The sequence below is a fragment of the Nicotiana tabacum genome, chromosome 10 (assembly GCF_000715075.1).
Source record: "Nicotiana tabacum cultivar K326 chromosome 10, ASM71507v2, whole genome shotgun sequence".
NCBI lineage: Eukaryota > Viridiplantae > Streptophyta > Magnoliopsida > Solanales > Solanaceae > Nicotiana > Nicotiana tabacum.
The window spans coordinates 144,748,180-144,820,268 of NC_134089.1; the positions used below are offsets into that span (position 1 = coordinate 144,748,180).

At 37.5% G+C, this 72,089-nt stretch overlaps 4 protein-coding genes across 6 annotated transcripts; all 4 read left to right on the forward strand.

Moving 5' to 3' along the window:
* Positions 1–25,034: 25,034 nt before the first annotated feature.
* LOC107762597 (peroxisome biogenesis protein 22-like) lies at positions 25,035–34,955 on the forward strand. The gene is made up of 8 exons (XM_016580968.2): positions 25,035–25,360; positions 28,626–28,862; positions 28,947–28,994; positions 29,971–30,027; positions 30,104–30,205; positions 31,292–31,357; positions 32,822–32,923; positions 34,600–34,955. Exons 1-8 carry the CDS (start codon positions 25,274–25,276, stop codon positions 34,702–34,704), a joined length of 804 nt encoding a protein of 267 aa, XP_016436454.1. The 5' UTR covers positions 25,035–25,273; the 3' UTR covers positions 34,705–34,955.
* A 420-nt stretch (positions 34,956–35,375) lies between these two features.
* Positions 35,376–37,920, forward strand: LOC107762596 (pentatricopeptide repeat-containing protein At1g71460, chloroplastic-like). Its single transcript, XM_016580967.2, has one exon. The coding sequence runs from the start codon at positions 35,489–35,491 to the stop codon at positions 37,517–37,519; it is 2,031 nt and encodes a 676-aa protein (XP_016436453.2). The 5' UTR covers positions 35,376–35,488; the 3' UTR covers positions 37,520–37,920.
* A 416-nt stretch (positions 37,921–38,336) lies between these two features.
* LOC107762594 (histone-lysine N-methyltransferase ATXR2) lies at positions 38,337–46,142 on the forward strand. 3 transcript variants are annotated; one of them, XM_075223382.1, is made up of 15 exons: positions 38,337–38,572; positions 38,668–38,743; positions 39,294–39,379; positions 39,496–39,845; positions 40,603–40,715; positions 40,822–40,853; positions 41,095–41,237; positions 42,341–42,441; positions 43,254–43,316; positions 43,416–43,470; positions 43,943–44,012; positions 44,096–44,165; positions 44,965–45,041; positions 45,539–45,595; positions 45,718–46,142. In XM_075223382.1, the coding sequence occupies exons 1-15, from the start codon at positions 38,489–38,491 to the stop codon at positions 45,823–45,825; spliced, it is 1,485 nt and encodes a 494-aa protein (XP_075079483.1). In that variant the 5' UTR covers positions 38,337–38,488; the 3' UTR covers positions 45,826–46,142. The 3 variants fall into 3 exon arrangements, with proteins under 3 accessions (XP_075079483.1, XP_075079484.1, XP_075079485.1); XM_075223383.1 differs by having other exon boundaries at positions 38,338–38,572; positions 42,341–42,428; positions 43,268–43,316; XM_075223384.1 differs by having other exon boundaries at positions 38,370–38,572; positions 39,283–39,379.
* A 447-nt stretch (positions 46,143–46,589) lies between these two features.
* LOC107762595 (uncharacterized) lies at positions 46,590–54,194 on the forward strand. The gene is made up of 9 exons (XM_016580966.2): positions 46,590–47,187; positions 47,865–47,912; positions 48,029–48,088; positions 49,490–49,573; positions 49,740–49,844; positions 51,463–51,576; positions 51,685–51,785; positions 53,511–53,622; positions 53,799–54,194. The coding sequence occupies exons 1-9, from the start codon at positions 46,687–46,689 to the stop codon at positions 53,925–53,927; spliced, it is 1,254 nt and encodes a 417-aa protein (XP_016436452.2). The 5' UTR covers positions 46,590–46,686; the 3' UTR covers positions 53,928–54,194.
* The last annotated feature ends 17,895 nt before the right edge of the window (positions 54,195–72,089 follow it).

Genomic DNA, 72,089 nt, shown 5'->3' on the forward strand with positions numbered 1-72,089 from the left:
AAGCTGGGATCGTGTTCGGGGATCAATGGATGATAGTTAAGAACGAAACAAAGAATCGAGCGGGCATACGGCGCATTGTCTAGTAAAATGCACATAACTTTTCAGAACTCCGTTTGGGCTCCACAATATATCGTTGGAAAGCTATTTGAAAAGGTTACAACTTTCATGTTTTGCATTTTCGCAAATTCTCAATACCGCGCTTCACAGTGCGTCGCAGGGTTCGTGGCAGTGCAATTTCACGACAGGCATCAGAAACAAGCTCTCTGAAGTTTCCCACTACTGCGTCGCACCGTGCAGCGCAGCGTGCGGCACGCCTGCACAAATTTTACAGAGTGATTGTCCTAATTTGCGTGGGAGAAGGTGTTTTTGTCTAGGTCCGGCCCTACTTGGTATAAATACATATAAAAACACTATTTTGAGAACTTTTGACAGATCTTAGACCTAGGGAGACTATTTTGGAGAGGAGACGTGGGGGAACACACACCACGCTTGGAGGAGGCTTCTAACTAGTTTTTCTTCTCTTCTCTTCCTTTAATCTCATAGTTTATTAGTTCTAGAATTGTGGGGTGCTACATGAACGTTGTAGTTTGAAGCTTGAATTATTCTTATTATTTTATCATATTGGTTTATTTATTCAATCTTGCGCTAATTAATTATTTGATTGCTTGATCACCAATTGAATACTCTCTACGAATCTAGGATTGAACTCGGGAGAGGGAATTCTAGATTACAAATAAGATTGAGTAGAGCAAGATCTTAACTCCGAGGGGGAGCGAATTTGCGGTTAGGATAGGAATAAACCTAATCGCCTTGCTTGGTTACTATACAGGAATTATTAATGTGTTCTTGTTAATTTTAATTCCATAGGAATATAGGCGTTAGATTAGCTTGAATAGGCGAGTTGTACTTCGGGAGAAGACTACGAGCAATATTAACCCTGTCAACCAATAAACCAGATAAATTAATTAGATGATTTAAGTGGAAAACTCAACGGGATTGTTAGCTAACTCATAGCTATAGAATATTCACCCATATTGAATTCGTCGTTACGCTTGTCGTTGTTTTCTTTAATCTCTTAATTTGTTGCTTTAGATTAATTTTAGTTAAATATTCATACGTTAGGATTCGCTTGAATAGATTAATTGTTGGGTTTAATTTAGTTGATAGTTAATTACAAGTCCCTGTGGATACGATATTTGGACTTACAATCCTATATTACTTGTCGATCACGTATACTTGCGTGTGAGTTTGGGAGCAACAAGTTTTTGGCGCCGTTGCCGGGGACTTAGAAATTAACTAGCCTACGAGATTAGATTTTTACTCTTTGTCTATTTAAGTTTTTAAATTTTTGTCTTGGTTTAATATTTACTATCTTTGTTGATATAGCATCTTGGAATGATAATTGGTCGAATATTGGTTATTCTTATTTTGGTGATTCATGTCTATATTGTGGAGGATTACACTTATGGCAAAATTGTGAATCTCAATCTTATGGGTGGAATATTTGTAATATGTGTGGTGGTCAAGGTGGCCATTGGGATGGTTGTCCTAATTCTTTTCATCATTTTTTTAGCCCTTTATATGATCTTTCTAACAGTGTTTGTGAGTTTGATAGGGGCAATGAAGTGCAGGATATGGAAAGTGATGCATGCATTAGGGATATTCTGAGGCAAATAGCCGAGCAACAAGATGAAAATCGAAAGGTTATACAAAGAATTAGTGAAACAATCATGAGAATGAAGGCCGAGGCAGAGGAAGTGGCTGAAGAGAAGCTCAACTGATAAAATCTCATGAGTTTCTCCGTGATGGTCTTTCAAATATGACAGAACAGCTGATAGACGAAAGAACTGAGCTCAGGAAAGAGATAGACCAATTTGGCTCATATATTCATGACCTGCAGGCTCAATTGAATAAAAAGGTTGAGGCGTCTGATGCCTTACAACAAATTGTTGTTGATACTGGCCAACTTGTGAAGAAAAAAGAGGAATCCCAAGTATTCGAACAAAATATTATTAATGATTCCAAGAATTGAGGATGCGAAAAATAATGCAATTTTGGAGTTAGAGCGTATTGGACCTCATTCTAAATACTTTTCAACATTGTATTTGATTGGTGAAATGGGAATTGATCCAGTTGATCATATGGAGGAGTCAATGGATGAGGAACAAAGTGTTTATATTCTGAAATTTGCCACACCAAGGAGACAAAATGACATTCCTCACTTAAAGGCCAAGAAGTACAAGATGTGATACCTATTACTTGGTTTCTTTATTTTTACACCACCGCCTCATGAACGTGATAGAAAAATTGATATAAAATTGGGGGCGCAATTCATATCCTCAAAGTGAAAGGAAAAGTGGTGAAAGTGATGGCGTCGTGCCGTGACGTTAAATCAAGTGCTTGTTGGGAGGCAACCCAATTCTATTTTTTTCTTTCTTTTTCTTCTATTTATTTATGTTTTTAATTTTTTTATTGTGTTATTTTTTTTTTTGTAATAATATTTTTGTGTTTTGTAGGAGTAGGAGCATGGAGTCAAGCCAATAGGCGAGTGCAAAAGCGAGCATATGTTTGAAACTGTGTGTGAGGTACCCGCACAAAGAGTCATACCTGGGAGAAGTCTGAGTATCCCGTGAGCTACTAATATTTCGGTCTTTGGCCTACCAGGGAGTCTCTTTTACCCTCTTGTTACTTATAGTGTGCATTGAGGATATTGCACAATTTTAAGTGTGGAGTGGGGAAATTGTTTGAGCGATTTTCTATGCTATTTTAGCTTAGTTGTAGTACTCGTTCTTAGTGTAGAGTTTTTGTTAAAAAAAATAAAAAATAATATAAAAAATTGGACTTTTCCTAAGATGGATCTCCTAGACAATTTTTTTGAGGGATTTAAGTCTAAAGAAAAAGGACAAAAAGATTTTCTTTGTAGGTAGTGTAGCAATTCCCCCTTGGTTTTTCTTTGTGCCGCGGTTCTTTTCCAAGGATTTTGTTTGAACCAAGTACAGTTAGTTTTTATTTTTTAGAACTAGGAAAACTTGCTGAGTATTAAATTGAAGCAATATCTTTTAACTTTGTTATGCCTTGAGAATAGTGAGTACTTTGGTTGTGACGCTTAGGCTCAGTTTTTGACTCTTGTATGAGTACCTTAAATCGTATGATCTTAAATTTGCTTAACTTATTTGACTAGAGTGTCTTGATGAGTCCAATCCTGAGTGAGTTATGTGCCATGTGTGTGTAAAGTTTTGTGTTATTCTGTGCATTGCATTTGATGTCTAGAACTTGCCCTGTGTGTTTGCAAAGCGAAATAGTAGTTTTGTTCAGTCTTGGAAGTGATATAGGTGTTTCTTTATTGAGCCAGATATGTATCTTTGTTGAGCCAGATATGTATATTTTACCCGCCTAATTGTTATGTATCGTAGTTAACCCATTTGAGCATGTAATCATGTTTCTTTGGCAACCACATTACAAGCCATATCCCTTTGTTTGAATTAACCATCTATTTGAACTTTTTCACCTCTCATGAGCACTTGAATTGTTATGAACTGTATAAAAATTAAAGTGTGGGGTGGTTGGGTTGGCTTTTGAGTGAAACTAATGAAATAAGGAAAAAGGTGCACTGTTTTGAAAAAGTAAGAGCTACATGAATTGAAAAGAAAAAAAATTAGTTGTATGGTTGTGAAAATTAATTCTAGATGGTGGTGGCTAGTGATATACTTGTGCTTAAAGAAGTGGGGAGTTAATATATATTGATGTGAAGGTGGAGTTATGGTTTGACATAAGTATGGGGTTTTAAATATAAAAGTGTATGAATTAAAGTGCTTAGGGAGGTGTAGTCACTCTTATATCTAAATGTATCATACCCGCCCATCGGCCTACATTACAACCAAATAAAGTCCTACTTGATCCTAGACTGAATGAGCTCGATTAGTAGAGTAATACATTATGGGCAAGCCTATGGTGCATCTCTTGTGACATATGAATGTTATTTCTGAGAGTGAGTGAATTCTTTCTATCTTGAGTTCCTAAGTGTTCTTAAATTTTATTGTGTGGAACTACTCTCTTTTGTTGTGTGAGGGCACTTAATTCATGAAGGAAAGGTAATTTCAATGACCTCTATGTTAGAGTAAGTGGGTGAGTTGCGAATAATGCATGGTACTTGTGAGTCAAATCTTGAGGTGAAGATGTTACACTCTTGTGCTTAGTCTATTTTAAATATTCTTGGTGTGATGAGTTAGGAGAATTATTTAAAGAGGTCGTGACTATATGAAGTGTAGTTTGATTGCTCGAGGGTGAGCAATAGTTTAAGTGTGGGGTGTTGATGATAGGCTATAATTGCGTATTTTAGTCACTTATTACACTCTAGTTTACTGCACTTTAATTGAGTTTGAGCTTTAATCGCTAGTGTTTTGCACTAAATATGTGTTTTATGCCTTGTAGGAGTGATTCTGATCTATGTAGGCGTTATGGAATGAATTCAAGTAATTTGGAGCTTTGAAATCTGAGTAAAAGCCCAAAGAATTAAGTCGGGATCGTGTTCGGGGATCAATGGATGATAGTTAAGAACGAAACGAAGAATCGAGGGGGCATACAGCGCATTATCTAGTAAAATGCAAATAACTTTTTCCCCAGAACTCCATTTGGGCTCCACAATATATCATTTGAAAGCTATTTGAAAGGGCTACAACTTTCGTGTTTTGTATTTTCATAAATTCTCACTACCGCGCCGCACAGTGCGGCGCAAGGTGCGCCGCAGTAGTGCAATTTCACGACATGCATTAGAAACAAGCTCTTTGAAGTTTTCCACTACCGCGCCGCACTGTGCAGCACAGCGTGCGGCATGCTTGTACAAATTTTACATAGTGATTGTCCTATTTCGCGTGGGAGAAGGTGTTTTTGTCTGGGCCTGACTCTACTTGGTATAAATACATATAAAAACACTATTTTGAGGATTTTTGACAGATCTTAGACCTTGGGAGCTATTTTGGAGAGGAGACATGGGGGAACACAAACCACGCTTGGAGGAGGCTTCTAACTAGTTTTTCTTCTCTTCTCTTCCTTTAATCTCATAGTTTATTAGTTCTAGAGTTTTGGGTGCTACATGAACGTTGTAGTTTGAATCTTGAATTGTTCTTATTATTTTATCATATTGGTTTATTTATTAAATCTTGCGCTTAATTATTTGATTGCTTGATCACCAATTGAATACTATCTGCGAATCTAGGATTGAACTCGGGAGAGAGAATTCTAGATTGCATATAAGATTGAGTAGAACAAGATCTTAACTCTGAGGGAGAGCGGATTTGCGGTTAGGATAGGAATATACCTAATCGCCTTGCTTGGTTACTATATAGGAATTATTAATGCGTTCTTGTTAATTTTAATTCCATAGGAATATAGGCGTTAGATTAGCTTGAATAGGCGAGTTGTACTTCGGGAGAAGGCTACGAGCAATATTAATCCTCTCAACCAATAAACCAGATAAATTAATTAGACGATTTAAGTGAAAAACTCAACGGGATTGTTAGCTAACCCATAACTCTAGAATATTCACCCACATTGAATTCGTCGTTAAGCTTGTCGTTTTTTTCTTTAATCTCTTAATTTGTTACTTTAGATTAATTTTAGTTAAATACACATACATTAGGATTCGCTTGAATAGATTAATTGCTTAGTTTAATTTAGTTGATAGTTAATCACAAGTCCCTGTGAATACGATATCTGGACTTACAATCCTATATTACTTGTCGACCATGTATACTTGCGTGTGCGTTTGGGAGCAACATTTACTATATCTTAAAATACGTTTATTATTTTTTATCCAAAAAAGTGTAATTATTAAAAAATAGATTTACGAGATTTCATTGTTTCTTTTTTACTTTAGTCTTGATTTTGCCTACAACTTTTAATTTTCTAATTAATTTAATCTCTAAGAATCAACATCCACGTTCTAAAAGAAAATTACTCGATCGAGAAGTTAGTTTAATTAACTTCTATTATCAACCATGCAAACCTTGATAATATTCCTAAGGCAAGAATCAATTAAAATATTGAAGACTCTATTTTCATTGCGCTCACTTTACATAACACGATTAGTCATTTCGAAAATTTATTTAACAAATAGAGTAGTTCATTGCAATAGAACGATAATTTACTCATCCCACGGAATTAACTATATATTAAAAACTTGATTCTCCTAAGATTACAATCTCAATGCCAGGACTCAGGAGCAAACATTAGCAATAGTGAGTTAGTGCCTGATAGCCGGAGGAAACACAATGAAAAGGTTGAGACCTACATGATTTAAAAGCTTTTAACAAGGATATTCTAAAGATGGATGAAAAGCTGATACAATTCGTTTTATACTAACAGTGTATTTGCTTAACTAACAATGACCAAATTAAACTGACTACTATGACATATCTATAAATTCCGTACGAAAATTAACTTAATAAATATGATACACATAATTAGTCCATACACATAGAAAAATTCATATATAGTATATGGTACATAATACGTACTTAAGTGTTAATTCTTCTAATTAGATAAATATTTATTCAATACTATTTCTTATGAGTATAGATCATAAGTATATTAAAAGACACATTAAATACTATATAGCGAGTCTTAGTCCTTCTCCCTTTTCTAACATAAATTTTGTATGAATTATTATGCGACTCACATAATGGTATTTGACAGTTATGACGGGTTGGTCACGCCCAACTATGCCTTATAAAAAGGACACGCGGACGTTGCAAATATAATCTGAGTATTTAGCCTAGAGTTGAACTCACAAGGAATTAACCTATCAATTACTCTTGTTAGACTCACTAAATTCTGCGGAATCAACTTCCCAAACGTTATGAATAACAATTGAGGATATTTCTACTAACTATAACTGACTACAATTAAGTAACTAAAGACTAACTATGATTAAGTTATAAGCAATTAAGAGAAGGATCTAAGGTTATGATTTCCCCTATTGATGGAATCCCGTCCTGTTACGTTTCATACAGATTTGCCTAATCATCTCTATCGATCATGAGCACTCTTATTACCGTAAATCTCTCCCGAGTAATTACGATAATTTACTAAACGCACTCTCCCGAGTTACGCTAGCTGACCTTGATTTCAGCTCACTTTAGATCATACCCAAGGCTTCGTTATCCCTAATCCCGCCTTTAAACTCTCGGTTATTGATCCCTCATATACTTTGGGAGTGGTGATGTTCAACGATTACCTAAATATGCACTCTCTCCCAAGTAATACATACTAAATAGGCACAGCTAATTGAGGATCCTATCAATTAACTACAACAAGAACGTAGTTGAACAAATAGAGATTAAACTGGGCAAATTATATTAATATAACAAGAAGTTCATCCTCAACAGGTTCCATCAAAACCCTAGACTAAGGAATTAGCTACTCATAGCAAAGCAAGATAAAACTACAAAAGTATTCATAATGTGCAATTGAAATAATAAAGAGAAAATTGAAAAACTTCAATGGTTGATTGCTCTTCTCACACTTGTTCTTGCCTCCAAATCAGTCTAAAAACAAGCTTAACTTTGCTTGGGCGAGTTTGTTGGGTTTATAAAGGGTTGGGATAAGTTTCCTCCGATTTACACTTTAGTCCCAAAATTCCTGGGCAGTTACACAGTCGACCGCGGCCGCGGCAAAACGCGGCGCGACCGCAGTGAAACACAACTATTCTGCCTCGCTTTCTTGGCCTATCGCGGTCCAGCCACGGTCGACCGTGGTCGCGGTGGCATCCAACCCAGTCCTCATTCTGCCTCTTCCTTGCTTATTTTCGCTCGGTGCTTCTTGATTGGCCTTTTATCCACATTATTGACTCCAAAACACTCCATAGTCTCTTCCTAACTTGGATTAGTCCATGCGAAGGAAAAGAACACCAATTAGAATATTTTGTTATCATTTAGCCTTTAAAACAACAATAAAGCATGGTACATCTAGAGTGTAAATATCGTCTATATAGCCTATTATCAACACCCCACACTTAAATCATTGCTAGTCCTCGAGTAATCCACCACACTCTATAAAGGTTCCTTCACTAAGCTTTTCCCCTAACTTATCATACCAAGAATAACTCACTAAAGTTGCGCCTAGTAGTGAACAATCTTTGCCTCAAAAGTCGACTCTCACGTGCCGTGCAATATTCGTACTTACTCAAACTACTCTATACAGAAGTCAAGACTTACCTTTTCTTCGTGAATCACATGCCCTCACATCACACAAGAGAGTAGTTCCACAAATAATAATATTAAGAACAATGGAACTCAGATAGACAAACTTCGCTCACTCTCAAAAAGAACATTCACATGCCACAAAGATGCACCATAGGCTTGCTCGTAGTGTACTACTCTACTCATCGAGCTCATTCAGTCTAAGATCAATTAGGACTTCACTTGGTTGTAATGTAGGCTAAGGGACGGGTAGGATATATTTGGATATAGTGACTAACCTTCCTAAGCACTTTTAATACAATCACATTAACCTTCAAAACCATACTTATGTCAACCAGACCTTCCACCGCATTTTTATTTATAACATCCCACTCCATTAGGTGCAATTGTATCAAGTCACCACTTATCAACTACTACGTTTACTCATTTTTTGTTACTTTTTTTTAGTGGTGCTTATTCTTTTATTTTTCCAAAAACTGCACTTTTCCTCTATTTCATCGGTTCCACTCAAAAGCCAGACCACCACCCCACACTTTAACTTTTACATATTTCAATACCATTCAAGTGCTCATGGGAGGTAAAGGGGTTCAAATAGACGGGCCATTCAAATAATTGGGTAAGGTTCGCAATGTGGTTGCCAAAGAAACATGCTTATAGGCTCAACAGGGTTGACTACGATGTATTACATTTAGGTGGGTCTACTTTATATATCTGTCTTAAACAAGAAATGCCTATATCACTTCTAAGACTGAATAAAGCTACTATTTTGCTTTGCAAATACACCGGGTAAGTTCTAGGCATCAAATATAAAGCATAGAATACAATACAACTCACACACACATGACACATGACTCACTCCAAATTGGCTTATCAAGACACTCTTGTTTGAGTGTTCAAGTCAGTTACAAACATACAATTTAAGGCACTTTAGCAAGAATCAACCACTGAGACTAAGCGTTACACTCTAGTGTCTACTGTGTTTAGGTATATCAATGCCAAGGGTTTTTCTTTCTATTTCAGCTCGTAACCCATCAATACTAACTAAAAACTAAAAACAAAATTAACAAAAACTAACTACACCCGGTTCAAGCTAAACTCTTGGAAAAGAACTGTGGCCCAAAGAAAAACCAAGGGGAAGTTACTACACTACCTAAAATAAAAAAAAACCTTTTTGGTATTTTCTTTAGATTTACTTCCCTTAAGAAACTGTCTAAAAGATCCGTCATCAGGAAGAGTCCCCATATTCCTATTTTTTGTTGTTCGACTTATATCCCTCAAGAGACCTGTCGAGAAGTGTCCGTGTTCGGGCCAAGTCGAAATTGACTTAGGTGTTAGAGGGGTCGGATGTGAGTTCCGATGGTTCAGTTAGTTTCGGGAAGTGATTTGGGACTTAGGAGTGTGATCGAAATGAGTTTTGGAGGTCCAGAGTAGATTTAGACTTGAATTGGCGAAAGTAAATTTTTGGCAATTTCAGGTTGGTAGGTGAGATTTTGATATAGAGGTCAGAATGGAATTTTGAGAGTTGCAGTAGTTATGTGGTGTCATTTGGGATGTGTGTGCAAAATTTTAGGTCGGAAGTGGTTTGGTTGGGTTTTTGATCAAAAGCGGAATTCGGAAGATTTTAGAAAGTTTGGCTTGAATCCGATGTGTTTTGGTTGATTTGATGTTGTTTGAGGTATTTTGAAGATTGGTACAAGTTTGAATAAGGTATTAAGATTGGTACAAGTTTGAATAAGCAGCTGCTGAACCTTGTTGCTTCTGGTATTTCCGCACCTGCGGATTGGGGACCGCAGGTGCGACACCGCAAGTGTGGGAGATCGGCTGCAGAAGCGAAAAGGGGCTTGAGGAGAAGAACCATAGAAACGACTAAGAGGACCGCATCTGCGAAGTCGCAGATGTGGGTATGGGATCGCAGGTGCGGTAAAGGGGCACTAAGTGATTTTCGCATAAGCGGAGGAAGAATTGCATATGCGGTACCGCAGAAGTGGTTATGGGACCACAGATGCGAAAAGGTCTGGGCAGAAGGTATAAATTGTGGCCTTCGCAAAATTTGAGCTATTTCACTATTTTTGACTTCGGCCTTGGAGCTTTTTGGATGATTTGAAAGAGGGATTCAAGGGAACTTCATTGAGGTAAGGAATTTGGACCTAAAACTCGTTCCTATGCTATTATTACACGGATTAAAGTTAGAAATCATGGAAATGAAGGGTGAAAGTTGGGGGGAAATTAGGGCTTGAAAACTTAGACCTTTGCTTGGGGATTTGAAGGACCATTTGAGGTTGGATTTCAGAACTTTTGATATGTATGAACTCGTGGGGAGATGAGGAATCTATTGATGTAAAAATTATCGAATTTCGAGATGTGGGTCGGGGGTCGGATTTTGGTAATTTCGGGATTTGTGTCGTATTTTGATTATTTCTGCTTGGGCTTCGTTCCCTTAGCATATTTTGACGTCCTCGTTCTGATTTTGGATAGATTCGACGTGAGTGGAGGTCGATTCGAGGGGCAAGGGCGTCGCAAGCTAGAGATTTAATTGGTTCGAGGTGAGTAATGAATGTAAATGATGTTTTGAGAGTATGAAACCCCGGACTTGCACATCGTTGTGCTATATTGAGGTGACGCACACGCTAGATGACGAGCATGGGGTCGTGAACTGTTGGGGGATTGTGGCTTAGTCCGTCCCGAATGACTATTTTACCGTGTATTTGACTGAAATCTATTTGCTATCATAATTATTTGGGCTGAATGTCATATTTGGGCTTCGTGCCAACTATTTGAACCCTTAGGGGACTTTTATTGATATTTTCTCACTGTTTTGACTTTATACCTAAACTTAGTCATGTTTTCACTGTTTTCGTACTCAGCCATGTTTACTCTGTTTTAACACTTAAATAACCTTTTAAATGATATTTTTGGCTGAGAATCATGTTTTACTATTGCGGAGTGGCTTATGAGGATTTTGACTTGTCACGACCCAAACCAAAGGGCCGCGACGGGCACCCGGTGCCTTACTCAACCGAGTACCAACGTAACATATCTTTCTTATCATATTATCATGAGTAAATGAGCCAGAAAACCCGTCATGAGATAACAAGAATAAAACATAAGGGAATACTCAACATATGAAAACCCAACATGATATACAAACTTATATATGTGACATACGGGCCTATAAGGCCGACATGACCATTAGTAAACTCGAAATATAGGCCGACAAGGCCATATCATTATCCATACACCTGACATCTGTCTACAAGCCTCTAAGAGTACATAAAATCATAAAGGTCGGGACAGGGCCCCGCCATACCAATCAATACATATCCAAAGCATACTGACCAAATAGGCAACTTCGGAGCAAGTGGAGTGCACCAACACCTTCGCTGAGCTGATAGACTACTAGGAGGACTGTCAACCTATCAATCGGGACCTGCGGGCATGAAATGCAGCGTCCCCAGGCAAAAAGGACGTCAGTACGAATAAAGTACCGAGTATGTTAGGCAGGAAAGCATAAACAAGAACAATAATGTAAAGAGAGAGATAGAGGAGATACAACTTGTAACATCTGAGTGCCTCTAGGGACTATGATATGAAATGCATAATACATATATATACATAAAAATTTAAAAAACATTCGCCTCTGTGGGCATCATCATCATATCGTACCCGGCCTCAAAGAGGACTCGGTAAAAGCGTACCTGACCATCATAAGGTTCGGTAGAATCGTACATGGCCATGTGGAGCTCGGTAAACCAACTGATGAGTGGTTGCACAATATGTGCCGTACCCGGCCGACTATAGCGCGGCTCGGTAGAGTAAAATAGATACATATACATAATGCATGCTCGACTCATGGAATCACATTCTAAACCTTTTGGAGTGACTTAAGAACATTATGGACATCCCTACCATCAATATGAACCTTAGTAGGATTTAAGGATCATACACACTTGTTTAGAATAATTTTATAAGGAAAGAACAACATGGACAACCTTAGTTGCTAGGAGTAGAGTTATTATGAAATAGCGTATCGTTTATGTTCATTTCATTTTAGATCATGCCAAAAGAAAGAAAAAAGTGTCTTAACATACCTTAAATCCGTTGAGTCCTTAATCACTTCCAAGCAACTCTTCAAACAAGTCAACTCAATCTATCACAGTATAAGGAGATTAAAAATCAGTGCTGAGCAAAGGCTAAGTCTATAACTTAAGCTAGTAGCTCATTTACGTAAATTTTGGCAGCATCTCCCTTGTAACAAGGGCCTCCTCCAATACCATATACAAACAACAATGACCAGAGCAATCCATCAATACATAATTATCAATATCAAGACACCATATAACAACAAAAAGTCACAACTACATTACGACGAGCGGCAAGCTCCGATTGGAATCCGTATACCCCTTATCAATCCTTATAGACTTCTTACTTCAATATAAAAGTATCATTAACTTGATAATGAAGTCATTAATCAATTATTCCAGCCTTATACCATATATTTATAACAACGAAAATAATCCACAACATCAACTATCCCCAACTAGCAACTTTATTTACTAGTTCATGTCTAGCCCATCCATTTAACTTAATCAATATCAAGATAACCTTAGGCACAAGCAAGAACACAATATACATACCTCCTATAGTAACTTCACGTCAAAATCCAAGTTATATTCATTTTACAACAACCCTTAATAGCAATACAACACCATAGAAGTGACTTAAGGTAATCTAAGTATTATCTTGTAGTTTATCATCCTAACAACTTAATCAACATACAAGAAAGCTTAATCACAATTAGTAGGCAGTTATACTCACCTTAGACAGCAGCAAAAACTTGGAATTTCATCCAAATACAGCCCAAAACAATCCTCAATGACAACACAACCTTAAAGAGGTGTTGTTCTTCACTAGAACTAAGTTTTGATGTTGAAATATGGTGTAATCACTTTGGAATCACTTCAAACCCTTGTGGTATATGTTTAGGAGGGTTAGGAGAAGTTTGGAGACGAATATTAGTTGAAAAATGAGCAAAAATAGGCGTCCAAATCGTTTATAAATTGAAGTAGGTCAACCACCGCCTAAGTGGGTCCCATTGGGAGCTGCTTGCGCGGTCTCGCGAAAACACGAATATCTCTCTACTCCGATGTCGTATTGACGAACGGTTTAATGCGTTAGAAACTAGACTCGTAGATATTCAATTTTATAGGTTGAACACCCCATGATTCCAAGTATATTTGGAAAAATTCGCATATACATTTGACCTAAATTTCAGCAAATTTATGAATGTAACTTGTGATGACCTTTGCCAACTCTTGTTCCACAACTTGCTTGCCTTCAAAATGTAGAAAATGAATATCATACGACTAAAATAACTAATAGAATAACCTCCTTATCATGTAATAACCCTAGTCTCACCCCAAAGTACATGTTATAACATTCCAAACTTGTCGACTTTTGACGAAACTTATTTTCTTCAATTAGTTTAGCTTCTAAGATTTCCAACCCTCTTGGTACTTGTTATTCATGATCTTAAATATTTGTAACCTACAAGGTAACATAATTAACTTACTTTATTTTCTTCCAAATATAATCTCATTTCCGAGCTTACATCAATGACTTACGACGTACTCTCACGTATGAAAACTTGGGGTGTAACATCATTCCCCCTTTGGAACATTCGTCCTCGAATGTTGACTGATGCGTTTATCAGTTTCATAAACTATGGCTCTTACGAATACTTTAATGCTCATCTTTCCATCTAAGCAACTGTTTTGTGAATAAATCCAAATGCTTGGGCATTCCCCCTTTTAGGCCTCTTTGTCACACCATGACATATGGTTGGAATTCTTCCAACATCTTAACATTTGATACCTTATGTCATGCAGTATGTACGACTGTGTCCTTGTATGAGCGCCTAGCGACTCGTCTTCTCTTTTTCCTCCATCTTTTAGCCAATCTCTAAGCCTCACTTTATGAACATATATAGAATTATGACAAACTGTCCCTCTAGGCATCTATAGGTGTACTGATGTCTTTCGCTTGGTACTTTATCAAACTTAAGACTATTTCTATCTCTTGTTTCATAGCCTTGTATATCTATCCTTATGGATTTACTACATCTAAGTAGGTTATACTATACCATAAAACTTACTTCGGTTTATTATTACCGAGGTTTGCTACCCAACTCCAGGTTACTCTCTCGTTGCTTATCCTATATGTATAAATCTAAGTCCTTTAGTGCTTCCTCATTATTATTCATCTAAAAATAACAAACAAATCTCATCTCTTACTTTGGAACTTGTACCCATCTATTGTTTATTCGTCTTAATGTTGATCTATAATCTATCACTGATAACTTGCAAACTCTTACGTAATACACTGTCACTAGGGCTCACATCTTATCGGGGAATATATGAAGTGATTTTCCCGATCCACCTAGGGATAATACTATACTTCAATAACCGTATTTCATTGCATCCCAACGCGATTCATCTTATGGGGGGTATTCTAATCCCGTGCAATTAATGAAATCCCTTTCTCGTTTAATCGTTACTCAATCAAAGGCCTAAGCATCATCCTCTTATCTATCACAATTAGACCCTTATTCTACTGCCAGGGCAGCATTCCATCTCTTCCAAATGCACCTAGTCTCAGACTCCTCTGTGTTCATTCAAGCTGTACCGAGCTTTTTATTACATATGGAAATCATCAGCTCCCTTGTTTTGATGGGTTTAATCCCGAGGACATACATATTCTCGTCACCTTCTCACTCACCTTTTCATATCCTTACTCTTATTAACCTAAAACCTTGTTGCTCTACAATACTTTACCTTAGGACCTACACCGATCTATTTATACTACTCGCAACCTTCCTTTAACTTGCTAGCACCATAAATTTCCTTTCGTGCCTTCTCAGTTGTCCTTAAATGTAAGCAATTACTTTTGCTGGTCGTTCTATCACTTGTTGCATGAATACTTGGCTTGTCATTTTGCCCACGAATACTATAATTTCCTATACCTCATATGATCTCAAACAACACCTTTGATGGCTTTTTTTTTACCATTCATTAGCCATGATAGGTGCCACTTTCTTATGGAGTGTATACAATATTGTAGTGAGACTGTTGTTACAGGATCATTTACTCTTTAGCTCACTATGCTTAGGTGGAAACCTTCTTCCTTATTTCCTCAGCTAGTCTTTCATTGTAGTACTTAGGGAGACCTTCTGGCTCTTGTAAAGTTGCGAGCTTGATATATCGTACACCCGAAGGTAATTTTCGTTATTCTTACTCGCCTATAATAATCCTTAGTTACATAAATTTATGCCTTTGTGCTCGTAGGGTTACTTCTAAGCTTAAATTTTTATTGTCTCCTTAGTGACACTCTCTCTTATTTTCATAAACCTTAAAAATGGTACCTTTAATTGTCTCAACTCCTATCTGAAATTTTTTCAAATGATTGCGATCTCGTATCTGCGAGACTGAATTCACTATGCTGTGGTTCACTACATTTATCTTGCATGATCTATTGATTTATCTGTGACCTTTTGTCTAGCCATAACTGGGCTCTTCCTGAATCAACTACTAATTACTCGTTGGTCCATTCTCATATATATATATATATATATATATATATATATATATATATATATATATTCTCATATATATATATATTCTACATAATCCCTCTTGGGATATATCCTTTGTCTTAACTTATCTCTCGCCACTAGCTCTTAATATATCAAGTGTCCATTCACACTTATTTATCAATAACATCCTGGCCAGAAACTTTTACTGCCTCTCTCCGGTGTCGTGCTTGTATAATGTTCTGGAGTCGCAACATATCTGCAGGAACTGAATAAATGCAACATCATCCCTTTCTCCTTTTTACCACATTCTTTCTTTACCATTCTATAGTTAACTGAACCGCTTAACTCCGACTTAATATCATCTCACACCATATTCCCCCCTTTAGGGGAGTACTAAGATTTAGTACTACGACCATCTACATATAGTTGTTTTACCTTTTCATATTTGGCGTCTTTTCACATTATCAATGAACCCTAATCACCTTATGGTAACCTTCTGTACCAGGGATAACTAAATTTCTTATGCACGAAGGTGACACCTACTGTAACTGGCACACTTAGTCCCTTAAGATTAACTCTGCTTAGAGTGCTTGCTTTAGGTAAGAGACTTCCTAAATGGCCTTTAAAGGTTATTCGTCTGTTGTCTATTCTATTATTGTTGGAGCACGATCTTTGAAATTCTCACGATGTCGACCATTATCAAATCCTCCGGTCCCTAATTCATGTTCGGTTTTATCTTGTTCACCAGTCCATACTGGTTTTTATTACTCTGGGGTCTAACCTTTCCTCCTGGTAATCACGTTGAAGTCACCAACTCATTTCTCGAAATAAGTATATGACTTTATGACTTATATACTCTTTTATTGCCTTAAGGCTTGTCACCTCTTGTATTTTCCTTCACTTGACTATAGACTCTGTCATCGTGTCATATTTTGATTTACTATTATCACCCCTATATCACATCTTACTCATGATGCTTTATTTATTTTCTTCTTATTCTCCGGATAATATTTTTTTGTCTATCACTTTATTCTGAAAATTTCAACAAAAAGTTCTTTCCCTTTAAGCTCCCCTAGCTTCATCTCACTGGCTCGTTGGAATGCCTAACATTCTTTTTTTTACTCGGGGCTAGAGTCATACTAAGGTAAATATTTGTCCCTTCTAGGATCTCACTGCCTATCTTCTGAAATTTTTGAATATTCTAGTATTCGTATCTGATTGTACTACTCTAGAGTTCACCATCTGGGTGTCTTAGAAGAAGATCTATTACCACATTTGCACCATCTTTCGGAAACGTTAGTTAATGATAACAACCTATCCCCAATTTTTGGGTTACTCTAACTCCAACTGGATCCTAATATCCCATCTTTCTCTTAAATAATATCTGTTAGCTCCCATAGAACATAACTGAGATGGGTGTGGCCAATTGTACTTACCTCTGTCATTGATGAAGGTACCAAAATGCTTATATTTCTCTGCCTGATTTGAAAATATTGATAATCTTCATTATCTGGGTGCCTCGTACCCCTCTTCACCTTACTTCTTTTACTTGTTAAAACTTGTATCTAGCTTCTGAATTCCTCATAGATTTTCACCATATTCGTGAATAGATATCCTTGCCTTAAGGCTCCTTATTAAGAAACATATACATCTTAGTACACACATGATCTATTGAAGACCTCACATTTACTCATCATAAGCATGACGTGAAATCGAGTTCCTCTGACTCAAATCTTTCACATCCACATGCAATCTCTTACCAACTGTCTTTGTGGATGTAGATATTGTTATATTATGACTAACGTCGAATTTAGGAGTTTGAATTCTTACAACTGAGCTCTACTACACGATCTAGAGTAAGAAGAAAGAGTGACAGACCTAAATGCCCTGTATCATCCTGCTTATAAGTGTGGTGCACAACACACCCGTAAACAAGACTCTACTAGACACGACTTGTAGACTCCCTAGGACAGAACTGCTCTGATACCACTTCTGTCACGACCCAAACCGAAGGGCCGCGACGGGCACCCGGTGCCTTACTCAACCGAGTACCAATGTAACATATCTTTCTTATCATATTATCATGAGTAAATGAGCCAGAAAACCCGTCATGAGATAACAAGAATAAAACATAAGGGAATACTCAACATATGAAGACCCAACAAGATATACAAACTTATATATGAGACATACGGGCCTATAAGGCCGACATGACCATTAGTAAACTCGAAACATAGGCCGACAAGGCCATATGATTATCCATATACCTTACATCTGTCTACAAGCCTCTAAGAGTACATAAAATCATAAAGGTCGGGACAGGGCCCCGCCATACCAATCAATACATATCCAAAGTATACTGACCAAATAGGCAACTCTGGAGCAAGTGGAGTGCACCAACACCTTCGCTGAGCTGATAGCCTACTAGGAGGACTGTCAACCTATCAATCGGGACCTGCGGGCATGGAATGCAGCGTCCCCAGGCAAAAGGGATGTCAGTACGAATAAAGTACCGAGTATGTTAGGCAGGAAAGCATAAACAAGAACAATAATGTAAAGAGAGAGATAGAGGAGATACAACCTGTAACATTTGAGTGCCTCTAGGGACTATGATATTAAATGCATAATACATATATATACATAAAAAATTTAAAAACATTCGCCTCTGTGGGCATCATCATCATCAGATCGTACCCGGCCTCAAAGAGGACTCGGTAAAAGCGTACCCGACTATCATAAGGTTCGGTAGAATCGTACCCGGCCACGTGGAGCTCGGTAAACCAACTGATCAGTGGTTGCACAATATGTGTCGTACCCGATCGACTATAGCGCGGCTCGGTAGAGTAAAATAGATACATATACATAATGCATGCTCGACTCATGGAATCACATTCTAAACCTTTTGGAGTGACTTAAGAACATTATGGACATCCCTACCATCAATATGAACCTTAGTAGGATTTAAGGATCATACACACTTGTTTAGAATAATTTTATAAGGAAAGAACAACATGGACAACCTTAGTTGCTAGGAGTAGAGTCATTATGAAATAGCGTATCGTTTATGTTCATTTCATTTTAGATCATGCCAAAAGAAAGAAAAAAGTGCCTTAACATACCTTAAACCCGTTGAGTCCTTAATCACTTCCAAGCAACTCTTCTAACAAGTCAACTAATTCTATCATAGTATAAGGAGATTCAAAATCAGTGCTGAGCAAAGGTTGTCTATAACTTAAGCTATTAGCTCGTTTACGTAAATTTTGGCAGCATCTCCCTTGTAACAAGGGCCTCCTCCAATACCATATACAAACAACAATGACCAGAGCAATCCATCATTACATAATTATCAATATCAAGACACCATATAACAATAACAAGTCACAACTACATTACGACGAGCGGCAAGCTCCGATTGGAATCCGTATCCCGTATCAATCCTTATAGACTTCTTACTTCAACATAAAAGTATCATTAACTTGATAATAAAGTAATTAATCAATGATTCCAGCCTTATACCATATATTTATAACAACGAAAATAATCCACAACTTCAACTATCCCCAACTAGCAACTTTATTCACTAGTTCATGTCTAGCCCATCCATTTAACTTAATCAATATCAAGATAACCTTAGGCACAAGCAAGAACACAATATACATACCTCCTAAAGTAACTTCAAGTCAAAATCCAAGTTATATTCATTTTACAACAACCCTTAATAGCAATACAACACCATAGAAGTGACTTAAGGTAATCTAAGTATTATCTTGTAGTTTATCATCCTAACAACTTAATCAACATACAAGAAAGCTTAAGCATAATTAGTATGCTATTATACTCACCTTAGACAGCAGCAACAACTTGGAATTTCATCCAAATATAGCCCACAACAATCCCCAATGACAACACAACCTTAAAGAGGTGTTGTTCTTCACTAGAACTAAGTTTTGATGTTGAAATATGGTGTAATCACTTTGGAATCACTTCAAACCCTTGTGGTATATGTTTAGGAGGGTTAGGAGAAGTTTGGAGACGAATATTAGTTGAAAAATGAGCAAAAATAGGCGTCCAAATCGTTTATAAATTGAAGTAGGTCAACCACCACCTAAGTGGGTCCCATTGGGAGCTGCTTGCGCGGTCTCGCGAAAACACGAATATCTCTCTACCCCGATGTCGTATTGATGAGCGGTTTAATGAGTTAAAAACTAACTCATAGATCTTCAATTCGGTAGGTAGAACACCCTATGATTCCAAGTATATCTGGAGAAATTCTCAGATACATTTGACCTAAATTTCAGCAAATTTATGAATGTAACTTGTGATGACCTTTGCCAACTCTTGTTCCACAACTTGCTTGCCTTCAAAATGTAGAAAATGAATATCATACGACTAAAATAACTAATAGAATAACCTCCTTATCATGTAAGAACCCTAGTCTCACCCCAAAGTACATGTTATAACATTCCAAACTTGTCGACTTTTGACGAAACTTATTTTCTTCAATTGGTTTAGCTTCTAAGATTTCCAACCCTCTTGGTACTCGTTATTCATGATCTTAAATATTTGTAACCTCCAAGGTAACATAATTAACTTACTTTATTTTCTTCCAAATATAATCTCATTTCCGAGCTTACATCAATGACTGATGATGTACTCTCACGTATGGAAACTTGGGGTGTAACATGACTGAGTAAGGCCGAGGGCCTATGTTGTGAGAAAACATTTGATATTGATTATGAGGTCGAGGGCATGAGATATGTACGCCACGAGGTCGCTTGATTGATATGAGGCCGAGGGCCTAGTGATGATGCCACGAGATGGCTTGATATTGTGCTTGGGCCGTAAGGGGCCCCTCTAGGAGTCTGCACACCCCCAGTGAGCGCGGGTACCCATTGTGATGTGAGATATAGCCCGAGGGGCTGGTATTGTTCTGAGATATTGCCCGAGGGCCGGATTTGTTGATACTGTGCCCGAGGGGCGAACTGTTATGTGTTTATTTTCCTTAATTGCCTGTCATTTACCTGCTTAAATTGTTGAAAAAGGCTTTCGTGAAGTTTAATTCGAGTTAAATGAGTTTCACATATCTTTCACTGGTTTTACTGCTTCATTATAGTCTGCAAACAGGCTTTACGTGATTTCCTATTTTCAGTCCTTATTTATGTTTATTACTCACTGAGTTGGAGTACTCACTTTACTCCCTGCACTCCGTGTGCAGATTCAGGCGCATCTGGTCTGGCTCCCGAGTGCTGATCTTTCCAGCTTAGGCGGATCCGAGGAGTCTCTAGGTAGCTGCCGGCGTTCGCAGCCCGGAGCTTCTTCTTATCTTATTCTCCATGTTCTTAGTTACTGTATTAAACTCTGTAGATTTCTCTGAGTATTACGGATTGTTTAGATGCCCATGACTAGTGACACCCCGATATCGGGCTGTGTTGGGTTGTATTCCGCAAATTATGCTATTATCTGCTTAAACTTTGGTTTATTTTATCATGCTTTAGACTGTTTCTTACTGTTTAACTATTAAATACTGAAACGAAAAGTGTTGGCTGGCCTTGTCTTCACGAGAGGCACCATTACGACCGGGTCCGGGTTTAGGGTCGTGAAAATAACATGTCAAATTTCAGTTATATCATGTGGCACTTACATTTCAAGTATTTAAGCAGTGTAAATCACGAAAAGTTCCAAATAAATATCATGCACACATCATGCCGAGGTCATACGGCCCTATCCAACGTAATATTAAACTGTGCACTGCCAGAGAGTCGAATGGCGCGAACCATAGATGCATCTATTTACTACTGAGGCAATCGGCCCGATCCACAAATAGCAATTTAATATCAAGTAAGCACACATTGCTCATTTATAGTCAAGTAATTCATACAAGTTCTCAAGTAAGTGAGTATTACCATCTATATTTATTTACCAATATCTAGTATGTCCTAAGTGATCTCAATAGCAAGTAAGGAAGCAAACATTTGCAAGTATAGCATGATACAATACTAAACTACCTGGACAATTAGCATAACAGTAGCTACGTACGGACTCTCGTCACCACGTATGTACGTAGCCCCCACAGATAGTCACATACATTTATTAAACTCACCTATGGGGTTAATTCCCTCTTACTAGATTAGAAAGGAGACTTACCGTGCTTCACGGTCTACTTTCCGGTCTAAGCTTATGCCCAAAACCTCAAATTGGCGCCAAATACTCCAAAACTATCCAAATAGCATAAAAACTAATCAATATAGGCTTAGAAGTTCATATCCCAACCATTAGAGTGATTCCCCAACCCAAATTACAAGATTCCTAAAATTAATCTCCGGACCCACGTGCCCGGATTCCAAAATTTTTTGAAGAAAGTTGTTATCCATAACCTAAGGATCAATAATATATGATTTTTACCCCATAATAAATTTCATGGTTAAATCTTGTTTTTATCAAAACCCTAGGTTTTACTCTAATCCCATGATTTTTAATAATTTTTGTATGTTAATCTACCCCCAAAACAAGTATTAAACTTACATTGAGTAGCAATAACTTACCTTGCAAATGCTAGGTTGAATTCCCCTCTTTGAAAGCTCTCAAATCGCCCAAGGATGCAATAAATGACCCCAACTAAGCCTAAGTCCCGATTTTAAACTTACTACCCAGCTGCCCCCTTCATCGCAACATGACAGGGGCCTCGCGTTCGCGAAGGCCATTGTCTCAGGCCCTCTGATGGCCCTTCATCGCGAACGCGACCATGGACTCACGAACGTGAAGGCTATCTTGGCTAAACCTATGCAAACGCGAGAGTTACTCCGCGAACACGAAGAATAAAGCTGGCCAGGCCCAACTACTCTACTCTACGCAAACGCGAGTCCCCTCACGCAAACACGAACGTCACTGACCCAGAACTTCGCAAATGCGGAATAGTTATCCCGAACGCGAAGTGCATTCCCCTCCCAGCCCAAATCCTTCCACGCGAACGCGATGGTCTCTTCGCGTTCGCGAAGAAGGAAACCAGAACTGGGCAAAATCTGATTTTATGCAATTAGCTCCGAGGGGTCCGAAACTCACCCGAGCCACTCGGGATCCCGTCCAAAGGCACTAACAAGTCTGTAATCATAATATGGACTTGCTCGAATTCTCGAAATGCGAAAAATAACAATGAAACCAAGAATCATACCTCAAAACCCAAAATGAATCAAACTTTCAACTTCAAGTTTTCAAAATTCGCCGAATGCGTCGAATCATACTTAGACTACTCGGAATGACACCAAATTTTACGTGCAGATCTTAAATGATACTTCGGAACTATTCCCAGTCTCGATGTTCGGACCTCGATATCACAAAAATATGCTCCAAACCAAATTTCAAGAAGTTAAAAATTCTTAAAGAACCAATTTTCACTATTACGCGCCAAAACGCTCCCGGATCATCCAAAACACGATCCAAACATACGCCCAAGTCTGAAATCATCATACAAACCTATTGGAACCTTCAAATCCTGATTCCGAGGTCGTTTACTCAAAATATTGACCGAAGTCAAACTTGGCCTTTGAAGCCAACCTTAAGGAACCAAGTGTTCCAATTTCAACCCAAACTCTTCCAAATCCCGAACCAACAATTCCGGCAAGTCATAAATCAGTAAAAGCAAGTATGAAAAGTCTTATTTAGGGGAACAAGGTTCTAGAAAGCAAAACGATCAGTCGGGTCATTACATTTGTTCACTCATTTTTGTCTATATTTTGAATTGTAGAAATGTTGTGCTCTTACTTTGAAACAATTTAATTTTTTCTTAGAAAGTGCCAAGTTTATTTTTAATTCTATATAAGAAAAGAACCATCCGTACTTCTTTATAAAATTATTTTTAACGTGAATTTATCCACAAAACTCAGAATATTATAATTCAAACAATTATTTAAGGATGTCCATATTATTGTAATGTTGACATATTCTCTTATGTCTTACCCTTCAATTATGTACTACTTCTTTACAACAATATGCATATACAATAACAAAACTATTTACAGTGAATGAAGTAATAGGTAAAGCTAAAGCATACTTTTAGTTTGCAAATTAAAGTTAAGTTGAAAAGGGTATTTGAAAATTATGTTTAGACTTACCATTTTAAGTTATTTCCTAAAAAAGTTTAAGAGTTATAGACAAACTGAAATGTTGTTGTAAGCATTGTTAATACAAATTAATATATTATACTTACTCTGCTTGGACTTCTGTGGCGTAATATTTATTTTTTATATAATTAACTAAACAGAATTATATATATTATTTTTAGGAAATTATATTATTTCACTTAAATTTTTATAATTCAATACACTTTTCTTAATAGTATTTATGCGATTTTTAAAAAGTTTTTACTCATGACACAGGGTACACGCGCAAACGCGTACTCTAAAACTAGTACAGTAGTATCATATAATACAGAGTAAGGGTAGTAGTTATTATAAGGAGAGAGAGAGAGAATAAGAAGGTACTTTGTGTTTGGTACCGAGGAAAATATTTTTCATGAAAAATAAGTGGTTTTATAACTTGTTTTTTCTTGTTTGGTTGGTGAGTGAAAAACTTTTTTCGGAAAATATTTTTCAGTATTTAGTTAGAGAATATAAAATAAAGTACTTATTTTGTTGAAATGAAAAAAAAATATTTTTTCTACATCATGAAAAGAAAATACTCATTTTGTTAAAATGAAAGAAAGTACTTTTTCTACATCATGAAAAGAAAATACTTTTTTTGTTGAAATAAAAGAAAATATTTTTTCTACATTATGATTTTTTTATTGAAATGAAAGAAAATATTTTTTATTATATCATTTTGTTGAAAGGAAAAAAAATACTTTTTTCACATTATGAAAAGAAAATAATTTTTTGTTAAAATGAAAAAAAATATTTTTTTATATCATGAAAAGAAAAATACTCTAATGCAAAAAAAAAAGTACTCTATATATAATATAAAAAAAGTACCATTAGTAATATTTCTATTTAGGGTGGGAATTAGGGAAAGGGTGAGGTTAGGGCAAGGGTGGGTTGGATGGGGGGGTGGATTAGTGGGGATAAGAAATAGGGTGTGAATGTTAAAAAGTATTTTGGAAAGTATTTTCTTTCTGGAAAATAAATTGATAAATAAAATATTTAAGTCAACCAAACATGAAAATATTGAAAAATATTTTTCGAAAAATATTTTGCAAGTACCAAACACACCCTTTATCTGTTTTCTTTTATTTTCGGGGAAATAAAAAGAAACTATAAAGAGAATATGCTATCCCCATTCTCCTCGAAGGTTGTGTCTTTTTGCTTTCTAGTTTACCTGGAAGGCTGTCAATTTCATATTCACCGCTTTCGATCAAAACTTGGACTACAAAGTCACGGTAGAGACCACCGGAAAAGCTGAAAGCTTGATTCATTTATCATCGGAAAGCTCAACCCGACGACGACGAGGAACCAAATTTGCTGAATTGATATAGTAATAATTACTAGTACAATAAAACATGGCTGATAAAGACGATTTCCTTCAGCTCATCAAGCGATTCGGTGCTTTCTTGACCGTCAAGATTTCTAATCTCCTCCACTCTCTGGTTCTTCCTCTTTCTCTTTCCCCCTCTCCAATTTTAATATGTTTTCCTTGTGAATTAAGCACTGAATAATTTTAATTGATAAAATGTAAGGTTTTAATATGCTTGAAATCCAGTTATTTATGTTTGATTTCTATAAAGTTTAGAAATTCTATCTGGAATGTGCTAGTTAGGTCACTGAAGTTCTGTTTTGCTTAACGTAGTATTGTCTCTTTTGGATGAGAAGTACTACTTAGTATTTAGGACCAGCGTGAGGAGTGTGCCTGTCTTATTCTATGAGTTAATAGACGCTTGAATTGGGGAATTCAGATTACGAAGGGTTAATTTTGAAATGATGAAGAGATGATTATGATCAAATATCGCTAACAATAGTAGCTCAAATGTTATAGGAGTAATATTAAGTTATAATTGCGATAAGGTTGTTTGTCATTTCAAGCTTAGACTAATGTAGATTTGGAAAGCGACCTGTTCATAGAGTTTAGGAGCCAAAGGGTTGGTAGAGGAGCAGGCTCATTATTTCATACCGTACGCGAATGGCTTGTGGAGATTTCTAGTTAACAAAAGAAAAAATCTTGGTTAAATGTAGTCCCCAAGTTTCTAAATTGATTAAGCTTGAAAATGTCTAGTGAAAGTTGTTCCTTATTCTTGGTACTAATACTGCTTTCTATTCTTACTGCTAAGTTGTGATTTCTGGTTAAAGACTTACGGTTCCAATAGAGTTTCTCCCATTTTTTTTTTTAAAAAATAAAATGCATCTCATTATTTGATGGGTGTTTGTTTTCTTTAATTTTGTGTTTTTTTCTCCACGACTATTGGTCTTTCCATTGTCTTCTCTTCTTCCAGTTCTTGTCTCACGTTGTTCTCTACAGTACTATTTCTTGTTCATCTTCACACGTTCTCATGTTTAAGCATTTCTTTCAAATGCCAAATCCGTTCTTTCTTTATCTTCATGACCTCATTATATCCCTATGCATAACCTCTCCGCTACTTGCGTTCTGGCAATTTAATTAACCTTCCACAATGACCTTGATGCTGGCCAGGCTGATTTGGATGCAAAGATTACGATTTTGTAGCTGCTAAAGGCAGTTTAAGCTGCCGAAGCTGAGGGTGGAGGAGAAAAACAAGTAAGGGAAAAAAGTTGAGAGACTCGGGTTTCCAATCGTGCGTCATTGGCCCTTGGGAATTTCCCGGTTATAAAAAAAAAGGAGGAAAAGAAAAAACTGAGAAACACTGGCTTATCTGATAACATTGCTGGTTTCTGGTTTTAGTCTCACAGATTAAGAGATCGGGTGAAGTTATGATTACCAACTATTTTCTTGACTATGATACTTATTGTAGCTTTGTTTGTTCATCAGATTGCAAATAACTTCTTGTTTTGTTATCTATTTAATTACCACATCCTGAGGTAACCAGAGAATGATGTCACTCAACAAGGACTCTCTAGTATGTTCATGTTAGATAGTTATGCGTAAAAGTGTCTTAGTCCCATATGTAGTAGGGTAGAATATGTATTATATATAGGGCTCATTGTATCATTTATTAATAGATTTTTCTCCCGTGCATTCTCACATGGTATCAGAGCTTCAGTGAGAAAATTATCATTGTGTGTCATTCTAGCGACATCCGGGAAGAAAGATCTCATCGCCGTGCAATTTTCCGGCAACTTCATCTTGTTCCCGGGATTCATCACTGCTAAAATGTTACTGTACATATACCCATACCACCATCAGATCCGAAATCCTTATGCGACCAAATCCCAGAAATCTCAGTCCCATCAAAACAGAAAAGTCAGTCACCGTGCATTTTTCCGGTTGACGACTCAAGATTGATTTGCATTATCTCCGCACCGGTAAGTGTTATGCGAAAACCAACACTACCATCTTGTTCGAAAAAGTCAAGTGACAAAACCCCAGTCAATCACTCCGGCAGAAAGTCCCTCACGCGCTGCCAGAACTAGGGTTCCGACGAGCTACAATAACTTTTCTGGTGCGTGTGAGCCATTCCGGCCACTTTTTGACAAAACTTCTTCCGGACAACTTACTCGTCCATTGATTCCGAGCCTACTCATATAAATTACATCAAATTCTGACAACTTATTTTTCCGGCGTGAACAGTGCACTTTTCCTGTGTGAATAGTGATTTCTCGGCATGAACAGTAATTTTCAAAAAAAGTTTCTGTTTTATAGTGGTGTTTTAGAATCTATTTTGTAGTGTGGAATTTGGCGTAGTCTCGCTATTTTCAAATTTTTCGGGAGACTTTTCGGCATCAACAACCATCTGGTTTTATTACTTAGGGGGAGTCTAGTGGCCTTGTATGTTGAATGGTCAGCTTGCAGATATTTTCACCAAGTCCCTCACTAGTCCTCGTATTGGTTACATATGTAACAAGCTCGGTACATATGATTTGTATGCACCGGCTTGAGGGGGAGTGTTAGATAGTTATGTGTAAATATGTCCTAGTCTCATATGTAGTAGAAATAGAATATGTCCTAGTCCCATATGTAGTAGGATAGAATATGTATTATATATAGGGCTCATTGTATCATTGTCAATAAATAGATTTTTCTCCCGTGCATTCTCACAATTCAGTTGATTTTTATTTTTCATTTTCAATTGCAAAAGTATAGAACTTCAGTTCTGCAATAATATTAGTATGAAATTTTGGTTTGGGCCAATATGGATGGCCCCCTATTTATCTTTCCAGAGTTTCTTTTTTCCTGGACCGTTTCAATTGTCCTTTTTCTTTTGGGTCGCGGTTTCCCTGTTAAGTGCATTCTTTTGCAATTCTCAGATTAAACATCATCATTAAATGAAATAAAAATGATAGATATTGAAGGGTCAATTAAGCAAGTTACAAATCAAATGGCATGAAGAGTTTTAACTCTAAGCTACACTTTTTAAAGTGTGACTCGCCAAATCGTTCATACATCTTGAAGCATTCTCGAAGGCAGTGCATGTAACATAGGATGCAGAAAGGCAACACTTCTAAAGTGTGGCTGCCCAGATCATTCACACCACTTGCAGAGCTGGGGAAGGCTGTGGGTGTTAACTTAGCAATTTGTGTTCTCCACAATCCAATAATCTGTTATTTCCCTAATTTTTTGCAAATAAAGACTTTCTGGATATAAGTTGCTGTATAACATTTAATATACTCTTCTCCTAGCATTTTGAATAGGTTGGTCTGTTCCTTCATCACATGAAGGATCTATCAAAATATTGTACTGCTTTTTTCTGTAATATGATGGTAAGAGCTATTTGGTAAATGCAGGATTCAAGATCCGTAGGGGCTATAGCAGGTCTTGCATTTGCAGTAGTTTTCACCTGGAGACTGTGGAGATCACCTAGTGGACCACAAAGGAGGCTTCCAAAGCGACAAGCTGCTACGTCTAGTAGTTCTGGTGTAAGAAATCATTCAAGTGCAAATGTAGCAACTTCAGGAATTACCCCTTCTTCTGAGGATTCAAATGCTCAAAATGTTATTGATGAGTTCTTTCAGCCAGTAAAGGTAGATATCAACTGTTCTCCACAATACCACAGTATTAACCAATTGTAATTGGTGTATAACTGACTTTTCCTTGTCTTTTTGCAGCCAACACTTGGGCAGATAGTTAGGCAAAGGTTGAGTGAAGGGAGGAAGGTATATTTTTCCTTATTTCTTCTATTGTTATGTATTAAGTGATTGGATTGAGTACCTCATATTGCATTCCTTCTTTTGTTCCACAAATAAATAGAAAAATGTATTCGAAATTATTTAATGCATCCAGCCCTTTCAGCTAGCATACAGGTGAGAATGCATTACTCTATTGGAAATCCAGGTTTTGCTTGCTTATGATGGATTGGTGATGACAGATTTTTTATGTAACATACATAATATGGATTAAAGAGACAGTCCGGATTGAGGAGCACATTCTAAAATAATAGCAAAGAAATATGGGAATGTGGAGGGGGAACGGCTAGAGGACTAAAAACATCACACACCCTTTCGGGTGCGGCCTGTAGAGAAACATTTCGAACGGGTGGGAAGAACTTAGAGGTGACACCACTCTCAAGGTAGAGGAAGGGAGCACGGTCAATTTTTGGGGACACATGTGATGCTGGAAAAATTCGGAGACTTCGCTTTCGAGCATCTGTAAAATTTATGCCAGGAGGAGATGACATTCCAACAGTCCAGTGGGACTTAATGTTTAACACGAATCTTGAAGACTGTAGTAGCGGAATTCTGAAATGTTGTTGAATTGCTGAATTAATTAAATTTTTTCCCCATGACAATCCAGGTTCTTGGAAGTTGGGGGAAGGGTTATGGACTGTTCTGTGTCATCCTTTATCTTTTTGTGCCCTTATAGGAACATTGATAAGAATGCTTATATAATTAGCGAATCTGCTCCTGTTACATCTTGAAGTATGTGGTAGGATTGGTCTGTACCTCAATTTGAAGAGAACCATATATTATGCGACCTAATTTTTGGAGAAAGAATCAATCCAGGAGTTCTCTTCAGGCTTAAGTAGATAAAAATCTATGGGTCATCACTTGATTTATGCATAGTGGATTCTAATGGATTTCTGAATGGCAGCACCGATAAGACACGTGATTTGGATATGGTTTTTAATTACAGGTGACATGTAGGTTGCTTGGAGTGATCTTGGAGGAAACTAACCCAGAGGAGCTTCAGGTAATTATTATTTCAGGTATTGATTATGGACCGGTGTATAGATGCTGTTGACATTGTTTACACTTTGTCTTGACAGCAACAAGCTACTGTACGATCCTCTGTGCTTGAAGTGTTGCTCGAAATCACCAAATTTTGTGACCTTTATCTCATGGAAAGAGTTCTTGATGATGAAAGTGAAGTAAGTGCTCACTCTTTTGTATATATTCTATTTGTTAATTACTGATTGTTACTGATGCAACCCCTTATTATATCCTGGTTGCCTGTTTCAGAGAGAATAATGTTATGGAGAGATTAGAGATGCCATTTTATGTCCTTTTTTCAGAAGAAATGGGTTGGGGGGGATACCAACTTTTGTGGGCATGATTCATTAGCTTTCTGCACAGAACAAATTAGCTCTCTAAAGTCATCCTAAATTGAAAATCTGAAGAGATGCAATTAGTTTCTTTCAGCAAGATAAAAAAGACTACAGTTCGACAATGGTATAGATCAACCTAGAATCATCCTGCCGTGCCTTTATAGTGGCAAAGACTTCACTTATTGTTCTTTGTTAATTTTCATAAATTTCTTTTCTAGAGCTCAAACTTGAGACCATGTTGTTCTTGCCTAAGTGCCCTACCATGAAGCACCATGCAAGATTGGAATCAGAGCCAATTGACTCTGAGATGGCATTGTATTTGGCTTTCCTTTTGGGATTTCTCATTTGCAAATTCCTGGTCATGCAACTTTTCTATGCCTGCTCGGAGTTTGGAACATGGACCCATTTCTTTCTTTTTTTTGATAAGGTAATAAATTTCATTAATAAGGGCGAAAACAAGCCCATATACAAGTATACCCAAAAAATAGAAAACCTTACAAAAACATGGACCAAATTCTTAAGAATGAGACTTAGAGAAATCCTAAAAGGAGAACCAGAACTCAAACTCTATTTGGGGATGCACAACTTAAGTTTTTCCAATTAGCAGGTACAGTACGTTGTGACTTTCAGTATTTTGCTTTGTTAAACTTGCATGAATCCTCAAACTGGAATTTTAAGATTTATGTTCCCTTTTTAGGATTTCCTCAAGCAAAAGCTTAAATTCATGTTGGGTTGTATTTCTTGCACTATGCTTGCTAGCCACTTTGTCATTTTTAGCAGCGACAAATTCTTAAACATGTGGACATTATTTCAGAATGTGTAAATGCTTTGTATGATGAATCTGCATGTCTATCAACATTTACATTGTTTATTTCTATACTTATTCATGGTATAAGCCAATATGTGCAGAGAAAGGTCCTCCTGGCTTTAGAGAATGCTGGAGTATTTACATCTGGCGGCCTGGTCAAAGACAAGGTAGTAGCTAAATAGCTTTTAACCATCTGTAAGAAGCAAACCGTGTCGATACATTGTTAACCTTTCGGTTTCTCTTGCGAGAAAAGATCGACTTGTTCCCTTTTCCAACTGTTTGCTGCACATTTAGGGATGCATAGTTGCTTGTGAATGTATGTTCTTTCTGTAATAACCTGAGCTCATCGAAGTTTCATCTATGGTGTGGATAGGTGAACTTTTTTCCAGTTTTGTTTGGCTGGCGACAATCTATTTTTCCTGTTCCCTTTTCCTTTTTCATCTGAGGGATCTTTTTCTAGCCAGGCAGACATGTTACCTGAAATCCAAGAATGATGAAATCCCTTTATGATCCACCAAAAAAAAATGAAAAATGAAAACAAAAAGAAAGAAATAACAGAATCCCATGAATGTAAATGAATTCTCTTAAAAAATGTTGATGATGGAATGTCACACATTCAACTTATGTGTTGTTTCTCTTAAAACTATTTAGTGGACTAGTGTGAGTTAAACTTTACAGAGTAAGTGCAAGAAGAATATGAATTAACATGAAATTGAAATACACTCCAGATGGCCCAAAGCCCATAGGGCTTTGGTCTAGTGATACGAGCGCAGCGTATGATGTGTGGGTTAGGTGCAGGTCACGAGTTCAAAACCTACCGTAGACATATGGCAGGTATTTAAGTGGAGATGGCTAGATGGATGGGTCCATTATCCACCGAGTTTGCAGATACTACATTTTAAATGCAAGGGAATATGTAGAATTGATTACCAAGAAGAAAATGTGTCCGTCTATGTGTGAGTGAGGATTGAATATTTGCAAATTGAATCATCTGAATAGTAATTGATGGCTATTGGCTCAGATGCCATATTAACTTCTTAACGCAAAAGTTAAGGCGCCATAACCTAATAAATGATTGTCAACAGAGTTCATTGGACATCCTTAGTTGGCAGGTACATACCATTGCTCATGTGAATATGTTGGTTTGCAGCTAGGAGGAAGCAAAAGAAAGTCTCACAATTTTCACCATATTAATAGTTAAAAGAAGCTCAGATTTTGCCTTTTTTTTTTTTTTTTTTTTCTGTTGTACTGCCCTTCATCTCCCTAGTAATGACCTAGTGTGATGCAGATTAAGAATAAATGTTCTAATTGATTATCATGTCAAGTTTGACATAGAAGAGTTAAAAATATTGGTTTGAAATGTGAAAAGGTGCAAAAGTAAGTCGGCAGGATGTCACATCAAGAATGTAAATTGCGAGGGAAATTCCATTTCAAAAAAGATTTCTTTTTTCCATTTGAAAAATGTAGATTGCGAGGGAAATTCTGATTTCCCTTGATGCTTTGCATTTTACAAATCTCTATCATCTAATTGATGTCCATCAAGTTCTTGGTCAAAGTAGACTTATTTTTGTCCTCATAATTTTTTTGTCTAGTTTTATGCATCATATGTTACTGATAATACTGAAATGCAGGTTCTATTTTGTAGCACTGAGATTGGACGCACATCCTTTGTTCGACAACTAGAACCTGATTGGCACATAGATACAAATCCGGAAATCACTTTTCAGCTAGCGGTACTCTTCATTTCCTTTGTCTAAGAAGTTGATAAATGAGCTCTTCATCATGTTAATTGTTTGTTCTTTCAATAAAAGTAATTAATCAGCTTAAAAGTGTAAATAGTTCTGATGATAAATCCAACCAATTGATATGTTATGTGTTTCTTCTCCGCTTCTCTGTTTGTAATGGTATCATTCTACTACTGCTCTAATTAATTTTGCAGTCTCTTTCTACTATTCTACTACTGCTCTAATTAATTTTTGCAATCTCTTTCTACTATTGCTCAAATTAATCTTTAAAACTTCCTTATCTTTCCGTACCTTCTTGTTAAAGACGCAGTTTGCTAGCAATTTGGATTCAATTCATATTGTAATTGCAGAGTTTATCCATTAGCTATAATTTGTGTTCCATGCTGGTTGTAAATGAAATATGTCAGTGCGGGATAAGCATAAAATTTTGAGAATCTCTTGTTTTAAGAACCTCTAATTTGTTTTAATGGATAATTATTGAGTACCGGAATGAAATAGTTCAAATGTTATGGAATGGATGCCAAGGATCTATAGCCGATCCTACTAGTTTGAGATCAAATAAAATGTCAATGCAAGGATAAGTGTAAGATTTAGAGGACCTCTAATATTTCTTAAAAGATAATTATTGAGTATTGGAATGAATGGTCCAGCTAGAATGAAATGAATATAGGCACCCAAGGGTGTGGCCGATTGGTCAATTCAGTGGGTGAGAAATCTCAGGTCCAAATCCCAGCGGAGGCAAAAAACAGTAGATGATTTCTTCCCATTTGTCCAAGCCTTGGTGGATACCTGGTACCTGTTGATGGTGGAGATGGCAGGTATCCCGTGGGATTAGTCGAGGTGCGCACAAGTTGGCTCGGACACCACGGTTATAAAAAAAGAATGGAATGAATGTAGAGGATTTGTATAGTCGATCCTAGCTAGTTTGAGATTAAAGTGATAGTTGTTGCTCGTCGTAAATGAAGAGACCATGATGAAGGAGATATTGGGACTAGATGAGAGGGATAGTTTAGTGGTTTTTGCATTTGAGTATCTTCTTTTACGGGAGTGCATGCTGACCAGCAGGTGTGTGCACTATTAGACAGAAATGTTAAGATTGGTTCCTCAACGTGAAATATTCGAAGACTCAATTTTTCATTTTCTTCCCCTTACCTGCTACCCGAAACTTCTTATGCAAATAATGGCACTTTTATACAGTTAAGATCATTGATATCAAGTGGCATGTGTAACGCATGCATCTATAATCAATATTTTAGGTAAGTTGGGAGAAACATGGTTTTATTTTGGATGTATTAAAAACAAAGCTGGTGTTGGTGGAGCTGGAGCAGAAGCAATTTGTTTAGTCTTACAACGGTTCCATAGTACCATTGCTAATACATTGGTGGGGCAGATAAGCTGCTAAGAGTTAAAAACATATTGATATTTTCCGTCTCTACGGCTTACAAACTATTTTGTGACAATGTGAATGCCACATTCGTGCAGGAAGTTACTTGTCTTGCTTCTTTACAAAGCGTGTTTGTGAATATACAGTGGCTTACTATAAGATAGATTTTTGAGGTCAATTCTGTTGTCAGGAACCTTCTAATTAGATGGATCATTCTAATGATCCAATGTCTCTTCTGTTTTGTTATACTTAATGATGTTTAATTCTTTAATGGTTGCAGAGATTCATCAAATATCAGTTACACGTTTCAGCTACCAAGCCAGAAAGAACAGCAATCAATGTCTTCAACTCAACATCATTGGAGCAGTTCTTTGGAAGTGTTTAGATGCAACCAACAAGAGCTCTAGCAAATTTCGTTTATTTTAGTTTTTTTTCTTTTTTCTTTTCCTTTTCTTCTCCTCTTAACTCTCTTCGGCATGTGAGAAATTTCCATATGTTTGATTTCTCATTTTAATTGCTTTTCTTGGTACCTACAGCTTCATAGTTTGAGGTTAAAGGGCACTATTTGTAACACTGGTATTGTCTGAACAAATCCATCAATTTGCTGTGTATCAATATCTCATCTGTTTTCAAGCATAGACGCGAGTGCCATTATATTGTACTACTATTTTGCGCGTACTCTACAAAGTCCTGAATCAGCCTACGTTGCTCTTGAGCTTGTTATTCCGTTTGTTTAAAAGAAACAGAAAGGGTATCAGCGAAGAGCTATCTATCTAAATGATTTGGAGACCGTAGCTCCACTCTCTCAACTTTAATGTTTTTCCCTTTTAAATTTTCAATTTTAAATAATTATCCCACTAGTAGAATTTTAGTTCCGTTTGTTTCAGGAGCCAAATCTGTATGTTTGAATTGACTGAATAGAAAATGTATTTTGTCGGACAATGCAAGTTACAAAGCTGGCATAAAGAAATAATTCGACTGCTATTTCCCTGTAAAAAGAATTGATCAGGTAGAAAGCATTGAAGGCTAAATGGTACGAGTATAATATGCTACGGTATGTACAAGTACCACTAGCGCCAAAAACATTCAGGTATTTATTTTATTTTAGCCACTAAATCTTATCTTCAGTTCCACAGAATTCTGAAGTATTCACTTTGTTCACTGAATCGATGACCAGCTGCAACCTTATTCCGCTACCCTCAAAAACCAACCTAAAACATCCTCCAAATTCCCAAGACCCTCGCTCTTTTCGTACAAATAATGTAAACAATCTACGTTTCTCTCGTCACATAAAAGAACAATCACCCCCCCAAAAATACCCAAAACACAACAATTTGCCCAATTTATTATCAGTCCACACAAAGAACCCACATGCCATTTACAAAGACATTCAGAGATTTGCCCACCAAAACAAGCTCAAAGAAGCACTTACTATTCTTGACTATTTAGACCATCGTGGTATTCCCGTAAATCCCACCACATTTGCTTCCCTTATAGCTGCTTGTGTTCGTTTGAAATCCTTAAGTGCTGCTAAAATTGTGCATACCCATATAAGAATTAATGGCCTTGGAAATAATGAGTTTCTACAAACTAAGATTGTTAACATGTATACAGCTTGTGGGTGTATTGAAGATGCGAAGAAGATGTTTGATGAAATGCCTGTTAGAAGTGTGTACCCGTGGAATGCGTTGCTTAGGGGTAATGTGGTATTGGGTGGACGTAAGTATCGTGATGTTCTGGGTACATTTTCGGATATGCGGGTATCGGGAGTGGAGTTGAATGTGTATAGTTTCTCTTGTTTGATCAAGAGTTTTGCTGGTGCTAGTGCGCTTTTTCAAGGTTTGAAAACTCATGGAATTTTGATCAAGAATGGTTTTTTAGGAAGTGACATAATTAGGACTAGTTTAATTGACATGTATTTCAAGTGTGGCAAGGTTAGGCTTGCTCATCACATGTTTGAGGAGGTCGAGGAGAGGGATGTAGTTATGTGGGGTGCAATGATAGCTGGTTTTGCTCATAATAGGCTGCAAAGGGAAGCGTTGGAGTATACAAGATCGATGATAAAGGAAGGGCTAGAGGTGAATTCTGTTATTCTAACAACTATTCTTCCGGTTATTGGAGAAGTATGGGCAAGAAAACTTGGCCAAGAGGTACATGCTTATGTGATCAAGACAAAGGAATACTCTAAGCAGTTGTTCATTCAATCTGCCTTAGTTGATATGTATTCCAAGTGCGGAGATATAGTATCAGGAAGAAAGGTTTTTTATGGGTCAAAAGAGAGGAATGCAATTTCTTGGACTGCTCTAATCTCGGGTTACATCTTAAACGGGAGACTCGAGCAGGCGTTGAGATCAGTTGTGTGGATGCAACAAGAAGGTTTTAAGCCTGATCTTGTAACTGTTGCCACCGTCCTCCCTGTTTGTGGGAAACTGAAAGTATTAAAGGAAGGGAAAGGGATTCATGCTTATGCAGTGAAAAATGGTTTTTTGCCTAATGCATCTGTAGCTACTTCCCTAATGATGATGTACTCAAAGTGTGGTTTGCTTCAATATTCATCTAGAGTTTTTGCGAGCATGGAGAAGAGGAATGTTATATCATGGACAGCCATGATGGATTCATATATTGACTCTGGGTGTCTGGAGGAAGCACTTGCTGTTTTTCAGTCAATGCAGTTGTCAAAGCACCGGGCAGACTCTGTTGCAATGGGAAGGATTTTAAGTGTTTGTGGAAAGTTGAGACTTTTGAAACTTGGGAGGGAAGTACATGGTCAAATTCTGAAGAAAGATATAGCATCTGTACCTTTTGTTTCTGCAGAACTTGTGAAAATGTATGGGGGTTGTGGTGCAATTGATAAATCGAGGATTTCCTTTGATGCAATAGCTGTCAAAGGATCTATGACTTGGACTGCTATTATTGAGGCTTATGGATTGAATGGCCAATATGAAGAAGCAATAAGCGTGTTTAAGCAGATGATATCGAAGGGTTTTAACCCAAACCATTTTACCTTTAAAGTTGTTTTTTCTATTTGTGAGGAAGCTGGATTTGCTGACCAGGGCTGCCAATTCTTCACCATGATGACACGAAAATATAAGATTAAGGCATCTGAAGACCATTATACTAGCATTATTAACCTTCTACATCATGTTGGTCGCATTGAGGAGGCTGAAAAGTTTGTGCTTCTTAAGCAATCCTTAGAGTGAGGTAGAGGAGAAAGATTGGCTTTATTGCATGTTGATTAGACGCGGTTATGCATACAGTAGATCCAGACCAGTGGCCTGCAGTGGATTTGCATCTAGTGGGAGATGTTAATACAGATTGAAATGGTGCTGGTCTTACCCTCCCATAGCGCCACTCTACCAATTCTTGCTTTGAAAAGCTTTGTTGTATAAAACTCTGTATATCTAAATCTACTGAGTGATGGCTTAAGGTTATACCTTTAAAGGCAGTTCAGTTAAGATCAAGGGAAGCGAGCTCAGAAAAATCAGAATAGCACCATGATCATATTCACTTAATTTTGCTGTGAAAACAGCAGGTTGTATAATATTTGAAATCCACAATGTCATTCATCTAAGTTGTGGCGACATCTCTATCATTTTATTCATGCACAATGTTTCATCTATCCTCATTTTTATAATAGTGTGCGAAATTTCAAAATGTGCAACTTTTTTGTTGTGAAAGTACTACGGTATCTCTTTTTGAAGGAGCAACACCGCAGAGATGATTTTCATAATAGTACGAAGACGACTAAAAATATCGATAATTACATTTAGATAGTAATGATATGTACCCATTTGAAATATTTTGTTTACAATAAACAGAAAAGGTGATAATAAAATAAATTAAAGTAGAAGTTAAATAGATAGTAATGATATGTACCCATTTGAAATATTTAGGTGACCAAGCATGGGTATCGGTGGAAAAAAAATACTAGGTGACTCAAACCTAAGTACCGATAAAATAATTGAGATGAACACAAGTTAGTGAGCCCACTTCGTGTCCACCCACCAACTGTAAATCCTATAACATTAGAGGAAGTCTACTCAATTTAGTGGGAAAAACGAGTGTACAGTTTAAATAGGAACTAGGGGAACCGCCGTCATACATTAGCAGCAGCTAAAAGGACACTGCTTTGTCTGCAAACTCCACAATTCTCTGCCGGAGTCCAATCGATGGAAATAATATGCCCAATCGATAAGCAGTTTTCCGACCAAATTGCCGCATTTCTCAAGCCACCTCCTCCTCACGAAGTCCAGGCATCAATTCTTGTCTCCTTTTTCGCTTTATTCTGGAGTAAATGTTTTAGTTCAAGTGTGTTTTAGTCTGTTAACTGTTTGATAAATGTTCACAGAAATATTTTGAGGAGCTATTAGCCACTAGACAATGCCGCCGCCTCAAAGTTAAACCTACTGCATACCATGGAAAGGGTAATTCCTTCTCCTTTTCTTTGATTACCGCTGGATCAGTTTTATCAACAGAAAGACTGGATAAAAAAGTTTCATTTAGTGTTGAGACACTTATTTTATCTTTTATGTGTGTTCTTATGCTAGTAGGAAATATTGAGAGCTTCTATTACTTTTCATTTTTTTTTATTTTGTACAATGTTGGCATGATATGAAATTAAATGAGGAAACATGTTCAATGAGAATTCGTATAGCCGAGCCCAACTTGTTTGTGACCGAGACATAGTTGTTGTATTGTTGTTTGTCCATGGACACAAATAGAGCAGCATGGATATAGAGGATTGATATAGGCACACAAACTAGTTTTGTGTTGAGGTGTATTTGATTGATTGATTGTCTAATGTTTGATATGCGACTAAAGTTAACCACTGGATAGGGAATTTCAAAATGTGGGTTTGCTTACTAATATTTGGTTTGTCATCTGCTAGTAACATGATGTGGTAGTTACTAGAGTTCAGTTCTTTTGTGAGTTTTATTATTAATGAGCACTATATTGAGACTAGTGGCGCCACAGGGGTTTATGCTGAGACAGACTTCAAAGAGTCGGACCTTGTTTTGAAGGATCAAATGCTTGCTGGTGCCCAACATTCTTCAAATAAGGTATTGGTGATTGAACTAGCAATACACATGTTCTTGCTTGCAGTAATCATCCAACTTTTGTATTTTTTTCACTCCCCTTTTTGACAAGCTTCACCTTGATCTTTTGCATGTGGCAGGTAGACTGTTTGGTATGTAGTTATTGCTTCTGCTTTATTGGGTCAATAGAACTTCAAATTGGGAGGAAACTTTATTTAGCACAGCTGGGTGTCTCCCGAAACAGTGAGTCTCACATGCAAAAAGATTGTTATAACTCTGGTTCATCTGTTGGTGAAGATGATTCTGATGTAGAAGATCAGCAAGTTTCTGGAGAATGTGCTTCTAGCCCTTCAAAAGATAAAATTCCTCTCCCTAAGGATGTGGTCGAGTCATTGTTTAATGGTGAGATGCAACTACCATATTCTGAGAAGTTCCCATTGCCTCCAATTGTTTCTTGTCCTGGTGGATGTAAAGAGCACTACTATTGCAGGTAGACATTCAGCTATTTTTCCATAATTTGCATAAAAATTTCATTGAATACTGCAAAGCATCAAAATTTCATTTTCTATTGAAATTTGAAATTATACATTCTCATATCCCATATACATATACATACATACATATATATATATATATATATATATATATATATATATATATATATATATATATGTTCAATACTCCAAATTTCTGTAATATGCCAATGGCGCTGCATGGCATGACATAAAAAGTTCTTGGCACATTTTTTGTCTTGTTTAAGAGGATCTTTTCAACATCCTAATGCTGCCATCTTGTGTCAATTGAAGGTTTTTTCTCTCTTCAGTGTGTTTCCTTTTCATCGGCTCCATTGAGGAACAACTTGTTTTTTTTTTTTAATTGGTAACAGTATTATAGATCTTCGGCACAAATGCTGCTCTGATAGGAACAACTTGCATGTTGCTATATGAGAATCATTGTTGCAGGGTTTTCTCAGGTGTCTGCCTCAGCCGCTAAAATTAGAATATTGAACTGTAACTGTAAATGATAAAACAGATGAACACCTCTCGGTGCTGCATTGTCTCTGGTTGTATCCATATGCTATTCAAAATGATAGATAGCTTTAGGTATTGAAAACCTCTTCTGTGAGATGAAGTTGTTTCTTCATGTTTTTGCTCCTCATAGTACCACCTAATGACTCTTGTTGTTAATTTACTTGACCGTCACTGATTGAATAGTGTGCTATCCTTTTCTTCTTCATTTTTTCGCAGCAAATCATGCGCTGAGGCTGATTGGGAGTCTTTTCATTCTTTGCTATGTACAGGGGAGGGGTCAAAGTCATTAAGCACAAAAGCGCTTCTGAAATTCATGGAACATGCTAATGGTAAGGCTCTAATGTGGCTGCTACCTGTTATGTAGTCTAGTTTATAACCTGCCTACCCGTATATCTTGTTGTTCAAGCTGTTTCCTTTTCTGATTTCTTCTGCCAGATACAAATGACATTTTCCTTCTTGCAGCAAAGGTAAGTCCTTTCCTTTTCTTGTTTCCTTTTCCTGTCAATCTGCAAAGTGTTTTAGAAGAATAGATCATTTCCGGTCTTTCTTATGTCTTGCATCTTTCCTCTTGTTAATTTTTCATGCTGCAAATCTCCTTAGGAAAATGAGGTGCATATGTGAAGGCATAGACCTCTGTGTTTGCATGTCTTACTACGTGCTGGAACCTGCTTAAGCAAGTTTTTTTGCAAACACATTCTTGTGTTATAGGTGATTTCTTTCACCATCTTGAGACACAGGAAGTTGAAAGAAAGTCGTCATGAGGGAAAAGGGAAGCAGGATATTTCGGAAAGCAGGGATTTTTCTTTACTGCTGGAGGCGTGGAAGCCAGTGTCCGTGGGATACAAGAGAAGGTACTTAAAATCTTTTTGTCACTCTTCACAAGTTGCCATAAAATGAAGCTTGACCCCTTTGATGCAAAACCTATGCGGTCTTAATGAAAGTGCGAATTATAATCCAAATATTAATATCTTATTTGTCTTACCTGAATTACATCCTGCATGATGACGGCTAGCATGACTGCAGAACTTGCAGCTATATCAATCCACTTTATGGACCACCTTTCCTAAAAGATCGACTCATAGTCTCCTGCGCAACAAAGTGTTGAAGAATACTATTCTCACCTTTGATGGTAACATTGAAGTAGGTAAATATTGCAAATTTGAAATAGCTCAAAATTTGGTCAAGTCTCTGAGGGATTAATCATATTTGGTAATGAAACCATTGGCTCTTTTAGTGGGCCTTTTCAAGAACTTCTACGGTTGCTAATATTAGTCCCTTGATAGGCTTTTTCCCTTGGTTTCCCTTCTATAAATTAGGGCAATTACAGATGTCTATACTGGCATACACTTGATGCTGATACATATATATAAAATTTACCTTTTCAACAAACCAAAATTGGCCACAACATGAATCAACGTAGAAGCCCTTCCTAAATTGTTTCATAAGGATAATAACAACAATGAGCCTATAAGCTCCAAGTCAAAATTACTTGTCTTTTAAGGCTCCTGCATTTTTGTCTATGATGAATAACTTGAATTTTTTTGGTGTAACTGTGTTATAAGGGTGACACGTTTATTTTTTATTTTTGTCTTTTGAAATGGTAAAATGTATAAGGGTGACACATTTTTTATAAATACAACAACAGCAACAACAACCCAGTAAAATCCCACAAGTGGGGTCTGGGGAGGGTAGAGTGTATGTAGACCTTACCCCTACCCGAAGGGGATAGAGAGGCTCTTTCCGATAGACCCTCGGCTCAAGCAGACAAACATTTTTTATGAATATTATTATAATAAGATTCAGAGTGCCACAACTTTCTAAAACTGAAAAGTTTTGTTTAACTTTTTGAAATAGAATAATCTTTCTATGAGGAATATCGGGGTTATGTGCCAGGCTGATGCATGATTATCCTACTTGTCAAGTTGCTCATGGTGTAAAGTGACTTTTTGTGTAGGTGGTGGGATTGCATTGCTTTGCCAGACGATGTTGATGGTTCTGATGAAGCATCATTTAGAATGCAAATAAAAGAGCTGGCGTTCACGGTCATCTTCCTTTGTAAATTCTGTCAGCAACCTGCTTGCGTTTTTAACTGTCACTTCGATCTGCTAGTAATGTGCTGAAGTATCTCTAATTTGTCAGCTTCAGCCTCGTAAGAGTAGTATTGCTACCTGTCATCAATCATCAGTAAAAATTGTTATACTGCCCTTCTTGGGGTGGTAAATGGACTCTTATAGTAGACCAAAAAAGGGCCTGCTTTCTTCTATTTTGGCTGAAATAGATGTATGTGTTGCAGCTCTCCTCTTTATAAGGTCTCTTCCATCTTTGGCCTTCAGGGACCAGTTCGAGCAGGAAAAACCTTCTTCCTTAATTTTATTTAGATGTGAAGAATAGACTGGTTTTTTGTTCCGGAAGATAATGGAGCCTACTATTCCTACAGTAATTGATGTGAAAGCTGCGTGCTACAAACCTCATTCTAAATAAATGTGCAAGATACAAAGAGATCATAAGCTAAAATTGCATGGATGAATTTTCATTCTGATTATCTCATGCATCATCAGTTTTCTCCTAAGAATCAAGATTGTTCAGATGTTGCCTGGAGTAAACTGTGTATCGCCTAATCTGAGTGTCAGTTTTGACAGAGCTATTGTTCAATTGCTTTCCAAGGATGTAATAACACTATGGTCTTAATGTAGCGAGTCAATTGGAAGAAAAGGCTATGATGTATAAGTCCTGCTTAGAAGTTAAACTTTTGTGCTCTGTTACTGCGTTATATATGAACCTTAGTACCTGTATATTTTGTTTTCTAATATATCTGCATTTCATTGGTGTTGCTTCTTTGCTTTCTATACTGAAATTTGATTTATCAGTTTGTATTATCCAGTCTCTGCAGCTCCTCAAGGCAGCTATCTTTGACGAGGAATGCAAGCCATGTATCCTGATTACTTTTCAATCAGTTGACTGCTCCTCTTATCTGTAGTGTTGTTCTCGGTACTTATGTGGTTCAATATGGAATCCTTGACTCTTACCAGTACTCTCCCTTGAAATGTATGGTCATATTATTGGCATGTTTGAGCTGAATAACCTGTAAGTTCATGATCCATCAAACTACCGCCTTCATGTTATTTTCAGCATGCGTGCAATAAACCTGATGATTGTTTCACTTTTCTGCAACTCTGAAGCATACAAAATAATATTTTACCTCTTCCAAAATGAATCTCCTAATTTGAGTTGCCAAGTTTATTACTATGGCAGGAGAGTTTTTGTTTTATAACGTATTCTTTGAAATTATTAGGGCCAGAATAATTAAAAGCAGCGGTGAGAAGTATACGAGCCATGTCCAGATAATATTTTGGTTTATATAGTTTGCTCCTTCTCAAAAAGTGGACATTAATTTGGAATAGCGTAAATAGACGGATGATGAGCTTGCACATATGATTTTTGACTGCTAGATGTCCTTTGGAATGCTGCGTTTTTATACTTTTTTTTAATTCCATTTAAAGTTTGTTCTTTTATGAATTGTTGTGAACTTACTTGTAAAGCCTTTGCTTGTTAATAGTGATTTGGTGGTAGAGTCACCAGTGGAGGATTACTTTCTCTACATTGATGATCTTCCTCTCCCTGGAAAGGTTAGAACCAATTTTTTTATGTGCTTGTGAAGCTTAGTAGCATGCAGAAATTTGACAGCATTACTTTTACGATAAATTGGCAGGAAGAGGCTGAGCAAACTACAAAGCCTATCCTGGATGCTCTTGGTGATGACTATTCTATTTGTTGTCAAGGTAAACTATGATGTGTGACACAGAAAGTAGATATAGAGTTTTTTTCTTTTTTTTTCTTTTTTCTTTTATCTGGGCATAGGAACTGTCATTTTAGGTCCTTATTTGAACACAAAGCTGCCCCTGGATATCTTCCATACTTTTTTTTCTCTTTGATTAATAAAAATATCATCCATTGTTAATATCTAAAAAGGACAAAGTTGTAGTTGGGAATAAATATATGGTGCCAGGGGTGGAGTCTGGAGATAATGTACAATTACAGATAACTGTGATTACACAAGCTTAAATATCTGAGTTCTATTTAGAAAGGAGACATCATGTTTTGGAACTGTGTCTGGCTCTTGCATTTTGTGACAATCTCTTAGCTGATATGGTGCATTTTCTCTGAGCTGCATTGGTTGTTGAGTTGTGCATTGCTTTTGAATTCTGCAAGATACAAATATCGTTTGTATGCCCTAGGCAATCTTAGAAGTTCGTCCGGGAGAAGGGATAGACCTTTGCTGCCAGCATTTCAATTGATACAGAAGTTGACAAGGCATGATTAGTACAATGGCGCTTCCTTTCTCCTTCTGCAATATGATAAAGAATATGAAACCCGATTTTCTCTATTTTATTAATTTGGAAGTGTTTATACATGTTAGTTGCTTTATTTAGAATAATTATTTATTGGGAAGTATGTAACCTGCTGCAGGGAATCTTTTTTCAAAGTTATGCATGTAATTGTGTCAATTATTTTGCTCACCATGCCTACTCTTTGCTTTTCTTGTGCTGAATCATAACCACAATCAATCTTTGATTAAAGGTACTGCATTTTTCCCCTTGCAAAGCTGTATGAACCATTCGTGCAGACCTAATGCAAAAGCTTTTAAGCGAGAAGAGGTATGTTCTGATATCTGCAAATTCTGACTTTCTTTTTCTTTTCTCTCAATGGAATAACCACTTCAAATAGGAAGAAAGAACTAGACGTACAAAAGAAGACTTCATTACTGGCAAAAAATGAAACCTATGAAGCAGAGAAATTATTAGTGAATTTAATTTTCTGCAAGCAGGCATTGCGTTTGCAACTTGGTTGGGGCTTGTTGCCCCTGTTTCGGTGTTGTTTCCGACATTCTTGAAAGTAAAAAATTTATGGACAAATCATTTTCTGAACACATATCGAAGTTAATAGCAGAGGTCGGAAAGTTATTCTTGGATACAGTACTTTGAAAATACCTTTAATTTCTCTTCTATTTAGTCAAAATCTGGCTGGATCTTTGTAACCTATGCTTAAACAGGCTTCAAGTTCTTAACCATTTGCAGTTGATGTTGCTCAGTAATATATTCTGCAAATATCGGGAAACATATTTATAAGACGATTGTGAAAATGTTTTTATTAGGATCGGGATGGCCAAGCAACTATAATTGCTCTTCAACCAATTGCCAAAGGAGAAGAGGTAGCTTTAACTTGTTTTTATAGTTATAAATCTATTATGCTTTGGAAAATTCTTTGTAAACTCCACAATCCGCAGGACAAGGGAAGAGAATTCTAACTATCAAAAGGTGTTGATGTATGCAGATAACTATTTCATATATAGACGAAGACCTTCCTTTTGAAGAGAGACAGGCATTACTCGCAGACTATGGTTTTCGATGTCGATGCTCCAAGTGTCTAGAGGAAGCCTAATTAAAGATTAAAGGCAGCTTCTTTGAGAGAATTTCATATAGTAAAGGGCTATCTTTTACCCTTTCCCATTAAACAATTTTCCTTGATATAACTAGTTAAGCATAAAATTTGATTAACCTATTGTTTGTTTCCTGAGAAAATTGAAAGGTAGACTGGAGAAAATTTTGTCGAATGAGTTGATTGCAGGAAAGCATATTGGCTATAAAATTCCATGAAATTGTAGTAAATGTCCGGCTAAAGTTGTTTAGCGAAAAGACTTCAAAGATGTAAAACCCCGGATTTCGTGATTCTTTCTTATGAAATACTTTATTTTCGTACAGTTTAGAGTTGGGGCATAATATTTGACCAATTATTTAAACGGAAAATACTGTAATAAATCAGAAAAAATACGTTGAGAATCCATACTGACGAGTGACGACATACAGAACTAAGATAGACATTGATAAACAGAAATCATGATTCATGGGGTATAATGAATAAAAAGGGGAAAAAAGTATGTCCTCAACATTTTTATATAGACAGTTTTCCTTGATCGGAATAAATAATGGTCAAAAATACCTGTCTTTGTTAGTGGAAATATTGAATTGAGACTTTTTTTAACAATAGGGTCAGATTAGATACAAAGTTTCGAAAGTGGAAGTTGCTCAAGTTTTCATATGATAAGGTTTTTTTACACTAAAAATTAAAACTTATTTATTTTCGTTTCAAAAGAAAACTTGACACTCTGGTAAGGTATGAGAGCACATAATCCAATCAGAATCGGTTGCCACGTGTCGCGAAAATCCAATCGTACAAGTAAGGCACAATAAGAGCCGAACAACGGTTTATTTTATTGTAGCAACGCAACTGAAAAACCTCCATATGCATCGATTGACTCGTAATACACTCACCTATCTCAACTCGTCCGAGTCACAACGATACTACTCATTCATCGGCGATTCCCGCCTTCGCTTTTCAACCATCAAATCTCTCGCCGTTCCATTCTCCGTCACAAACCTCGGCCACAAGTCCTCCTCAATTGCCTCAAATTCCAAAACTTTATCCGCCGTACCCGGCCGCTTTACGCCGGCGGGAATGGATTCGGATCGGCTTGCGGCGTCCGGATTCGAGGATTTTGTTCGAGTCGATGGAGAAATTGTTAATTCTACAAATTCAGAAGGTTCTGATGAGAGCGTAGTGGAAGAACGAGGGGTTGATGAGGTTTCGTCGGTGAATGAAGAAGGTGAAGGTCAAAGTCAACCATACGAAAGGAAGGTTTTGCCGGAGGAACTTTCGAGGAATGTAATGACACTCACTTGTGAATCTTCTGCCGACGGAGGCATTTGCGATGTGTATGTTGTTGGCACAGCTCACGTTTCTGCGGTAAATTTCGCGTTTTCCTTCCATATGTTTTAGAGCCCGTTTGGCTTAGCTGATTTAGAGTAGCTGATAAGCATTAGGTGCTGAAAAGCATTTTAAGTGCTGAAGCTGATTTAAAAATTAGCAGTTTCGTGTTTGGATAAAAATGCTGAAATTAATAATAAGCAACTGGGCATACGAAGAGTTTTGTTTTAAAAATAAGTATTTTAGGGATAGAATAGTAAATATTTTGATCAAACCTAAAGTGCTTATAAGTTGAAATTTGATAAGCTGGGGAGACCAACTTATGACTTTTGGCTTATTTTTGGCTTATAAGCACTTAACTTATAAGCACTTTTAATTTTACCAAACGCGTAGATAAGCCAAAAAGTGCTTATAAGCAAGTTTGACCAGCTTATAAGCTTAGCCAAACGCCCTCTTAGTAAGATAAAGTTATCTTGAAGCTTGAATATAATTTATTGTATTTATGCGAATTTCTTTTTGAGAAATGAATTCTCAGAAGTTAGTAATTTTGAACTAATATCGATCAACTTATATTCCTCGAATAGTTTTGTTCATATTATTATTAGGAGTACCATTCATGGCTCATATTGGCAATTTAGTGTATTCATCGAATTATAGAATAGAATGAGCTTATAGAGGGTTGTATAATCACATAAGTTTTCAATGCATGGTCACAGGAATCCTGCCAAGAAGTCGAAGCCGTGATCAATTTTTTGAAACCGCAGGTGCTTCTTTTGACTTTGTATTGAGTAATTGGTAGCAGCCTGCTTTAGCTGCCAATTTTCTTCTATTTTAGGCTTCCACAGTATAGTTTTTGTTGATTCTGGTTTATTGATGATAGGTTGTTTTCTTGGAGTTATGCTCGGGTCGTGTGGCTGTACTTACACCTCATAATTTAAAGGTTGGACTTTCATCTCTGACATATATCTTTATCCCTCTCCAGATACGTAAAGAGTTCATCTGAGCCAGACATGAAGTTTCTATTTTTTGAGTTTCTTTCACCATGTAGAGAAGTTTCCTCTGTTATTTATTTTTCTTCTCGGAATTTTTACTAGTTTTCAATTTGATACAGACCGTTAGTGTGCTTTTTGTACCTGTTGCCTTCTCTTTATAATTCAGTCCAATTGTTTGCTTTCTCATTGCAAGGTACCTACTTTGGTTGTCTATCTTTTTATTGTGCTTTGGTGCTTCAAGAACTACAAGTTGGTCATAATTTTTTTTTTTTTTGATAAGGTAAAATTTACAAGTTAGTCATAATTGGGAATCTGTTTCATATTTCTGAATAAAAAGAAAAAATCTGTTATAAAAGTAATCAAGGTCCAAAATACAAAAATTCCTTGAATGGGGAAAAGGAGTTTTTCTCAATGACACTACTAATACTGGGAAAGGGAGGGGATTGTGGAATTTCTTCATACAATGAAGTGAGTGGCCTATATATGATGAAGTGGAAGATAGGAAGGCGTGGAGGGGAAGAAGGGCAAAGTCATTTATGGCAAGTTTCTATTTTAAGGAGCTAATAGGTATTTAGGGTAGGAGGGGGCTTTTGAAGATAGTATGGGAGAATAAAGCACCAGGAAAAATAGCTTTCTTTAATTGGTGCACATGTGAAATGCAATATTAGTGAGATAGTGTAAGAAAGAGGAGGAGAACTATGGTGAGTCAGTGTTGTTTGTTGGAATGGGGGAGGAAACTCATGGTGCATAGGATAGGTATGTTGAAACAAAATTGATCAGTGGCAAAATAGAAACCTTTGAGTGAGCTTTCCTGCAAAACTCATTTTATTGTTTGGAATGCGGAAGGATTTATGGATGGGATCATGGGACATACTCATATAAAAGATAAATTTCCTGGTTTGGGTAAATAACGTAAAAAAGAAATATGCTGCCAAGAAGAACTAAGAGGTCCTACACCTATCAGTAAAATATACTATAATTTTATAAAGCTAAAAATGCTTTATGTAAATGCCAGTGGAGACTAAGAAGAATGTTATCATCTGGTCACTAAATTCAAGGACATCTTTTTTATTTTATTTTTAAGTTCTTATATGTTGGGACTCTTATCCTGGGATTTTTAATATGAATCCCCTTGGAATATAGTCCCATATATTAGGATAACAGAAAGCATAGGACGACTGTGGCTGGCCTACCTTTTGGCATCAAGGATATGATGAGATCAGTCACTCCATACCTCCTAATTTCACCCTGTTCCCCGAAACCACTGTACAGTATGAGATGATATTGCTGGTCTTTATCTTTCACTTCTTTGGATTAATTTCTAATACTGCCGCTCCTGATTGTGCCAGGTACCAACTATGGGGGAAATGATGGATATGTGGAAGAAAAATCAAAATCCATTTGGGATACTCTATAGCTGGTTTCTTGCTAAGGTATCTTTAACCTCTAAATGTATTGTACTGGTTTGAAAATTTTACTTTACTTCCTATATAGTGCCTTTCATCTTGTATTCCCCACCCCCACCCTCCACCCCCTCTCTCTTGTTTCCCCTTTTGGGTTGGCATAGGGATCGTTAGTTTGATTTTCTTCATGTTTTAGGTTGCTAACAAGCTTGAGGTTGTGCCTGGGGCTGAGTTCCGTGTGGCCTATGAAGAAGCAATGAAGTACGGCGGAAAGGTGATACTTGGTGACCGTCCCGTACAAGTAAGATGCTTTGCACAATTCGAACGTTTGAAGATATTAAGCTTAAATTCTGGTTCGTTCTATAATATCTTAAGTTTGTCAAGTGTATGGCGTCTCTGGTGGACAAATGACTTTGCATCAAATCTTAAAACATATCCCTAGTAATCATGATCTAAATTGGGTTGCTGTCCTTTTCATTTTAGTGAAATCATAACTAAAATAAATTATGAAATGCTCCATTCATGTCTCTTGGTCTCTTTCTGTGGATAATACAATTGAATAACAAGTAATTTAGTTTCATCTAATAATTTGCTTTTATAGTAGATCGATTAAGGGCAAAAAGTAATTTACATTAAGTGGTTTTGGCTTTTACCGGAAGAATGCTGCGTGGTTTTATGGCATTATTGCTTCATTGGGGATTTATTAATTACGGGGAATTACAGTTATGAAAGTCTTTCAAATGTTTTTTGATGTGTAGCAAATCTTTTGGATCTAACTCAAAATAACATTCTTGATTGATTTCTAGCAATGTGGTATCATTTAGTCGGTATTAACTCTCTGTTAGGATTGATAGTACTTTTTCATCAATAAATATCAAAACGTTCTTCCTTTGATTGAAAAAGAAAAAGGAAGCTATTCCTTCCATTCCATAATCATTTTCCTTTTCGATTCCCAAGAGTTTGCCAAGAAAATTAGCTGGAAACAATTGTAAGTTATTAAAAATTTCATGTATTTTGAGTACATAAATTGATCTAGTATTAGACTAAAAATTGATCAAGTTAAAAAACAATGGATGCTATTGAAATTATAGGACCGAGAAAGTATAAACCTCGGGAATAGGTGCATAATTAAAGCCCCAGTAACCTTAATAACTACCACGGTCTCTCTTAATTGGTTTCTCCAACCATTAATTTGTGCGACAAATTCTAGTTAATGTTAAGTTTGACGGAATGAGTACTATCCAACTCAATAACTAACCTTCTGATAATTTGGCTTTTCCAAAAACTGCAGGACCTGTTAATCCCCCGAAATCATTCGGATCCTTTTTTCTTATCAAAAAAGAAAAAAAAGAGAGATTGCAGACCTGTTATTGTTTCTTATTTATTGTTTCTTGACCATCCTTACTATTTGGGGAGTCTAAACATTTTCTTTAACCAAGAATTGTTAAATTACTTTTCTTGTCATATATTCTAAGCATTTTTTTGGACTATGTAATTTCTTAAGTCTATAATTTTGTTTCCAAAAAAAAAATCAAATACCAAAAAGAAAGAAAAAAGAAAAAAGATGGACTACTTCACTTGTGGAATTGGAGCTGTAAAAAGATAAAGCTTCCTGATACTCTAGTGCTCTTGCAGGACTACAATTACGTTCTGTTTTGTCGAGTTTTCCCAGTAGGAGAAAGCATATTTATAGTTCCTGTTCAATGTCTTGCTTTCTTGCAAATGTGAAACCTGGTTTTCATCTTTATTTTATTGAAGTAGTTTATCATATATTGAGTGGATTTCTCTACTTGTTAGTTCTGAACTTCAGTTTGAAGCCTAATCCTTAATCCCTATCTGATGCTATAACCATTTAATGACTCAAATTACGCAGTTCGGTTTTTTATTAACCTGTCAAATGTTACCAATTTTATGAACAGATAACATTGCGAAGAACATGGGCAAAAATGCCGCTTTGGCACAAAACAAAATTTTTGTTCTCCTTATTCTTCCAAGCATTATTCTTACCAAATCCGGAAGATCTCAACAAGATGGTAGGTTTCCTTGCATAATATTTTATGGGGTTTCCCCTCTCTGCATATTGGATTTGTGAAGAATATCTTATGTTACTTACATGGTATTGGACTTCTGCTGTTGAGCAGCTGAAGGAAATGGATGATGTCGACATGCTGACTCTTGTAATTCAGGAAATGAGCAAGCACTTCCCCACTCTTTGGACTACCCTAGTTCATGAGCGAGATCTGTAAGCACCTCTAACTTACAAGAAAACCCACTGCTTGTAATTAAAATGCTCTTCTGCCCCTAGCTCTCTACCCCCACTCCTTCTCCTTTTTGTCTGTATGGTCAAAAAATGTTGCTACCTGCCATAGGCTTATGCTATTTTCTTGTTTTTTTAACTGGCATGGGTCTAAAATCAGGTACTTGTCATTAAGTCCTGGCCAGTGTTGCATCAGATTTAGAGAGCTTGTTGCATTTGTCATTCAAAACACAAATTTGGAAAATTTGAATCTGATTTGTTACTCCACATACTCGAAAGTGAGTTCTGTGTCTAACTATCTGGCTTTCTACATGTAGTTTGGCACTAATAGAACTTGCAATATGTGTTTAGAGGAGGCCTATTTCCGTTTAATAATGTATGGAACAATGACGATACATTTACTTATATACTTTTGGGAGAAGTAGCTTCACATATATTGGTGTTAGTCTCTTTGTAAAAGTCAAAGAGAAAAGGAAGTTTTAAATAGGAATAAGGGCTACCTTAATATAAGCTCTATTAATTTTCTGGTCAGTAGTATTTTCTCAAGCTGTTCATGATCTCAATATAGGTATAATCATCAGTTATTGCATATTATATCCTTTGTTCACTTCCAGTTTTCCTAAGTAAAAGCAAGCATTTAATTGGAGGTCACGGGTTCAATCCGTGGAAGAAATGCAGGGTAAGACTGCGTACAATAGACCCTTGTGGTCTGACCCTTCCCGGGACCTCGCGCATAGTGGGAGCTTAGTGCACCGAGTTGCCTCGGGCTTAAACAGAATTTTTGTTTTTGGGGGCTAGCTAGAGTAGAAATTAGCATGAGAAGGTATGCTAAGTTAGTCAAATGAATTAACATGCTCGTTTAATTTAAATAGAAACTCCGTCCTATGTTGTTGTTAAGTGTAAAAAATGTCTGGTCAATAATTAGCCAAGTGAAAAAAGACTAACTCCTTGTATCAAAAGTTTCATCACATAATGTTGGATTCAATGTTGTCAAAATCGCGCTTAAGCCATGGAAAAAAAACATGTTGAGCGCTTCGCCTTGCTTAGTGGCACTTCAGTGTTGTCATCAGGGCTCTAAGGCATATTTTTCTTTGCCGATGAGCGTAATCTTGAAAAGGCGACACAAAACAATTGATATAATTATTAGTCCATATATTTCTTATTCGTGCTTATAATTATTAGTCCTGGACTACACATATATTGTATTTTTTCTCCATTTGCGCCTTTCTTCATTAAAGCGCATGCTTTATTTGCGCTTTGCGCTTAAAGCCCCAACGGACCTTATTTCTGCGCTTTTCGCTTTTGATAACACTGGTTGGATTATGTGTACCAATGTTAAGGGGTGGGTTCTGGGGTGAGACGGACTATTATTAGATGAAACATTTCTTGATGTTGTTGCAACTTAAGCTAACAAGATACATTTTAAGCTTATCAGATTACTTATTTTTTATCGCTATCAATCACTAGTATTCAACTGCGGGAGTTTTTATAATTGCATTTAAGCCCACGCGCTGTACTGTTCATATGTTTCAAACAGTATTATTTGCCGAGTCAAATTCTGGGGATCTATGGTAATTTTGGTCTTCCTTGCATTTAAGTCAAAATCTTTGAAGGATGACATTGAACCTGACACTTTATTTTGTCTTTTGATGATCGGTGTAAATACTGTTTTACAAATGTTAGAGATTTTACAAATCTGTTTTTCCACAGGTACATGTCATCGACATTACTAAGAGTTGCTGGTGAACACAACTCTGTTGTAGCAGTCGTAGGGAAGGGTCACCTGCCAGGAATCAAGAAGAACTGGAAACAACCCATTGAGGTGATAAAAGTTGTTGGTAGTGTAGTTAGATTGAACTTATGCTTCCTCCTGTATATTGCAAAGCATCTGGAAGCAAAAATTTGTGGCTTTCCTGGTCGCATATTTAAAGTTTACAGGCTGAATTTGAACCTTGTACTTATTTATTGACATTCTTTGTTTATAATTTGCTGCCACAGGTTAAGGAACTACTCACAATTCCTTCACAGAAACCTGCCATCTCTGTCACAAGAATCTTGTCAATGTTCGGAGTTGCAGTCGCAGGAGTGGCCATAATATCTGGCATTTATACTTCAAGCAAGAAATAAAATCAGTGGTTTCAGATCGAAGTGTCTCTAATTTCATGTATTTTATAGAGGTCATACAAGTTTGATACGCTTAGGTGCTGAGGTCATAGATTCATCTCTTATCTGTCCTGCTGCTGGAAATGGAAAATTATTGTTTTTGAAAAATTTCCTGGGGAGAGGATGGTAAGTCAAATTTGACTTTGAGAAAGATTCCTCAAATTCTTGAACAGCAACAGGAATATTGATGCTAAAATTTGCCCGCTTTTCATCTCTCTCTAACTTGACTCGATCTATCGTCTCTCTCTAATAGCATCTACTTCTCTACGCATTTCCTGCAGTGCACATTTTTAATTTGATTTAGTTGTATTTCCGTCATTTAGCCATCAGTTGTCAGGCGTCGTAGTTATTTTTGGTGAAATGAGAGAGATACTCGGCAAATCAAATCCTAAGAGATGCTCGAAAAAGGAGTTCGAGCCAAAGTGTTACTTTTTTGGACTTGAAGCACCAAAATAGGTGAAAAAAATTACTGCCTGACTTTTTTTTTTAATGTATAGCACATTTAATACATGCGCTTTAGCTTAACATGTTTGTTCGTTAAGGTATAGCGCATTAATTGACTGACCCACAATAATTGGTGAGTATCGCGCATAATATATATATATATATATATATATATATATATATATATATATATATATATATATATATAGCGCCCAAAAAGTTGGCACTATACGCTTTGCACAGATTTTTTGCTTATCTAAGGAGGTTCATTCTTTCTTCAAAAATTTAGTCTTCGGTATCCTTTTTATTTTCCTTACTCATTCTGAACTATTTGTTTACTTAACTTTTTCTGCATTTTGCCATAATGTCTGAAGAGCGAAAAGTTAGGGTTGCATTATATTTGGAGCGGGGTGGGTTGGGAGCGGGTGAGGTTGTCGTGGAGAATAACTCAGTACACTATAGTTATTCTTCACCGTGTATTGTTAAGTTGCCACTCACATTAGAGTACGATAGATTGGTATCTTTGATATGTAAAAGAATGAGTGTGAGCAAACGCTCGGTTAATATTAATGTAACCGAAAGATATCCATATTTGCTTACTCCGCAAGGGGTTGCTTGTTATGTTATATTTAATATTGAAGACGATGAAACTCTAAAAGATTTTTTGAGGACTCCGGATGAACACCAGGAACTTCTTGTGATAAAAATGCTGAAAATGTACGTCAAGTCTGAAGAGTCCGCAATATTGAGGTTCCGCAAAATAGGGATAACCCTCAATCATCTGGTAGTGTTTTTGGAGCAGTTTTATCCAAATTAGGATCCATTTGAAAGAGTCTGGCCAGATCTACACTTATCTCCACGGACGAATGAGGAGCAAGGACATAATTTCTCCCCAAGTATACATAATTCACATGTTGAGTTATAAATTTTAATTTTCCTTTTCTTAGTATTATTTTTGTACGTATCATATTCAGACTAACACTCATATATTCCAAAGGAGGTATCGGCCAGATATGAATTTTACAATTTATGAACCAGGCAATAGTTGGAATATGCTCAATTTTAGTGGTTTGGATCATGCTGGTCCATCCGGGAGTCATCAGCAACTCGACTATGTGCATCATGGGTTATTAACAGATTATAAATTGTAAGTTAAGAGATAAAGTTAATATATAATGTTGGGATGACTTTGAGAAACTCATTTTTTTTAATTGTTGTGTAGTGAAAACGAGCAACATAAAGGTCTTGTCCTTACTTAGTTGGCCGAAGACGATATATTTAATCAGGATCCATAGAGTCAGGAAGATGATACTGATTATGACAATAATGATAATGAGTCTGGAGATGATATACCCTTCCCTGATGAGGGCGACAATGATGAGGAAACGCGCTTTGCTGATAAAAATGAGAATGAACATCCTGATTTGACGAGGGAGCATGATGCCACTAATGAGCATGCTCCATATATGCAGACTTCACCTCCCCTTAGACCTAGAGTGTACGAGTCCCATGTGCGCTTTCATTCAAGAGCGATTTCCTACATTGATCAGTTACCCTGTATGTCGGATGTGGATATCCTCACAAGGGTTCTTGATGACATTCGAACAACAATGTGGGATGAATCAGATCAATGGTGTTGTCCAAAAATATGAATTTTTTTTATAAAGCGCACCATAGCAGGGGGTGCGAATTTACATCATAAAATAGTGTCGTGAGATCGAGGCTCATGAGTCATCTCCAGAAGTATATAAGGTTATTTGTGGTAGATGGTTTCAAGGTTGTAGATGGATGTTGTGTGCGAGAAAGTTGAAAATAAATATGTGGATTGTAGGAAAATACACTGGCAGCCACACTTGTGATATGGACATATTCAATGAGAATCATTTTAACTTGAATGTTGACTTGAGTTCTCATTTCACACATTGAATCGTCCATATGGTACATGATTAAAGAGTGTATAACATCTGTCCACCTGGTATATGGTTGTATTATTACCAAAAGAAAGATATTTCTCGGGCGTAAACGTGCGTTTGAGATTATTTATGGTAATTGGATAAGTCATTTGCCGCTCTAACCTGGTACACAAATATTTTGCAACACTTTAACTCCGGGAATATTGTTGAATGAAAGCTTAAGCGGAGTCCCAGAATACCAGAATTCATATTCAGATATGTGTTCAGGCGTTTAAACCGGTCATTGATTGTTTTGTGCATTATCGGCTGGTAATCTCCATATATGATACTCATGTCTGTGGAAAGTTTGATATTAAGATGTTGATTGTCGTTGCAGTAGATGCTAGTGGAAGCATATTTCCCCTTGCATTTGCTATTTTTGCCAATGAAAGTCAAAAGACTTGGACATGATTTTTGAACCACTTGAAGGAGCACGTTGTCAGACAGCGTTCAAGTATTTGTCTAATATCTGATCGGCATGGTGGAGTTTTAAGTTTTGAATAGACTGGATGCATAGAAGGAACTATATGCCTACCATTGATACTGTGTTAGGCACTTGAAGGCTAACTTGCAGCGGGCTCATCCGAACAAGAGCTTACATGATTTATTGGGGATGGCTGTAATAGATCATCAAGAGTATAAATTAAGGAGGTGAATGGAATTGATTAGGAAGGAAGACCCATGAGTTTATCGTTGGTTGATGCAACATGAGCTTGATAAGTGGACTTTGCATAAGGATGGTGGCATAAGGTGGGGAATTTTGACTACAAACGTGTCAGAGTCTTTCAATGAGTTGTTGAAGTCTGCCCGTGGATTGCTTGTCACTGCCATGGTGCGGATGTCATTCAAGCATACAGCAGAGAGGTTTGTTGAAAGACCCCCAAGTTCTTCGTCCTTGTTGGAAATGAGTGTTCAATTTATGCCACAACCGATGAAAGGATTTGAGAAATATAGGAAGCGAGCACTGTGGTATACATATTTGCAATATTGCAATGAGCGAAATATTTTTGAAGTTCGCACTAGTTTGCATCAAAACTGCGGTAATAATACCCACACCATCAATGAATCCAAAAGATTATGTTCGTGTGGGAAAATGTCGATCTATCGCTTGCCATGCTCACATGCCGTGAAGTACTTTCAACATGACGATTTTGGTGCGATAAAGGTATGTTGATAAAGAATATAGTGTTGTTGCATACGTAAACACCTATAGTGGTTACTTTCCATTAGTAGGTGCCAAGCATTATTGGCCATCGAGTGCAAAAAGAACGCGGATACGGAACCAAACGGATGTTGGTGATACCATTTATGTGCGTAAATGTAGTATATGTTCCCAAACAAGACACAATCACCGCTAATGTCCTTCAGTTTGTTTGGGAAGCGGCGGTAATTCAGCTCTCGGTTGCAGTTCATCCAATGTGCCCAATTTTCAAGGATAAACTTAATGATTTGTTGCAGTAATTTTGTTGTGCCAAATGTCCATAATGGTGTTGTTTGCAATATTTATGAAATAAAATTAAGTTTTCAATAGTCTTAAATCCTATTGACAATTAGCATTGAAGATTCAATACAATAATTAAAAAAAACTTCAAGAAATAAATAACGATTTTCATTTCCCATTATCATCATTGTTTGGCACAATTTTATTGTCATTATCTTCATCTTCTTCATCAACATCCTGTACATATCTGTCCAGACCGAGAGCATCATAATCTAGGCCTTAGTTGACACACATTTCCCGTATTTCATCGCTATCATCAATAAGACCACTTGCTTGATTTATACAACAATATGGGACTCCTAAGTCTAACGTCTACGGTAGAAATTTTGGTAGTCCCTCCCACTTGAAAACTGTTGGAAATACAGGATAATCAATGTCTCTAAGTAATTTTTTATTCTCTAATAAATCTCAATACTGATCCTCCGTTCCTTGCAGGTAGTTAAGATCATCCAGTGCATGAAGAATGGCTTGTGCCTTTTCCATCTCTAAAATCTCCTTCATCAAATGCCGAATCACTTTTGGTTCATCTTTGTATATGTTTGTTTGGAGTGTTGCAGACAGTGCTTGTGGTACTACAACCCCATGCCAATGGCATAGTACTTCATAATCACACCTTTTTGGGTAAAGGGGAACCGATTGTAGTTTTTCACCCCAAATTCGGATACCTTCAAGCTTTGTAGAATGCGCTTCCTCCTCAATAATATGCCCTGCAACTTTGAGATCAGTATGTATATTGATAAGCTTATTTTCCAAGGGACATAGAATACCATACCACTTGTCATCCACCAAATTGGTATAGCAACCTACCATTTTTTTAAGGTAGGGATCGATTATGTTATGACGTGTTCCATGTAGATCTGTTGAACTACTTTCACCTTTTTGCCTCTTCTTAAACCACTTATTAAATGTTAGGGCATTTCTGAAATGGATGTTATAATGGTTTTTGAAATGGTTTTTGAAAACTGGAATATTGGTCAACTTAAAAAGAACTATATTGCACGAACTTGTACATTAAACATAGCGCATCAATAATATATGTTATGTGTATTGTCATGTCGACCTGAAAAAACTGTACGAACTTGTACCGTAAAGAATCGTTAGCATGCGAAACATAACGCATCAATATATACGTTATATGTATTATCATGTCGACCTGAAAAAGTTGAACAGACTTGTACCGTAAAGAATCGTTAGCATGCAAAACATAATGCATCAATAATATGTGTTATGTGTATTGTCATGTCGACCCGAAAAATCTGCACGAACCTGTACCATAAAGAATCGTTAACACGCGAAACATAACGCATCAATAATGTGTGTTATGTGTATTGTCATGTCGACCTAAAAAATCCGCACGAACTAGTACCGTAAATAATCGTTAGCACGCAAAACATAACGCATCAACAATATATGTTATGTAACCTAAAATCACTCATAGCTGCCTATAAAAACCTCGTGCATTTTGCATTAGTATTTGCGGCTTGACCTAACGAAGAAAACAACTTTCCATAAAATTTTCAAGTTCGAGCATTACGACATGTCTGGACGCAATGACATACTAAGGTGTTATTGTGGCAAATGTGCGATTTTGAATCCATGTTGGTCAAATTACAATCTAGGTCGCAGATGTTGGACGTGTAAACAAATTGTAAGTTATTATTATTGAAAGTTATGTTGGTTAATAGATTGTTTATAACATGTTAATTAATAGCCTTTTGTTGTCATCCCCATTTGTAGAAACAAAATCAATATGGTTTTGAAAAATCATATGATCCTATTAATCAGGAATACTACAAATCATGTTTGCTGAACATTTGGAATTTGACCAGTGAATACGAACTTCAGATCTTGAAACTCCATGAACAACTTGCGGCAGTGAAGGAGAAACTGAAAGAGGCGGAAGAAGAAAATAATTGGTTGGAAGAAAAAATTCAGTGGTTGAAGCAGAGAATAATGGGCGATAGTGACTAAACAAACACATGGATGCGTTAAGTGTAGTTTTTTATATTTATGTTATATGTGTCATGTATTATGTGTATTTTTTTAACGAAGTTAAATTTATGTTAATTTGTCTTATTTTTGTGTGTTCTAGTTTTAAACTAATAAATAGCTCAAAAAATAAAAACATATGCGCTTATTATGTAAAACATCAATAATTTTACTATTAGAGATTTAATGTCATATATACAAATCAAAATACATATTAATGAGTCTCACAGTCTGTCTGCTTTAAAGCATTAGTTGGCCTGAGGCGCATACCATCCCGCCCGGCTACGGTATCGGGATCATCCTAATCATATCGCCTCTTTATCTGAGGATGCTTTGCAGCATGATCGTTAGAAAAGCTAGCAGACTCAGTAGAAGCGACTGTTGGGCCATCAATGGAGGTGGTGCATCTAGAGCGATTAGTGGGATAGCTGGCTGGATCTGCATGAACCGCTCCCAGGCCCAAACCTAATATTGATTATGGACGTAAAATTTAAGTGATTTTGTACTATCCCTATTATAATCATGAAAATAATTGATAATGTTTTCACCTGCAACAGTGGAATAAAATCGGCTACGTCTCTCATGGTCAGGGGTGGATTTATAGGCTTAATTATGGGGCATGTGAACCCATGGTCTCTCCGTAAAATCAGATATTTTATGTACAATTTTTAAAAATTAGTATAATATTAACTGTTGGTACCCATGCTTCAAGAAGGTTTAATGGTGCACTTGGTTTGAAGGTTGTGTTTATTTTACCAAGAGGTATAGGGATCAATTCCCACTAAGTATATTTTTGTCTCTTTTTTTTCGTAGTGCACCCATGTACTAGAAATCCTAGATCCGCCTCTACTCATGGTTCCATGGACGGCCGACACATCTGCCTATAAAGGTAGGCTAGAACAGCTCCACCCCAGCTGTAAATAGGTAACTCATCTAGTCACTCTAGATGATGTAGAAGTCGCAAGCTAACTAGGTTTTCTGAGGTGTTCGGGAAGAGAATACCATCAAACATCAGCAGTAGCAAAAGCCTCGTCTGACGCTCAATAGCCTTTACTGGTGAGTCATACATGATCTCCATATGCAACGCCACCAGATGCTGCCTAACGGGTGACAGCTGCAATCGACTAGCACTGTTGATAGCAATCGGCTCCGGAGGCTGGAAACCAGAGAGCCTCTGCAACATATGTAGATAGTCCTCTCTCGTATAATCCCTAAGCTCTTGCGGGTAGCTGACAACCATATCATCAACGGGAAACCCGAATAGAGCTTCCACATCCTCTAGCATGATGGTAGCCTCTGCGACAGGTAGATGAAATGTGTGAGTCTCCGGTTGCCACTTCTCTATCATAACCGTGATCAGGGGCCAGTCAAACTACAACCGGCCGATCTCTATAATCCGGTAAAACCCCGTCCGCTCAAGGCTTATAACTGTATGGGGATGAAGTAGATGGTCCCTACTGAACTCCCAAAGATTGTTTATACGTCTGGGGTAGACGGTATGGGACAGAAATCGTCCATCCCAGATGTGTGAAGACTTATGACCACACTGGAGCAACAATATCTCTCGAACAACATATCAAGGATGCACATGGGAGGATCCATAACGATGTGTGTAAATTGAATAATATTAATTAAAGTATTTTTCTCATTAATCGTCTAACATCTTTAAATAAATTGCAATATTTTAATATTAATATTTCATCGATAAATTTTCTATATTATTACTTAGGTTGATAAGAAAAATAATTATTTATATGTTAGTTTCTTAGATTTTTTAACTAAAATTTGGCAGGGTTTTGTTTGAACTGTCATCTTTATTTTAGATATTTTTGGGTTATAAAAAATTAAATATTTAATTTTCTTAACTAATCTCGATATATTTAATAATTTTCATATAAAAAATACTAAAAACTTAATAATAAATACTTAATTTGTTTAACTATTTGATATTATTTTAAAAAATTTACTGTGAAGTATTTATTTCATTCGTAATGATTTTGTTTGTTAACTTTTTTATTTTACACAAAAATCCAGCATCGTCTCTTTTGTACTTGTATGGGTCAAAATCCGACCTAGAAAATTCGACACGAAGAGGTGATTATCGTGAGATTTGTAACTTACCGTGGGCAGTTTAGCTAAGTTCGATCAGTGGTCAACAAAACAAACCGTTGTGTGGCTCATCAGGGCCGAGGTCGAGAAGCATGGACATAAGTAACGTCTAGTATAGCTTTGGAACCTTCAAAGGGAATATTCCCTTTGTCGTACCTTTTAGGGTTCTTTGGGAATATCCTATATAAATAGTAGGAGAGATAAGGTAAAAGGCATGTAATATTCCATATTATAAGAACACTTTTGAAAAGTAAGCTCCCTAGATAAATACAAAGAATAACTTTCTGAAGAGATTTGATCTTGATATTCTATCCATTGTCATTTCCACCAGATCTAAGGAAGTGTCCAATATTCTTTCATATTCTTGTCATTCATCATTATCAGAGGAAGGAATCGTTCACCTCATTCAATATTAGGTGAATCTTCCTCCTTATTTATATTTAGTGTCATTCATTGTTATTAGTTACTAGTCATTATTCTCGGCGTGGTCCGATGTTACCCGCATAAGCTGATATTAGATCTAGGATCATTATCTTTAACCAGGATTAACCCCTTATATTTTTGCTTAATTAGTTTAACAAAAAGTTTTATACTTTTTGGTCAAACAATTTGGCAGCGTCTGTGAGGATTTTTTAGTTAAAATTTTAGTTTCCTCTAGATCTATAACACAAAAAAAACGCAATAAACACCTTTCCTTGTTCACACAAATCTAACATGGTAGGTAATGGAGAGAAAAAGAGGAAAGCAATAGCCGACCTCACCGCTAATCTCCTCAACACCATCAACGAAGTCGATGAAACAGAGGGTGAGGACATAACACCAAACGCATCTCCCTGGCAAAACAGCTCGCCCCCTCCTCCTGGCAGCATCACAACCTCACACGACCTCTACATCCACAAAGGAAGAGGCACCACCAGCAGTGAAAAAGCTGCTTGAGGCGTAGTTGATAAACACGCTGACCAGCATTTTTGATAAGCCCGCCCAAAGGACGAATAGGGAAACTGCGAGAGCCTGCGTCACACTAGTGACAGACGAGCAGCACGGCCCTCCTCTCATGATAGGTATTACTCACAACATTAGTAATGCAGGTAACGACACCCTCACAACCATTTTGAGGAAGATGGAGGAGATGGAGAATGAGAACAAAATGCTCCATGACAAAATGAAAGAGCATCAAGAAAGGGTAGACAAGATAGCTGGTGCCCCAAAACTCTTACCAAAAATGGACATCAGTCGGTTCGTTGAGAAACAGTACAGTGAAGAAGCTGCACCACACGCCATACCTAAAACTTTCAAAATGCCACCGTACGTGAAAATATACGATGGCACGATGGACCCTGAGGATCATGTGACTCATTATGTCACCACAGTAAAAGGAAACGACCTCTCCAAAGAACAAGTGTCTTCTATATTACTGAAGAAGTTTGGCGAAACCCTCAATGGGGGAGCACTAACTTGGTATTCACAGCTACCTGCACACTCAATTAAAATATTTGAAGAAATGGCCGACAAGTTTGTGATTGCCCATGCCGGGGCTAAGAAAGCAGAGGCAAGAGTTAATGACATATTTGCCATTAAACAATCACCCGGTGAAGGACTAAGAGATTTCCTCGCCTGATTCAGCCGTGTGAGGATGACCTTACCAAATGTATCAGATGGAATGGAAATAACAGCTTTCCAGAACGGGTTAAACAGGAACGGTTCGAGGGTGACCAAAAAATTATTAAGCCAACTCATGAAATATTCCTCAACCATTTGGGACGAGATACACAATGCTTACTGCGCCGAAGTGCGAGCTGGCAAGGACGATCTCAACGGGCCAACTCAATGGCTAAACTCAGTACAAATGGAATCCAGGAGAGGCCAAAGAAATGATAATAGAAAGGACCATGCAAGCCCGCGACTCAACCATGAAAGACATCAACTATATGTCAGAGCCACCATTATACCACCTCTTCGTCATGGCGACGACCTATCTAGGGCACCAACAGGGACTCACCTAAGCGAAAGAGGTATGCCTCCACTTCTATCTGCTTACTATTTCTGTGTTTTTTCCTCAGAAATAGTCTACGCCCTGGAGAAGATCAGCCTAAAAGTGAAATGGCAACAGAATATGAAGTCTGACCCAAACACCAGAAAGTCAAACATGCTCTACAAGTTCCATCAGGAACGGGGCCACAAAACTGAGGATCACATCGCTCTTAGGTAAGAGGTCATGAACATGTTTCACCAAGGATATCTGATGGAACTTTTAAGCGATCGAGGAAGGAAAAACTTTGCTCGAGGATGCGAACAGCATCAAGGTCCACCAAAACTACCCTCCCCAACTCAAACAATTCAAATGATCATCGGAGGAGGCGACGACGCGTCAATCAACAACGTAAAATACATGACCACCCACAAGTTGAAATCGTCAACTATCTTGAACGGTATGACGAAGTCGAAGAGTGTATCATCTTGGATAAGTCGGATACCCACAATTTGGTCTTCCCTCATTATGATGCCCTTGTTATTACTTTACACATCTTAGATACTAACGTAAAACATATTATGGTCGATGATGGGAGCGGTGTGTGGATTGTCCACCCTCTAGTTCTCGTACAAATAAATCTCGAGGATAGGATAGTGCCACGCTACATCACACTAATGGGTTTTAACAATATAGTTGAGCGGACATCTGGAAAAATCACACTACCCGTCCTAGCCGGCGGCGCCACCTTGGAGACCATGTTCCACATCATGGACCAGGATACGGCCTACAATGCCATTATAGGTTGCCTCTGGATACACGCCATGAAAGTCGTCCCCTCCAGCTTATATCAAGTCATCAAATTTCCCAACCCTTGGGGGGTATTCAGCATCTGAGGAGAGCAACACACTGCCCGAGAATGCTACCGCATCGCCAAGAATGCATATACACCCAGCAATTAAAAGGCAAAGTAGAGGCCGCATAGCAATTAACAGGGTCGGGGTCAAGTGATGATGAAGGAAAATATGTCATCAGAGACCCCAAAATCATAGAGGCCATAGGGTTGACTGTGGAGGATCTCGACCCTGTACAACTCGACAAAGATGACCATAGCAAAAAAGCCTACGTCGGCCACAAACTTTAGGAACCAGGTAAATTCCATCAATTTTTAGCTAACAATGCAGACTTGTTTGCCTTTTTCCATGCAGATATGTCGGGCATCCTGAAAGTGATAGCGACACACAAGTTGAACGTCGACTCATTTTATCCCCCAGTGCAACAAGTTAGGCAAAAATTCCACTCCGCAATAAATGATGCGGTTTGCGAGGAGGTTGAAGAACTACTGGAAAACAGCTCTATCAGAGAATCGAAGTACCCTCAATGGGTCGTTGTAATGACCCGACCAGTCGTTTTGAGCTTTTGCACTTCGCTCGTCAGTTCTCGGGCATGTCTAGCCCCGTGTGATGTATTATGACTTATGTAAATCGTCAATTTTGGTTTTCAGGGTAACCATAATGGATTTTGAAGAACAGTTCTCAGTTTGAAGCTTAAATTTGAAAGGTTTGACCAAGATTTGACTTGTTAGTAGATGACCTCGGATTGGGATTTTTATGATTTGGTTAGCTCTGTTAGGTGATTTGGGACTTAGGAGCGTGGTCGGAATGTGTTTTGAAGTTCTGGAAAAGAGTTAGGCTTGAATTGGCGAAATTGGAATTTTGGCATTTTTCGGTTGATCGGTGAGATTTTGATATAGGGGTCGGAATGGAATTCCGAGACTTGAAGTAGGTCTGTTGTGTCATTTGTGATGTGTATGCAAAATTTCAGCTCATTCAGACGAGGTTTGGTAGACTTTTTGATCGAAAGCGGAATTTGGATGTTCTTAGGATTTTTAAGCTTGAATCCGATGTGATTTTGGTGTTTTGATGTTGTTTTGAGCACTCCAAAGGTTGGAACAAGTTTGAATGAGGTTGTAGGATATGTTGGAATGTTTGGTTGAGGTCCCGAGGGTCTCGAGTGAGTTTCGGGTGGTTAAACGGATCAAATTCTTGTTTTGAAAGTTGTAGATTTCTTCATATCAGTGTTGCAGAGTTTTGCTCTTCGCGTTCGCGAGAGGGCTCATGCGTTCGCGAAAAGATGTTGAGTGAGGTAGGCCAATTGACCTTCGTGTTCGCGATGTTGGTCCTGTGTTTTTGAAGGTTGAGTCTGATTGAGCATCGCGTTCGTAACTGAGGTAACGCGTTCACGTAGCCTAAGCTGAGTAAGGCATCGTGTTCTCGTTCGCGTAAGAGGAAAATTGAGCTGTGAATTATTTGTGCTTCACGAACGCGAGGCTTTGATTGCGTTCGCAAAGAAGGAACTATTGGCTTGGGCAAAATGTTTAAATAGCCATTGTCCGCGATTTTGGGTCTAACTTTCACCATTTTTGAGCGATTTTTGAGCTTTTTGAGAAGAATTGAAGAGGGAATCATAGGAAAACACTTGGAGGTAAGATTTTTGAACTCAATACTCGATCCTATGTTGATTCTTACTTGTTTAAACATGAAATATGTGGGAACTAAAGCCTAAAATTGGGGAATTAGGGCTTGAATTTGGAGAGTGTAAATTGGGAATTTGAGGGGCCATTTGAGGTTTGATTTTGATGTTCTTGGTATGAATGAACTCGAGGAGTGATAGGGAGTCTATTGATGTAATTTTTATTGGGATCCGAGACGTGGTCCCGGGGGTCGAGTTTAGCCAATTTCGGGATTTGTGTTGTAATTTGATTTCTTTCGAGTGAGCTTTGTTCGCTTAGCATATTTTAATGGTTTTGCACTGATTTTTGTTAGATTTGGAGCATACGGAGGCCGATTCGAGAGGCAAGGGCATCACGGGCTAGAGTTTGGACCGGATAGAGGTAAGTAATGATTGTAAATGTTGTCCTGAGGGCATGGAACCCCGGATTTTACATCGTTGTGTTATATTGAGGTGACGTACATGCTAGATGACGAGCGTGGGGTCGTGCATTATTGGGGATTGTGACTTAGTCCATCCCGAATGACTGTTTTACCGCGTATTTGATTAAAAACTATTTGTTATCATCATGTTTTGGGCTGAATGCCATATTTGGGCCTCGTGCCAACTATTTGGACCCTTAGGGGATTTTTACTATTATTTCCTCACTGCTTTAATTTTACTCAGTCATGCTATATTATACTATTTTCATAACTCAACCATGTTTTTTTTGTTTTAACACTTTAAATGTTATTTTGGGCTGAGCATCATATTTTACTATGCCCGAGTGGCTTTTAGAGATTTCTAATTGAGTAGGACCGAGGGCCTGTGTTGTGACAATTATTATGGGGTCGGGTTGCACGCTGCGACAGTGTTGTACTGATTATCATTATGAGGTCGAGGGCCTGAGTTGTACGCCACAAGGTGGCTTGATATGAGGCCGAAAGCCTATTGATTATGTCACGAGATGGCTTGATATTGCGCTTGGGCTATAAGGGGCCCCTCCCAGAGTCTATACACCCCCAGTGAGCGCGAGTACCCATTGTGATACGAGATATAGCCCGAGGGACTGGTGTTGTTTCATGTTATTGCCCGAGAGGTTGATTCTGTTGACATTGTGCCCGAGGGGCAGATTTTATGTGTTTGTCTTTTCTAGCTATTTTTTATTTGTTTGTTTAACTGTTGAAAAGGTGTTTTAAAGAAACTTATTCTAAACCAAGGTGTTTTATAAGATTTCACTATTTTATTGCGTTTATTTGATTTTACTCTGCTTCTTTATAGCATGTTGTTGTGTTTTTACATGATTTCTTATCGCTCAGTCTTCATTTATTGTTATTACTCACTGAGTTGGAGTACTCACTTTACTCCCTGCACCCTGTGTGCAGATTCAGTAGCTTCAGGTCCTGCCAGTGAGGGTTGATTGCTCAGCATGCTATTCGGAGTCCACTAGGTAGCTGCTCGGTGTTCGCAACCCAATGTTTCTCCCTCCTATTTTATTTCCCTTGTTCTAGTTATGTAATAGATTGTATAAACTCTTTCATACTCTTAGACTATGTTAGATGCTCATGACTGGTGACACCCCGATGTCGGGCTATGTTTGGTTTTTCGCAGTTGATATATTTCACTTTATTATGGGATTTATCATTTTTAATGACTTAATTATGAATTGTTATCTATTAATTTAATTGGCGGTTTGTGTCGGCTGACCTTGTTTTCACGAGAGGCTCTATCATGACCGGGTCTGGGTTTAGAGTCGTGACAAGTTGGTATTAGAGTCTAGGTTACATAGGTCTCACGAGTCATGAGCAGGTTTAGTAGAGTCTCGCGAATCGGTATGGAAACGTCTGTACTTATCCTCGGGAGGCTGCAGAACTTTTAGGAAAAACTTCACATTCTTGAATTCTTATCATGCGTCCTTTGATTCAGCTTGAAATGTAACTCTTTGAATTCCTTTCATGCGTTCGTATGCACACATGAGCGCTCAGTATTAGATGTGCATCGATGGCTTGTGTTCCCTGATCGAGGGGCGAAATGTGATCTCTATGTGTTGATGTTGGGCCAGTCGGGAGGACTTGAGGCCAGGTTTTGCCTATAGGTTGAGCGGGGAGGAGTTGGTTATATGAGCATGTGCTTTTGGATTTGTATGTCTGATAGTGTCCCTATTGGCGGGAGTGATGGCTGGATAGCTACGTAATGAGTATGATGTGACTGCGAGATGTGTGCATATGATTTGAACGAGAAAAGAAGAGTCTGCTTGGGGGTAGTAAGAACTATCCGGTGCTTGGTTTCCATCATGATTTAATGTTTAGCCCGAGTTGTGGGCGTGTTGAATGACCTTTTCATGTTACCTAGTTGGGAAGTGAAGTGGATTTCACGTTGTGATATGAGTTCATGTTAGTTTGAGGCGAGGCAGGTGGGCTATCTCCTGCGAATTGTTCTGAAGTTTGTGTGATCTTTTATGTCGTTTATTGGAAGATCTCTATTACCAGGGAAATATATGTGTTGCAATTTGAATTTGGGTTGCCTAAGAGAGTGGACTTGACTGTTATGAGGGTGAAGGCGAGGATTGCAGAAGATTTAAAGTACTAGATGGTCTGTGTTTCACGAACTTATGAAGGATTGAGTTTAATCTCACTATGGTATTATGGCAGTAATAGAGTATATGCATTATGAGTTATTGCGTGTTTTGATCTATGGATTTGAGTCAAGTGGGGGAGTCTGCTATTGATTAGTTGATTGCACGGTTATGTGCTATATTGGTTCCAGTTTGAGGCGTACTGATGAATCAGTTATGGCTTAAGGAGGTTGAGACCGAGGATGGATAGGGGTCATGTCGTGCTCTAGGGGCGTATAAGAATCTATGGAATGACTTGAGTTGTTATGAGTAAAGGGTGTATGGTGCATAGAACAAGAAGTTACTTGGTTGTATTATGGTGAGGTTACATTTTGCGGTGTTGGAGTGCTAATGGAGCATAGGTCGTCTGGTCCGTTTGATCGGTCTAATTGCAGTTTGAGTAGAGTGGAGGGCTCTCGGAAATGGTTCTAATAGGTTCAAGATTTTACATGTAATAATTGGAGATTTTCAGGTAGTGTAGTTGGTTAGAAACTGAGGTTTGCATTGGAGGGTGTCAAGACTTGTGGTATTTCTATATCAATTAGGGAATTCTATATATCAGTATCAGGAAGGCGAAGGTAATGACTTTAGATTCATAGGAAGTTTCGTCATGGTAGGTATTTTGAATGTTGTGCTTTTGGAAATATTTCAGAGAATATTCAGTGGCTTATGAGCCTTAGACAGTGTGATTTTATGCTTGGGTCTCGTGTGATGAGTTTGGGTTGAGGAATTGTGGAGCAAGAAGGAGTATCAATTTGAAGGTAAATCAGAAGGAAACTCGGATAGATGGGATAACTTGGTAGTAGGCCGGATCGGCATGGTAAGGATATGATTAGTTCTTTGGATGCTTATGAGGTAATGAGTTTATACAAGTGTTTCACAGCAATGCTCTTGGGTTTTAGTGGCCTGCGTAGCTTGGTCGAGTTAGAAGGATTCAGTCCTGACGGTTTAGTTTTGTGCAAATGGAATTCAAAGAATTCTTGATGGTTTCTACCACGGTTAGAGATGTATATTTTCTACGAGCATGAGAAGCATGTGATGTATAGTGATTTTCTTCTAGATAGGGTCAAATGGAAAGTTCTCGAGTAGTTGAGTACGTAGCTTCTTGTGGCTCATAAGGGGTTATGAAGTCATTATATTTATCATAGGATGGCATAGTATATGCTGTATGTTGTGTAGGGTTGAAATTTGCATGTGTAAGGTCACAGTTCAGTTCTGAAAGGAAAAGTCATAAATTCTTAAATAGCACGGGCAGCTTCAGATGATTGAGAAAACGATATTACTAAGTAGTGTAGCTTGATGAGGGTATACACTTCAGAAAAAGGGCAATGTGATTGAGTTGATGATACTTCATTAGTATTACGGCACTCTCTTGTTGGATCGACTGCTGATATTTGAGTTTGCTTGGTGGCACATAAGAATTTTAGGAGTACCTCTCGTGGAATGATTGGGTATTAGAGGTGTGTTGTATATTTGGACGGTGGAGTTGGGATCGGATATGGTGATTCGCGTTCTGTATGGATTTGGAGACTGGGAGTTCTCATAAACAGGGTAGGTCATGGTTGTGGACCGCGTATATCGATCTTGTGTGGTAACTATTGGAGGTTTGGAGGACCGAGTGGATCCTTTGTGGCTTGGTATGTTAGATTTTGGATGTGATATTGGGTATAGACTGGTTGCCTCCGTGTCGTATTATTCTGGACTATTGTGCCAAGATGGAGATGTTGGCTATGCCGGGGATGCCACAGACGGAGTGGCGAGCTTCAACGGGTTATGTTCTCAGTAGGGTGATTTCATTGTTGAATACCCAGCTGATGGTTGGGAAGAGTTGTCTTTCTTATTTGGCCTTCGTGGTGGATGTCATTGCAGAGACTCCTACCATTGATTTAGTTCCCGTGATGAGGGGTTTTTCGTATATGTTTCTTGCTGTTGGGCATGTCGCTAGACGGGGTTGTTGATATTGGTATTGATTTGGTGCCGGGTACCGTAGTGTATGGAACTGATGGAGTTAAAAGAGTTGAAGGAACGGCTTCAGGGACTCCTTGATAAGGGGTTTATTGGTAGACCTATATGGATGTGTGTTCAGCATCGAGTCGGCTTGGTTGACTCCGAGTTGTATTGTTAAGGGATGTGTTGATTCAATTTTTATTGAACTTATTAGTGCCCTAGGGAGATCTATGAGTTACCTTTCCATTTTGCGAGGCATTGGGAATTGTTGGTTATAGGCACATGTGGTGCGGTTTTATTTGGGGTCTCTCAGTGGAATTCGAGGGGGAGGAGTATTGGGTATTGCTCGACTGATGGTGTATCGGTTGTGTCCTTTCGGGTTTGTGTAATTTTATGTCAATTGCTTCGCATTGGTTATGATGATTTACTTTGGTTCTAGACATCTAATTGCACGTGGTTGTCGGTTTGAGCATAGCGACTGGAGGTGTTTCATATGGAATAGTGTTTGGATAGGGTCGCATATTGCAGCGAAATTATGTGGAGGTATGACCTTCGGGTTAGATTCGTGTGTTCTAGTTCTATGATGTGTGATGGGTTCTCAGCATTGTGTGTGGTGGTACTGGTGAGCTTGCGATATAGCTCTATCATTGGAGTCATTCTCATGATTCGAGTACGTTCGGATCGTTGCTTATTGGTGCGCGAATTGCACAAGTTGTGGCTTTAGATTGTATTAATGTGTCATGTCACCATAATAGTTGTGTTGGTATTAGATGAGATTGTTGGGATCTAGAATGAATACAAACGAATTCAGTTTCAGTGTGTTGGAGGGATAATATCGATGTTCGGCTCAGAAATTTGCTATGGTCCTTACTAAAGGAGAAGTGGCTTCCAGAATGGTTGATCTGAGGAGTCGTTATGACTTCCTATGTGTTTCATTTATCATTGGCAGCATACGGAAGTGTTGGAATGAATCTTTATGTGATAAAAGGCTTATTATCGAAATTCGAATGTTTTAAGCAACTGCTGTAATTAGAAGTTATCGCTATAAGTGTTTGAGTTATGTGGTACGTCATGTAATTGCACCTGAGGTTGCAGGTATGGGTTATTACTG

Excerpts from the sequence above, each read along its gene's own strand:
- LOC107762597 (XM_016580968.2), top strand. The coding sequence starts at position 25,274 with ATGGCTGATAAAGACGATTTCCTTCAGCTCATCAAGCGATTCGGTGCT. Across the intron at positions 30,028-30,103 it reads CTAACCCAGAGGAGCTTCAG|CAACAAGCTACTGTACGATC; the intron begins GTAATTATTATT and ends TTGTCTTGACAG. Across the intron at positions 32,924-34,599 it reads AAATCACTTTTCAGCTAGCG|AGATTCATCAAATATCAGTT; the intron begins GTACTCTTCATT and ends TAATGGTTGCAG.
- LOC107762596 (XM_016580967.2), top strand. The coding sequence starts at position 35,489 with ATGACCAGCTGCAACCTTATTCCGCTACCCTCAAAAACCAACCTAAAA.
- LOC107762594 (XM_075223382.1), top strand. The coding sequence starts at position 38,489 with ATGGAAATAATATGCCCAATCGATAAGCAGTTTTCCGACCAAATTGCC. Across the intron at positions 42,442-43,253 it reads GTTCACGGTCATCTTCCTTT|TTTGTATTATCCAGTCTCTG; the intron begins GTAAATTCTGTC and ends TTGATTTATCAG. Across the intron at positions 45,596-45,717 it reads CAATTGCCAAAGGAGAAGAG|ATAACTATTTCATATATAGA; the intron begins GTAGCTTTAACT and ends TGATGTATGCAG.
- LOC107762595 (XM_016580966.2), top strand. The coding sequence starts at position 46,687 with ATGCATCGATTGACTCGTAATACACTCACCTATCTCAACTCGTCCGAG. Across the intron at positions 47,913-48,028 it reads TCAATTTTTTGAAACCGCAG|GTTGTTTTCTTGGAGTTATG; the intron begins GTGCTTCTTTTG and ends TATTGATGATAG. Across the intron at positions 51,577-51,684 it reads CGGAAGATCTCAACAAGATG|CTGAAGGAAATGGATGATGT; the intron begins GTAGGTTTCCTT and ends GCTGTTGAGCAG.